The sequence below is a fragment of the Adiantum capillus-veneris genome, chromosome 2, assembly GCF_014529385.1.
Source record: "Adiantum capillus-veneris isolate H3 chromosome 2, ASM1452938v2, whole genome shotgun sequence".
NCBI classification, from domain to species: Eukaryota; Viridiplantae; Streptophyta; class Polypodiopsida; order Polypodiales; family Pteridaceae; genus Adiantum; species Adiantum capillus-veneris.
The window spans coordinates 174,414,155-174,486,243 of record NC_140932.1 but is presented as its reverse complement, the minus strand read 5'-3'; the positions used below and the strand labels follow the sequence as shown (position 1 = coordinate 174,486,243).

Sequence of the window (72,089 nt, the reverse complement as noted above, 5' to 3'; positions counted from 1 at the left end):
TCTCTAGTTTTATGAGTTTTGTTTTTTTAAATCTCTTTCCCTCCCTCCTCTATCTCTTTGTTTTTTCTTATTTTATTTTTAAAAAAAATCTTATTCTTTCTCCCTTTTTTATTTTAAAAAGTTTATGCCAAATATAGGTCTACCTTTTGTTGCTTTTTGCTTTTTGGTCTCTCTTTTTTGGTAAAATCTCTATCGCATCTAATCTATGGGGTGTTATGAGTGAGGGTCTTTCAATGTACTCGCTTCCATTTTATCATTTTCCTTGGAGAGAGAGAGAGAGAGAGAGAGAGAGAGAGAGAGAGAGAGAGAGAGAGAGAGATGCCTTTATAAGAGAAGCGAGAAGAAGCTCAACGCCGATGTTTTGCCTTCTACTCTTGTGTGTGTGTGTGTGTGTGTGTGTGTGTGTGTGTGTGTGTGTGTGTGTGTGTGTGTGTGAGAGAGAGAGAGAGAGAGAGAGAGAGAGAGAGAGAGAGAGAGAGAGTTTCCCATAAGCCATCATTAACATGAGGTCTTGCCATGCAAGGGTTCTTGTTGTCATGCATGTAGGGCTTGCCACGCCAGCCACATAGGGGATCAACTATGGGAAACCTACCATGCCATGTAAGTGCAGGAGAGGGAGTTTTCTCAAAGGCCACATAAGTGTATAAGTTAGGGGTAGCCCCCCAATAATAATCCTTCTAAAGCCTAAGAGAAGAGGGGTGAAGGATGGAAACTATTGTGTTTCATAAGAATGGCTACCCAAGTGAGCAACATTCCTATCCAACTTGTGGGGAGAATAGTTGTGTAGATACAATAGGTAATGACACCTCTTTGTATCACATCCAAGTTGTTTCTTAAAAAGGAATTCTTGTTTAGTACATGATTTAAGAATAACTGGAAAGATTTTTTGAAACCAGTGAAGAAATTTTCTTACGGAAGAACGACACTTAAGATTCACATCCTAGAAATGGGCTAGATGGGAGAGTGTTGCAAGACCTATGGAGCAAGGTGGTCTTGGGATTCTTAACCCTAGCATCCATGTAGAGGCCCAATGTGCCAAGTTTGTGGTGGCACTCGCAAAAGTAAGACCAGTCGTGGGCTATTATGGCTAAGGCTATGATGAATAATTCCAAGTTGTGCTCACAAGGTGGTCAATGGAAAGGGCTCGAGGTGCACGATAAGCTACTTGCTCCTCGATGGGCCATTCTTAAACTTGGGGGGACGGTAGGTGTGCTTGCTCACAAGTGCAATAGGGAAAGTGAATCCTTGGAATGGGGAGAGATGTCAAGGTATTTTTACAACTCTATAACTCATTGGTCCCCTTGGCTCTCTAAGGTTGGAAGCAACCTTATGACCCCTTTTTGGAGGGAAGTAGAAAGAAATATCAATAACAAAGGCATCAAGCATATAGGCCAACTTTGGGATCACAATAGTAATGATTGGAAAGGAACGGACCGACTTGCCCTCCAATTTAACCTCGGAGAGACTGAAAGATTGTTGCTTAGTAGAGCCCTAGCATAGCTTAACTTAGGTGGTGTCTACCAAACTGTGAGTCAAAGTTTGAGTGGAAGGCATGGCAGTGGCCCAAGAACAGACACTTCCTTAAACCACAAACTAAGGAAGTGTACCTCTCCCTTATGTTTTTAAAGGACTGGTTCTCCCCGCTGAACAAGCAGTGGGATAAGCAGTGGCCGGAGTCAAGGTGGGAGACAGTAGTGTGGAACACTTGGCACCCAAAATGGCCCCATGGAATGAAGGTCTTCTTATGGAAGGTGTTATGGGGAGCCCTACCAACCGAGGTGAAGATATGCATGAGGGGGATTGGTCCGGATATATGCACGCAATGCAGAATAGCTTGTGAAGATCTCCCCCACATTTTTAAGGAATGCCCGACAATAAGTGGTCTTGCAGGAAAGATCTGCAAATGGGTCCAAAAAACCTGGAAAATAGGATTTTTCAAGAATGGTCTCTTTTTAGGGGGGAAGGTGTTTAAGAGCCATTCTTTGCTTGTCACAACTCAAATTGTGAGATTCTGCTACTTTAAACATGTGTGGAAGGCAAGGAACTATTGGTCTTTGAAAACACCATAAAAGCTGGTAAGTTCACGGAGATAATACAAGAAAGCAAGGGGTCTATCATCGCCATTGGGAAACACATGAAATCTGATGAGTGGAACATGACCCTGTGTGCCGTTATGATGGACCTAAAAGGGTATTGATGAGGACCCATCCACTATCATCGTGGTGGCTCCCCTGTCAGCGGATGTATCCTTGATTAGTGGCAGATGTCATGGCTTGTGACGAGCATGGCAGGAGTTTGTAATTCTATGATTTTGCTAATATAATCTACTCGCCATTGTGAGTTTTGCACCCAAAAAAAAAAAAGAATAACAATCTTGTGTCCAAAGGAGCTAGCTTAGTTGGTTAAGTACTCAAACTCTATGACCCAGGTCATGGGTTCGTGTGCAGCCATGTGACCTTGTGCGCTCATAAGGACGTTTGTATCACCTCGCACATGATATGTGCGATTTTCTATTGAAAAAAAGAATAAAATGTTATTTCTTCTTGGAAAGTATGCTATTGTGAAAAAAATGGTCAAAATTATTTTAATTTCTCTCTTTTGATCCATCTTGTTATGTAAGGTCACTTGCATCAAAAGCTCATATGATAAGTCAAGGGTATAGTATTTATTTTAATCAAAAACCATATAAGTATAAAAAGGGGGGTCATATTTACCTTACACAAGTCGTAGATAGGGGATTTTTCCAAAGTTTTTACAGCTTGCAAATGACATTCCCTTAGTGAATCCCTGGGGGCCGTCACATCCTGTAGACCTTGACGACCATTGTTGCAACAAACAAGAGATAGCCCTTCTATCTTGGTATTGATCTCCATGTTCCCGAGAGAGGGGTTATGGCAAGGGGATGAAAGTTGTAGATGCATCTTATTGAGGAGAGAGTGCAGCGACGTGAATATAGAGCAAAGAGTCAGCTTCAAGGTAGTGAGGCCAGCACCACATTCCCCAAGTCCAGACGGTCTGCAGATTGCTAGATCAAGCCAAAATTGTCCAAAAGTGGCCAAAATTGAAGATTTTTGTGTCACTAGACTGACCAAATCTCATCAATTAAGGTCCATCATAGGGGCCAAAGATTCCATAGAGGGAGCCCTAGTTGCAAGAGGCATCGGATCTTCAAATTTCACCAGATGGCACCTACTATGATCATTACCATCTAGGTCCAAATCAGTCAAAAGTGGTACCAATTGACTCCTAACAGTCCAAGGATCTCAAAATATACCTCTCATATTCAATTTGGATAGGTGAAAGCCCTTAAAACTGCTCAAAAACTGAAATTCCAGATCAAAATTGTGGCACCAAGGTGAGATAGAGGTCAGAAAGTGGTCATTTTAAGTGATACAAAGTGTCATCAGGAAGGCCTAGAGGTAAGGAACCTATAGTAAATGACTAAACATGAAACATGTAACAGTGGAAGCTACTATGGTTACTGCCACTCGAGACATTTTCATCTCCAGACCATACCAGTAGGATCCTCAAGCCCTATACTTGCCAAATCCACAAGCTGCAAGAAGTGTCAAAACTAAAAAAACATACTAGTGGCACCAACCACGATTGCTTCCATCTGTGTTTGACCAGGACCAGCTGGGTGCCATTTGATTCCCACTAGTATGAGGATATCAAATATACCTTCCTTGACTCATTTGGACCAATAAAATCCCCAATAGTCACCCAGATTTGAAGTCTAAAGCTAGAGTTTGATAATTGGGCCAAATAGACACCAAAAAGCATCCAAACACCGCATACAAAGTGCCAAAAGACTCCACAGAGGATACGCTATCAATTGGAAGTGTTAGATTTGAAAAAACTCTCAAGTGCTAGCGACCACAATTAGTGCCAGAGATCTCAATCGGTGCCAGTGATCGCAATCATTGCCAGTGATGCAATTGGTGCTAGCGACCGTAATTGGTGTCAGTGATCGCAATTCTCGCCAATGACAATGATTGTCGCCACTTGTCCAGACACTGACTATAGTAGTCCCAAGAATTAGAGCACCTTGAGGAGGTTCTTTTGACCCCTTACTCAAGAAAAACAAACACCATAATGAGGAATCCCAAACTCCAAGTAAACTTTTTCGATCAATGATAAAATCGAGCGAGTTAATGAGAGGCACTTTATCAAAACTCACATAGAAAATAGTTCTTGTAGGTCACTCATTTACGTAAGTCACTCATCTCTTTAATTGAGATACTAAATAAATTGGCCCTCAACCTCCTAAAGATGGCGGTTAAATTCAAGAATGGATATGCTAAGCAAGAGATAGGTGCTAACAAGTCTGACATTGACATTGGACTTACCACAGGACAAGCATCCTCCCAAGCAAAATAACCACAACTTAACAAACCAAGGCTTTGACCATAACAAATTACACATGCATAAACCAACACACCTATTTCCGCAAAGAGGGAGGAGCCCAAACACTCCATCACCGGCTGCCAAGGGGCCATCCACCAAAAAAAAACTCACTTGCAATCCGAGCATAGCCAAGTACCTGCATCCCCAATGGAGAACATGATGGAGCAATGAGCACAAGAAAGACTTGTCAATCCCAACATCTTCAAAACCACCACAGCATGCAACAGAACCTACCTCCATTTTCTCCTCTTGGTGAGGTGGGAAGGGAGGTCACCCCCAAAGACAAAAATAGAGCACCCCCACTCTAAAACCCTCTCAGACAAGGTGTCGGGAGCTGCTATGGCTACCACATTTGCTATCCTAGATTTTGGTGGGGGCGGATTTAAAAAAAAACACACATTCAAGCGATTTCAAAAGGAAAAAAGAATTCACTTTTTGCATTTAGTACAAACCCCTACTCACTTTGCATTCACTACAAGAAGAGAGATTATTTTTTCCCCCAAAATTCATAGGTGTGAGTGAATGTATTAATAGAGTCAAAATATTACATGACATGTCCAGCTCACAGACCGAGCCTGGGAAACCATAGATAAACCTACCAAACCGTAGCATTCGCAACCAGAAAGGGCAAGGGAGAACACAAAGGCTGGCACCCAATCATGAGATCCTTGAAGAAGACACCATTACATCGGCTAGACAAGGATCCACTCTCAAAACGACACCACAAGGGAACCATCCATACCCAAAAAGGAGGTTGAATTGGGAGCCACCCAACCGAGGAGAGAGTAGAGTCAAAGACGAGAAGACAACATGGGGATGCCACCAAATGGGAAGAGTTGCCACCTTTGGAACCACCTGTCCACCATGTTGAGAGCTACAAGACCAGTCGAAACACCACAAGAGTACACCAAAAAGGAGCCAAGAACTCCATGCCATGAGAACTCCAACCAGGTCCAAATCATCACCATAGCAACCCACAATAGTCGTGCGCCAAGCCACCACAACGTCGGAGCACATCACAACAAAAGAGCCCATCCCTCCCATGCAAGCATGCAGACCATCCTTCCATGAGACGACCGCAACACAACCGCCCAATGAGGAATCCCAATCTTTGAGCGAGTACTTCCGAGCAGACAAGAAACCAAGCAAGCACATACATTAAAAAAGATTAGATTCATGATGTCAATAGTTACTCTATATGGAATAATGTAGCAAAATAAATATGTTGCATCTCAAATAGTCTTAAACAAAAGAACCATACTCTTACTTTAATGCGTTCACACACACACACACACACACACACGCATGCACATACACACACTGATACATAGTCACAAACGCACATGCAAAATGTACTAGCAATGGGAGAATTTCCAAAAACCTCTTTTTATAATAACTCCAAAAACTAGTGCCTACATAGATAAACACTTTAGGACACCTCATAGCTCAACAATAGTTAGGACAAAATATCCTACGATGCAAAATTATTACAGCCCGCCAAGACACTTAACCACCCTCCACAAAAGGCCTAAAAGAGATCCACCTTTGTCAAGCCCGCTTGGTGCATGAACTCATGGGCTTGAGAGTCCAAACCTAGAATTTGGAAAAACACACGAGTGGGACTCCAACTATGTCCAATGGCAGTGTTGCATACATTAGCAAAAAGAGAAACTCCAAGATATATCCTACAATAATTAGTACATTCCTCCTTATTTAATTAATAGAACCTTTTTCTTTCACACTATCTAAGAATATTTGGCCCTCATGAAAAATGCTCCACCCAATGAGTTAGAAACTCTACCATAGCTAGGACTTTTCCTATCACAATCACTTGACATAGAACATGATAAATGCTCCACCCAACGAGTTAGAAACTCTACCATAGCTAGAAATTTTCCTATCACAGTCACTTGACATAGAACATGATAAATTATCAAAGTGTTTTAAATTTCTCCAATATTTAAATTAACATTTATCCAAATATAGGTTGTTGAGCATTTCATGTAGATACTAAATAGCATCCCATCATCCTATTTCCAAGAAATTATAAACAAATAGAGCCATAAAGATCTAGCATTGTTCTCCACATGGATAAATAGATGTATAAAAAAAGTGAATCATGTTTCTTTACCAAAAGATCTTAAGGAACCCAATAGCCTCTAACCTTACCAAAGGACCTACACATGACCCTTGAACACCACTAATAGCCCAAAATGGAACATTGTTTAAATAACAATTTCAAATCTACATCAACAATAGAATGTCAATAGTAAAGCATACATTACACTAGATGCTATAGTTCAGCCCATATGTTGTAGTATCCTTGACTATACCTTCACCATTTTCCTTGACTTTGTCTACACCCGCTCATTTCCACTTTTGTGCTAGTTACTTCAGTTGTATTTTTGTTGCCCTATGGTCACTTGTTGTCTATGTATCTCCCTTGCTCTAGCCTAGTAGAGGCTCTTCATGCAAGGGCTAACATGATGTCCATTGTCATTGTGGGGGCACTCCCTCCGTGCTTATGCTTGGATGACTTGGGAGCCACCTGTGGGCTACCTGACATCATGCACAACACAGTAATGCACCACGTGCCATTCTTGCTTCTTCATTTGCAACTAGGGACCAACAAAAAGAAGATTATTTGTACCTAGATAGTAATTAGTCCCAAAATCTGCAACTGTAACTTTTCACGCATTGTAAAAAAATAACTTTACGTCCATATAACTTGTAAGAAGGGAATAAAAAGTCTATGTAGAGTGAGGGATTTAATGAAGCAACATAAAAATTTATTGTAGCCAATATTTTCAAGTGAGAGAGTGTCAAGAAGCTATTGAAGCAAACCCAAATAATTTTGTGGTGTGTCTGTAACTATACATTCATGAACCTAGTCCAAATGACACATTTTCAAGAGCGATGTTGGGTGATGTGAGCTTCCTCCACTACTACTGGATGGGAGGATTGTGGAATATCCTCCTTTATACTTTGATCTTGAGCAGGTGCTTCACCATAGAGTGCTCCTATATTTAGGGAATAGTTACAATTAGGGAAACATGCTTGCATTCTCAATTGATGTTGCAATGACGCTACTTGTGATCCTAGTATATGGTCATGCTAGCCAAATCTATATTGATTGTGCATGTTCTTGTAACATGTCATATTTTCAAGAGAAGATGTGAGATTCATGGCTTGCATATAGTGAGATAAGTATGATCACATAAATATGCCGCTAGTGGAGGCGGTGGTAATGCAGCAACTTGTGCGTGCGGTCGCCGATGAAAAGTTTGGAGTTGAGGGAGGGCCCTGATAGAGCTAGGTTGGCAGTGAAGCTAAGGAGGAGCCATTCAATTGCTTTACTAGGCTTCTCAAAGCCAAGCCTAGCTATCTTGCAAATCATACAAGCGGATTGCAGTGCCAATAGATAGGCGTACACGTCAATAGAGTGGGCAGTGCAAAGTAAATGCTTTGTTCACCAGACATTATGAACTGGAAGGCCTCATAATTGCTTTCAGGACCAGCAGAGGTACCTCCAATCTTTGCGTATATATGGTGGCTACTACATTTGGATACTCAATTTTTGTGGCAAGGCAGTAATCAGCACCATGAGCAATTTCAATTAACAAGATGACTTATTGTACTGCTAGAATATAAAAGGAGAAAACCATGAACATTAATTGCTAAAAAATAAATGCAGCAGACTACATTACCAGAGAGGAGGAGAAGTATGGTCGGTCTCTCTCTCTCTCTCTCTCTCTCTCTCTCTCTCTCTCTCTCTCTCTCTCTCTCTCTCTCTCACACACACACACACACACACACATTACCTTGTCTTTCTGCTACAATATTAATGAGACGTTCCTCACTAAGCCTTAGCTTGAAAGTGTTGTGAGGCTCTGGAGATGCAGAACATGCAATATGATTCAATCAGACTCGCAATAGGGTTTGCAGTTAAGCAAATGTTATTTGTTTTGCACGAGCGTTGATGGTGTCTCACTCAAGCGCAGATGCCTGAATATTGAGCTTACGGAGGTGTGCAATGGTATGCCCATTGCCAATGCAAAGATATTTTCGTTTCTATTGCTCCATATATCTCCTATTGGTACTTGCGCTACAAATGCCCAAACGAGCGCATGGTGGCGTGAGCTCCTATATATCTAGTGCAAATGCCAAGACCAGTGCATGTCAGCGTGCACTCATATGCCCATTACCACTACAAAGCTATTTTCGTTTCTATTTATTGCCCTAATGGTACTTGATGTAGAATCCCGGGCGAGCAGATGGCGGCATGCGATGGTATGCCCATGGCCAATGCAAGTACCTTCCCCACTCACACTTCCCACCATCCTTCTCTGCTGCCACTTCTCGGCCCATCCCCTCCACACTGTTGTGGCCCTATCTGGACACCTCATTGCCCATCTCCCCCCTTCCCCCCGCGCATGACTATTTTTCCTTTTCTTACCCTCCACATCTCCTTGGAATAGTGGTAGCTTCCATCACAGATTGGGACGGAGATGACTATCAAAGGTGTGAATATGTTGCCTTTTCCCATTCCACAGATGCATCAAGAAACATTGGCATTGGAGTATGATTAGTGCCTAAAGATGAGATGGTGCGAGGGCAGCATTCAAAGTTTTGATTAGGTCATGTGCTAAGGTCGACGACGGCAAACGTACAACTGAATTAGGGGTACTTGTAGCGGTTCTAACAGCCTAAGCCTCCATTGCAATGAAGCCAGTCTCCTTTGTGAGTTGTAGCTCTCAGTGTGTGTAATCTTGATGTACAATCGACCTTACATCTAGCAAGAAAGTAAACTGAGAATCCTAGCTAATTGCCGGTGAGGCGGGTAGGACATTACATAGACCTGCATGTGTGTGTGTGTGTGTGTGTGTGTGTGTGTGTGTGTGTGAGAGAGAGAGAGAGAGAGAAGGAGGGGGCGGGGCGGGGCGGGGCGGGGCGGGTATTGCGTTACCATGGCAATGCTAGGCAAAACAATTTTTAAAAATAAGGGTGGACATATACCAAGCTCCCTTTTTGGGACGGACATGCATGCTTTATACATCAACATGCTAGATATTTAACACTTTGCTTGTCTTGCTAAATGCTCACAGTTAGAAACCACTAAAGAATCTTGACGAATTATTACTAGTTGTACATGCAAGCGTAGCCAGAGTACAACACTTGGTTTTTGGGAGATCACTCTGGGATAAATTACCTCTCTAAATAAGGTGTCTACATCTACTCCCTTAATGCACTGCACATAAGGCCCCTTCATCGGTGCAAGGGTCTATGGAGAAGTTCTATCTTGGTTATGTGCAATACACCACACTAGGGCTTTCCAAAAATATTTTTTCCAACGAAAGAAAATAAAGACAAACAATGGGCACAATAAAAAATTGGTCGAGTTTACCAATCAAATTTGAAGCATTTGCTGGTATTTATACTAATTTTTTTTAAAAATTACCGATTTTGTTCAAGACAAGCTTGGAATTTAGTCAAGATTTTGTAATTTTAGCCAAGTAAAGATATAGTAAACCACAATTTTTTGCAATGCAGTGGAAATTTGCGGCCCTCATCAAGTTCACAAGGTTGTCGATTGTTGCATATGGCAACAACACAATTTTAGCTCATTTGATGTGAAAAACAAAAAATTATTTTTTTTTCATTGTTAAAAAAGATTATTTAAAAAAAAAAAGAGTGTGTAGGCTAGGCCATTTTTATCATTCTAGTTGTCCTCCCACTCCACGCCTAAGAGGTGGAGCAAAAAGAGAAATAGTTCTCAAGTAGCAACTAGAAATAGAACCCGCACCCAACCATGATTCATGCATGCTACAAATCACTTGAGCATGTTAATCTTTTAAAAAGAAATGAAAACAAGGAGCTGTCTATGCCCCCCCCCCCCCACCCCCTTTCCTCTTTTTGGTCAGCATTGCTCTCTCAATCTATCCATTATTTTAGAGTTTCACACAACATTGCATTACCATAGTGTTACACATAAAATACACAACATAAAAGAGCCCAAGTCTTAACTGTAGATCACAAATGAGCCCAAGTTCCTAATTTTAATAACACAAACCTAGAGGCCTCAAATATGTTTACTTATCATACAGTGCCATACTTCATGACAAATATAGTGCCTACCTTATAAGTACTTGACATGTACAAAAGAAAGGGATCGCTAGTTATCTCTAATCCCATGCATTAGGAGAAAGTTGGACTTGCTTTTGGGCCCTTCAGTTCTAGAGAGAGAGTGGCGCTCGAGCAATGAGGAAGAGGCTAACGTTACGTTGAAAATCGACATTTTGGAGCCAAGCTCTTTTAGGAAAAAGAGAGAAAATATTATTTTTTTGCACAATTTCACGCTTTCAAGGCATAAGTGCCATAAGTCGTACTAACTCTGTACCGACGAATTTCAGAACTTTCATTGAAGACTCTATCTAGTATCTATGTTCCCGTCCAAATATGACTTTGAGTAGCTTTACTTCCCTCTCAAAACTTCTTCCCTTTTTCATATTTGCGCTAACCTTTCTGTGTATTCTAGTACACATCATGACTACTTCTCAAAGGCCTAGCACTACCGTTGACTCTGTTAGCATTTTTAACAGTTATACTACAGATATCAAGCATGGATATCATCTTGAATAACTATCGGAAGTTGGGTTCTACTGCAAACTAGGAGGAGGAAGAGGAGGCAACGCAATGATTTCGTGGAGGCTTTCAACGGACAAGTTAAAGAGTTTAAAGTGTGTGCACAAAGAAAGCGGGTGAAAGAGGTCCTCGTACAACATGCTTTCCAGCATGCAGACTTAAGGTTGCAAACATCTCCTCCAAGTTTTCCACGGCATCGACCCAACTGTAAGTTATTTTGAGCATCTTACTTAGTGCATGATTATATCCAAAGGCTAAGTGGTGGATATCATCTTTGGTATGTTTCAGATATTTATCCATCAAATAGGACAGATTGGCAACCAGTTGAGAGCATAGTTGGGATTTTTTATGCTTTCCATGCATTTATTGGTGAGCAAATGTACCGAGGAAGACAACACAAGGAACTCAAAGATAATGGAATATTCTTTTATGATATGTCATATTTGGAACCGAGAACTTCCATTGGTTGGGGTTGTGTAGCTTCTTTGTCACTTCCGTCCTTTGACAGCAAGGATTGGTCTTTGCCAGCTTCGCAAACTAGTGAAAGCTTTAGGAATAAGTTGTTTCAGGATATACAAAAGTCCCTCAAGTATTCAATTGCCACAAAAATAGTTTGGCTCTCACTATTTATGTCTCTTGAAGTGTTTGTAGATCTCTTCTTCAATGAGCAAATAAGAACTACCGCAACAATGTTCATTTGCAAGTCTGAGCGTTGCTTGGACTTTTTAGATGATAATTGGGATAGGAAACAATCACATGGCAAAATCTGTATTTTTCAAAAGAAGTCCATAATTTGCAAGTTCATTAAAAGCTCTCAAAATTTCATAGTGTCGTTTTACTATTTTAGATATCATCTTCTTAGTGGACAGCTTATTCCACTCGACCAAGATACAGAGTCTAGCCTCGAGAACAAACCTTTATCATGGAGCTCTACTTTTGAGACAACCTACTTACTATGATGGAGACAATTTCAAGCACAACTCTTGCACAGCTCAGGCTAGATCTTAAATGTGAAGAACTTCCACTTTTGACGGAATTGTATGCATTCAGTCTCAACAACAAAAAGGTGCAATTACTAAATGGATGAATTTTGATTGTCTTTAATACATTAAGACATAGAATCTAACTTTTTCTTCTTTTCAGATTCCAAGACGCAAGGAGAAAATAACATTGTGCAAGGAGTCACTCTCAAATACACTTCACTTAATTGCTTCCACCGGAAGCTAGGTCACATACCTTGTGCATGCAATGAGCTTTGATTCCATGCAAACCATGATGTACTCTTCAAAATGACTAATACAAAGATATTTTGTGCCATTCAAACAATGTTTAAAAAATGTACACTTTTCATTGTCTCAAAACTTTACAAATTGTGTTGTTTTTGTCAAGATGTATACAAGTTATTGCTCCCTTTCCCTGCTATTGGTCCCCTATCCTCTCCCTCTGTTTGTGCCACCAGTCCCCTGTCCTCTCCCCCCGATTGCTACCACTGGTCCCCTGTCCTCTCCCCCGGTTGCTGCCACTGGTCTCGTGCCCTCTCTCCCGGTTGCTGCCACCACTCCCCTGCCCTCTACTCCAGTTGCTGCTACTTTTGCCTCTGGGGACGCTGGTCTTGGGCATCCTTTCACATCGTTCAAAGTCATGGGCCTTCCATGGCTTCCCATGCATCTTGCACCTCTGAAGCTTCCCTTTGTTCTTGCTCTTGTCGTTGACGTGTAGCCCATTCCTCTACTTCTGTGGCGTCCACATAATATTGATTTATTGCTTCTTGCATATTTCGAACCTCTTCTTGAGTCTGATTGTAGCGCTGCATCATTTCGTTAACGCGAGCTTGTTCGAACTCCTCAGCTCTCACCCCTTCCTCTCTTGTACGTCTATTTACCGAGATTATAATATTCTGGATGGCCATTACAGAAAAATGTCACACATCGTTGGGGGTGTAGTTATATAATTGAAGTTCTTGTAGAAGCGTGATAATAGGAAAGTAAATAAAGATGTTGCTTCTTTTAATACAAACGTAACAACACAATTACTTACATTCGGTACATCCAAAATTTGACTAAAGAGCGACAAGGCATTCAAACAAGTTCGCCAACCATAGCTATAGTCATCAACCTACGTGGGCACGGTTATCCCTTCGTGCCGGATGGTATTCCCTAGATCATGTTCTAACAAAACATGCTCTACACAGCATACAAGTTTTTTCACGGCACTACATACGTAACCACTTGAGTCAGTAACACATTACAAAGAGACACTACTTTCAGATGTACACAGATGTGCCTTATGTTTTACACGACCATGAAACACCCTGCTTTGCCCGGAGTTTGCGCAGTAGACAATCTTATCTTCAATGTCAAATAACAACAGACTCTAATGATCACTACACCAAAACCATCAAAGATGAGGATAAAGATCCTAAATCCAACATGGTTTTTACAAGGCAAGAAGAAACTCATGATTGATTGTATGCAGTGACCAGAAAGCGCGCTATATCAAAATTGACTCTGCTAAACCAGCCCATCAGAGCCAAAAAGGAAACTCCACTGTTCTGTAGCATAGGTGATATCAGTGGATCTATTAAGTATATTTTGTTTTGAACCTTAGGGGGCAGAAGCGAGATAGCATGACTAACATGAATCAATGGTAGAGATTAGACTTAAGATATTTCAGCGGGCTGTCACTATCACAAACCCATGAGTCAATACCGAGTGACTGGGAGAGCTATCAAATCCCATAAGCCACTAACTCACTTGGTATTGACCCATGTTTTAGTGGTAGTGAGCCATCTAATGAACCAAGCGTTACTTATAAAGAAAAACTTGAGACGTAACACAGCAACGTTGACGACTGCCGCAAAGACATGGGTCAATACCGAGTGAGTGGTATCACTGTCCAATTCCATAAGCCACTGACTCGCTTGGTATTGACCCATGTCTTGGTAGTGAGTCATTTAATGAACCAACCGTGACTTATAAAGAGCTTGAGAAGTACCACAGAGCAATGTTGATGAACCCAAAGTTGTTGCGTTGGAGTTGGTGAAATTGCGCATGCACAGGAAGTCTAGTTGACCGAGGTTGAAAATGCAGGCCTCCTCTGACCTTCCAGGCAACAGTATCTGTGCATGCAAAGGTGCTGCGTTGATCAGAACTTGCAACTCCTCTTTGTTCTCTTTCTTGATTTTCTCTAAAATAATCAACTCATCTAATAAAGGCTCCTCATTCGATGGCCCTTGCACAAGGTCCTCCCTAACAGGCGCACAGAATCCTCCCTTACAAGCACAGGCTCCCTGCTCATGCCCCTCATTGTTATCCTCCCTTACTGGCTCTGGATCCTCCATGCCTTACCCATTTTGGGGTCTAGCTGGCTCCTCCATAACTGTTTCTGTTTCTTCCATGACTACCTCAGGGTCCACCCTTGCTTGCTCATGCCTCTCTGCGGCTGGCTCAGCCTGCCATCTGTGTCATTTCTCTCGACCCGTGATCATGTCCTTCTGCTGTTTAATTCAGCCCTAGAAGGCTCTGTCTGTCATGCACGAGGATGGAGAGGGGAGATGTTCAGAATATCCATTGTTCTCATATCCCGAAAGAGTGTCTAAATTCTGCGGCATGATAGTAATGTGGTGTGCATGGACAGTCAGTATATATCCATCACTGAAGAATTCAACGAGGTAGTCTTCTACAATTTCTTGCAAGCAGAGAAGTGCATTGTTGGCCCATCGCATGCCGACTCTCCATGCTTGCAAATCTCTTGCACTACTTGCTGGAAAGGAAGACGTGTAATAGCCGATTGTACGTGTCATTCGATCCTTCAGAGCTCTTGCAGTACACCTCTGTGCGCCTCATATTGGCGTCTTCTTGCTTGAGCATTCAAAGAGTCACCTGTTGCCCTTCTAGGCGTGGCCTTTGCACAAGGCATCTCTACAAATAGCATAACAGAAAACAACATGTCATTTGTCAGGACAAGGGACTTAAGATTTCAAAAAAGGTCAGTACCAAGCGAACAGGTGCATCGAACAAATTTTTCCTTCCCTTATTCACTTGGTAATGACCTCAGAAAAGTGTAATAGCAAACATCATTTATATTTTCTGAGGTCAGTACCAAGCAAACAAGTGCATCGAACAGATTTTGCCTTCCCTTATTCGCTTGGTATTGACCTCAGAAAAGTAATAGCAAACATCATTTATATTTTTTGAGTTCAGTACCAAGCGAACAAGTGCATCGAATAGAGTTTTCCTTCCCTTATTCGCTTGGTACTAACCTCAGAAAAGTGTAATAGCAAACATCATTTATATAATTTGAGGTCAGTACCAAGCAAACAGGTTCATCGAACAGAGTTTGCCTCCCCTTATTTGTTTGGTACTGACCTCAGAAAAGTGTAATAGCAAACATCATTTATATTTTCTGTGGTCAATACCAAGCGAACAGGTGCATCAAATAGAGTTTGCCTTCCCTTATTTGCTTGGTACTGACCTCAAAAAAGTGTAAGAGCAAACATCATTTATATTTTCTGAGGTCAGTACCAAGCGAATAGGTGCATCAAACAGAGTTTGCCTTCCCTTATTCGCTTGGTACTGACCTCAGAAAAGTGTAATAGCAAACATCATTTATATTTTTTGAGGTCAGTACCAAGCAAACAGGTGCATCCAACAGAGTTTGCCTTCCCTTATTCGCTTGGTACTGACCTCAGAAAAGTGTAATAGCAAACATCATTTATATTTTTTGAGGTCAGTACCGAGCGAACAGGTGCAACAAAGTACCAATCTGAAGTAGACGAACGAGAGCTCTAGTGAACTCAAGATGAATCCATGTTGACCTAGCTGTCATGTCGTGCCCTCCCATCACCTCCCCTAATCTAGGGGGGTGGTACCACTACTCCTCCCTCCCAAGTCTACGTCTCATGAAAACACATGGCGGTACTCCAACCCACCACCTCACAGACCACTCATCAACCAAAACCTAGGCCCTGCTTTTCAGGCATGTCCATCTAGTCTATTTCACTCGCAGCTTTTTCAGAACCTCCCTCAAGGTTTCGCAGAGCAACTACATGAAGCTTAGAAAAGTGGTGATGCCTTTCCAAGGGACACTCCCGTAGTGCCAACAGGACTGCATCCGGCGGGCCCTCCTCATGAGGTCCCCCCTTGGTCCTCCCCCGATGGTACCCTTAGCGTTCTCCACTGACACAGCCCGAGAGTGGATGCTGTCAACACAGGAGTCATTCCTCGAGGTAAGCCACTGGTAATTCTGCCCGCCTCAGGTGCAGAAGAGCAGTGGAAGATATCCCATACCTTTTCCTCAACTGCCAAACCAACACCCCCATCCTTTCCCCCTTAGTACCAACCCTTGGCCACCAATTAGGGTGGAAACAGCTACTTTTAGGGGACTCACCTGGCCTCCTCTCTAACTTTTGGAATAGGTTTAGGGTAGAATTCTTATGGATTATTTGGAAGCTCAAAAATTCTTTCCTTTTTGCTCCCAATTTTCAAGCTCCTAGTTTGAAGATCTCATTTGTTGGATGCTCTGTGCAGGATGCTAACCTCAAGTTGGAACAAATGAGGATCTACAGGCACAAAGTCTTAATCCTCAAAGACTCTCTCAATGCAAGAAGGACTGAAGACCTGCAAGGATTGCTCGACTAGAATGGCTCTCTAGATGTTATCTATAATTGGGTACAAGAGATGAAAAGATGAAGTGCTTGAGATATCCAGTAAATATGAGGAATCCCTGAACTTTGCCAACAAGCTTCAAGAAGAGATAGACTGGTTGTGAAGAAAAAGGATTAACTTCTAACTGTTTATTGCCAGTTGTATCCCCCGAAAATTAGTAGACCACTTTTTGTAAAGTCTGAAACTTGGCCTTTGGGCCTGCCCTAGTGTTTTCTTACTCTCTTCCCCCTCCATGGGTGTTAAGTTATAATTTTTCTTCTCCCTTATAAATTCAAAACACGTATTTGGTATATATAAAAAAACAGGTGCAACAAAAAGGGTTTACCTTCCCTTATTCGCTTAGTACTGACCTCAGAAAAGTGTAATAGGAAACATCATTTATATTTTCCGAGGTCAGTACCAAGCGAACAAGTGCATCGGACAAAGTTTGCCTTCCCTTATTCGCTTGGTAGTGACCTTAAAAAAGTGTAATAGCAAAGATCATTAATAAAGACGATGGTCAGTACCAAGCGAACAGGTGCAACAAATAGGGTTTACCTTCCCTTATTTGCTTGGTACTGACGACACAAAATACAAGTGCACAAAAGTGTAGTAGCATACCTCTTCATTGTGTGTAGAGTTCTGCGTCACTAAAGCACTGCAGAACAAGAGTCAAAGGAGGATGCGCAAAAAGGAGGAGCACTATAGAGTAAGAGGAGATGTGCAAAAAGGGTTGGGAGCACAAAAGAGATGGTTTTCTTACCGCGTAGCATCAACGGGGGTAGAGTTAAAATGATGGGCAGTAGAGGATGCAAAAAGAAAGAGCGCTCATATGGGCGAGGGTATAGTTAAAATGTTTAGCGGGGGTACTGCCTCTAAACTTAGGATGCTTACCTTGGTGGGGTGACAACTTCACTTATGCTCATGATTACACCTGACATTGTGGTTGGTAGATCGTACTGCATGGGAATCTGAGCCCATCTTTTTTGAGTGACCGTTTAGAGTCAGACGCTAATGGCCCTTGGAGTCGCCATCTCCATCTCCAAGTAGAACAAACAGATCGTCGTTGCCTTTGCCTTTTCTACGCTCTTCCCCTTGGCCACCTCTCATGATCCTGCGTTTAGAGTCAGACACCAATCACCCTTGCAGTCGCCATCTCCATCTCCAAGTAGAACAAATAGATCACCGTTGCCTTTGCCTTTTCTGTGCTTCCCCTTGGCCACCTCTCCTGATCCTGCGTTTAGAGTCAGACACTGATCACCCTTGCAGTCGCCATCTCCATCTCCAAGTAGAACAAACAGATCACCGTTGTTACCTTTGCCTTTTCTGCGCTCTTCCCCTTGGCCACCTCTTGTGATCCTGCGTTCGACCTCCACTGGTTTGAGTGCTTTGTTGCCGCGTCGCCATCTCCCTTGCCTTCGCCTTTTGTTCCTCTTCCTCTTGGCCACCTTCTGGTTCTTGCTCTCAATGACCTGCGAAATCACCATCCAACTCAAAGCCATTGGATATTGCAGAGACAGGTTCTTTCTCCCTCTCTCTCTCTCTCTCTCTCTCTCTCTCTCTCTCTCTCTCTCTCTCTCTCTCTCTCTCTCTCTCTCCCCTTCATGTGTGTTGTTAACTGTGTGCGCACCAAAGCCACTAGGTTACGGGGTTAGAGCACAATGGGAACAACACTCCAAGGGCCAAAGAGTGGTTGTTAGGGTAATATTAGAAGTCTTGCACCGCATGGTTGGAATAATTACTCCTTATGTGACCGTGCCTGAGTTGTCATTCAATGCTATGTTTGGGCATAGTGAGTGAGTAGGCCTATATATCTAGAATTACTGATAACATTAAATGCTCTGTTCTAATCCACCTGTTCCGAAAAGACGTGGGTACATTGGAAATTCAACTTGGGTTAGAACCAGGACCCTTCGGAGATTCTTGGGGCCCCTATTCGCCTGGTTCTGATTCAAAAGACGTCACCTATTATGACATTAGCGCACGGGATAGAACCAAGCGAATAGAGACCTTGAGGGATATTCGCTTGGTTATGACACCAAATACATACCAATTTTGAATAGTAGTTTTGGCATGCTTTTTCTTTTAGTCATGGGGATCATAGTCATGGAGACAGACGTTGTGGGTACAATGGAAATTCAACTTGGGTCAGAACCAAGCAAATAGGGCCCTTCAAAGATTCTTGGGGCCCCTATTCGCTTGGTTCTGACTCAAGTGACGTCATCATTTATGACATTAGGCACGAAACAGAACCAAGCGAATAGAGACCTTGAGGGATACTCGAGGCTCAATATTCGCTTGGTTATGACACCAAATACATACCAATTTTGAATAGTAGTTTTGGCTTGCTTTTTCTTTCAGTCATGGGGATCATAGTCCTGGAGACAGACGTTGTGGGTACAGTGGAAATTCAAGAACCAAGCAAATAGGGCCCTTCAAAGATTCTTAGGGCCCCTACTTGCCTTCTTCTAACTCATGTGACGTCACCTATTATGACATTAGCGCACGGGATAGAACCAAGCGAATAGATACCTTGAGGGATACTCGAGGCTCAATATTTGCTTGGTTATGACACCAAATACATACCAATTTTGAATAGTAATTTTGGCTTGCTTTTTCTTTCAGTCATGGGGATCGTAGTCCTGGAGACAGACGTTGTGGGTGAGGATACATGTGAAGAAAAACTATCCACGTTCTTATACAACACCCGTGCTCATCACCGTGCACTATAACTATCAGGAATGTTTAATGCAGAGGTTTCTATACAGAGGATTATAGATTGCTCATTTGAGTACCTACAAACCCATTTGCAATAGTATGAGGCATTCATTTGTGAGAATTCCATGACAATTGATGGCATGAGATATGTGCACCCAACTGACCTTGACCCTGACAAGAGTGCTTCAAGGAGACTAAATCGCAGTCTAGAAAAGTGTCCCTCCAATGCACGGTTTGTACAAGACAGGTGTATGAAGCACTTCAAAAAGTGTCACTTAGTGTAATTCTACCACAAGTTTGTCTTTTACTTATACTTGCATACGGATGGTGAGTCAGAGACTTCCGAATCAACAAATTTTGGTAGTTGTCCATTGGTGCCGGAGGAAGAGGTAGAGGATGCGGAGGTGCAGTTTGACCTAGAAAAAGATCGGGTAGACGTATTAAAGGAAACATTTGATGCGGGCTTAACTCTTGCTTCTCTTGCGGATGCAGCAATAGGGTGCAAGCAAGAAAGCCCAAATAAGGAAGTGACTTTGCCTCTGAAGTGCACTCCCAACTTTGCTATGGCGGGCGACACCCACTACGTTCTGTTCACAGATATCATGCATGAGCTGAATATACGAGAGGACTACTGCCTAGCTGCAATTGCAAATTTTTGTGAGGCAGACATGGGATTTGTGGATATGATGGAGTGGACCAACATCTTATTGCTGACACAGCTGTCCACGACTCACAGTTTACTTCAGGGTGGCAACTGATCAAAGATACATTCAATGAAGCGAAGTTCCGAGAGGCCAATTTTCCAACAGATGAGCAGTTTCAATCGACAACAAAACAACTCGGCTTGGAAAACATGGTGGCACCCAGAGCTCAGTAATGAATATTCAGTCTATTCACTTTGTGGGGAAGGTCGACGCTGGAAATGGACGAGAATCAGATGGTAATTTTAAAGGCATTCACATGGTATTGGAGATGGCCCAGTGATAAAATATCATGATCAATCTTTTTGTTGACAGGTGCTAGTGTATGACGATAGTTTCCTTAGAAGAGCGGGAGGGTCACGGCAAGGGCTTGTCACTGGAGTACAAGGCAAGGATGCGGCGTTGTCTCACTACATCGGGCTTTTCAACCACAAAAAGGTTTGTAGAAACAATTCAAGTACTTGGCAATTGTACTCATCTCACTTACGGCCCATGAATTTTTTACTATTTTTTTGTAGATCATAATATACCACAAGGAATACTCTGAGGGCAACACAAAGTTCCCACTGTTTGCAATGAAATTTATTACAAGATTGTGTGGTGGGCACCCCCTCCCACTAAACGTAGAAAGACTAATTCTGATTGAGAAACGGTTTGCTCTACGCGTCTTTGGCATTGGGTATGGGTGCTAAGTACTCAGAGCCCCCTATTTCATGTCCTACACAGCTCAGGCTCTGGTTGCAGGGGTTAAAGACCCGGAGATCTTAGATCCATACAACAAGCGACTGTTTTTTAGGGAAAGAAGACACATGATGCCCGTGGGGATCAACAGAGGAACGAGCTCGTCTACAGAGCTTGCACATCGAATAGGTACAAAGTGAGGAAGAAGGAGGTGCATCAAAGAGGATAAAAACGATGGGCTCAGGTTCATCTTCTCCCGCTCCTGACTCGTGACTATTGCCACCTCACATGGCGCTCCCCCGCATTTGAATTTCCCTAAGCCATCTGTTTCTTCTCTTTGTGGATGTGTTGTAAAGGCCATGTAATTCCTGAACTCTTAAGAAGCTCCTTCTGCCTTGCTCTATGAATTAGTCGTCTATAAGTCCATTTGTGTAACTCTAATAGGCTATTGGCCTTATCCTTTCCTCTCCCATGTCTAGTGTGCTTAAAATAACATGTTCTTGCCATGTAGTGGGTTTTTCCATGCCTTGTGTGGACCATATTGATAGTGAGCCGTATGTCTTGGCACAATATGGACCATGGTTGAACAGTATGTGCTGCATTGAAATAAAACAAAATGGTCATTACAGTACAATTTAAAATTTTGTTTTGTATACGTAGAATGCTAACCCACCATGTAATGTGTGATATGTTGCCCACCCCACCGTGTAAAGTAAGCCTTCTTCCAATCCAGCAAGGCTGCTTCAAATGATGTGAGCTTACTTTGATCCCAAGAATGCTACTCAACGTAGTGGAAAAATTTATCTAGTGATTTCCACACGCTCGCCTTGTGATTTTGGATTGCCCCACCACCAGCATTGTCTTTAACCACTTTATGTAGTTGTTTCCATTTGTTGAACAGGTTTCTCCTTTCTTCTCTATCTGAATCTTTGAGGCTAAACCCAAGAAACCTTCTGGCCTTCACGCCGCCTATTGATGCTTTCCTAGGTACCTTGTAATGACTTTGAGACATCTTAGGGTCCTCCTTGATTTTGACATTTCCTCCATGCAAACCAATGTCTGAGAGCACTCCCTCTAATGCTTTTATCACTCTTTTTGACTCACTCTCTGGCTTTAATGTCCATGCAAAACATATGTACAAATGAACCACCTTTTCATTTATTTGACAGAGTGCATGAAGTGTACAGACGTGAACTCTACTCAGAGGAATATTAAGCACTGGCCTAAAAGTTTTATCATGAAGATGTCTGTTGGGAGATCTATTCCATTGCACACTCTCAAGAGATTGTGCATCAACCATGCAATTTAAGCATGGATTTGCCACAGCTGCTTCGTGTGTTATGTTGTACATACACTTAAGAGTCTTTAAGTCACCTTCCATGTGCCATTCCACTGTATAGTCACCAAATCCTTCCACTGAAAGAACGACTCTGTTTCTTTGTTCAATGATGATAGAAGGAATTTGGGTTTGACTAAAAACCCAATCGAGGATTTCAAAATTTTCCTTATCAACTTGCAGTGAAAATGAAAACAAAAAATCAACAACCAAATAATCAATATTTTTGTTATTATAGAGTGAACGAAGTATACCTGAAATGATGTTGTTTTTGGATTGCACGTTGAAGTATCGTGGATCCTCTTTTGTTATTGATGGATCCAGAGCTCTGTTGATGAGGTTAATGGTGACTCTCTCCAGATTTTTGTTCTTCAGGATCTCGCAGTCGTCGAGCTTCAAAACAAACTTGAGAACCCCACCGCAATCCTCTCGATTGATGTCAAAGAAGTGAAGTGCAAACCTTTGCAACGCTTCAAGTTCAACGATGAGGTTGTTGTGCTCGTTAAACTGTACCTCTTTGCCGCCCTTGCCTAAGAATGTTGCTTCAATATGGAATGGTGACCCAATTTTCTCAAACACCTCATTGTTTACGTGCCGGCGAGCAGCCTTTACATGTGATGGCTTTGGAAGCAATGATCCTCTCTGTAGTTTATTTTGAGACTTTTTAGCTAATGCTTTGAAGAGTGCCATGTATCCCATCTGCAAGATGCCACTCTCATCAAAGTATTGCGTGCACTTCCATTGGTTCCAACTGATTCTCGTTCATGAAGGAGGTAAGGAGCCTTCCTTTCAACTTACGAAATTTTGTTTGAGTTATTATCTCTTGAACTACTTCTTTTGGAACTAGATGGCTGTAATGCACTCCAGCATTGAAGCCTGAACCGTTTGAGTTTGGATGCAGTAAAGACCTGCCAAAAAATCACCATGCGTTATGATCATATATATGAAAGTGTATCCATTTCTTAGTGAAGCACATTGAAGATACAAAAGTAGAAACAAACTTCGAGTTACATTATAGCTCGTATTTGTTTTTTCGGGCCAACACTACCAATCTTCATGTTCTCAATGTTACACAGATCTCGTTTTCTTTTCCGGCTACCAAGCACGGTGTCTTTCTCTTGCAAACATGTGATCTTCTTCTCAAGGCCTTGGATTGTCTCTTTGTTTGATGAAATCTTTTGAGAGCATGCTTCATTAAGTTTCTTCAGCTGCATGTTCTTCATCGTCAGGAAGTTTCTTTGCCTTTCCGCATTCAATCCTCTCATTTCCAAATGTTTCGTGTATCCCAATAGCCCATCCTTGCCATCGCCTGTGAAATGTAAGAGGTTAGTGATATTAGCAAAGGGAGGTGGCGCATTTGTCGTAGAATCCTTTGGATAAATAGACCCGTCGGTCCACAAATCCAAATGATGTTCCTTGTTTGTCCTTCTAAGTTCTTTCTCCCATTGAGATAAGAAAGAATCCCTCCTATGTTCTGCCAACGGTGCGTACTCTTGCAATACATCAACATGAAGTGACCCGTGTTCTTTATTTGGGTAAGTGTTAAAGATGAAGGGGCTGAGGATTGCAAGTTCAAATTGGTGTTTTCATCAAAAAAAGAAGCGTTTTCCATTCCTAGAGTTGTTTGAAAAAAAGACAGACACTCGAAACTCATGAAATATCTCAGGTTTTGGAAGGGAAGACCATATTCTCATGTTTAGAGTTGATAGAGTTTGTGTGGCTTATGTTTCTGAAGGGAAAGCTTGTAAGTTGGCATTTCAAATCATTAGTCATACGGTTAGTTGGATTCCTGACAAGAGAATGAAGGATAAGAATGATAAAGACGGCGGCTACCCCATATATCATTGGTGCACTTCTATGAGCTGATATGTGGGCCTTTCAAACATTGATTGATCCTTTTTTAGCAATTTTCCTTCTTGGTCTACATAGTGTGCATATGAATTATGTGTACCATACAATGCTATTATTCGCTTTAATGTATCCCTTAGACTCGTGAAAGATTGCACATTAGTGGCAGCGGATGAAGAATAATTTGCAAATTTAACGCTCTTTTCAACCTTCGGTGATATCTGGACGCTTTGACCAAATTCACGCAAGAATTTGTTGTTTGAAGAGTTAAGCTTTTCATGTACCTGTGCATCTTTATGCAAATTTTGACTTTGTAGTTCTTCTATTGGTGCTTCTAATGGTAATGCAGGAGCATCTAGTTGCATCAATAATGATGAGCTAGATGCACTTACATCGGGATTCGTATTTCTAATTTGCTCCATGCTTTGCTTTGTGGTTTTTGTGTCTCAATTGGCAGGATTTCTTGGACAATCCTTTCGGAAACATCCACCTTTTCTTTCGTAATGTGAGCAACACACCATTTTTGGTGGTATTTCAATTGGTTCATCCATTGTAAGCTCTTGTTGAGAAGTTTTTGCTTCTGTACTTTCCAAGTTGTTAGCTTCTTCTTTTACAACACTGAGCATCAAGTTGTAGACTGCTCCATCTTGACCTTTGTATCATCTTTGACTTGGTTCTCCAATTAGATTGGTTTCTATTGGTTGGTCTGTTAGATGTTCCATTTCTGGCTCTCGACTATAGATCCGACCATTGTAATCCATATACAACGATCCTGATTGCATAAGCACCAATTGTATGGTTTGCTGACTTGTGACTACGTTTGGATAACCGCTTGGATCAATTTTTTGCACATCTATCTACACCTCATCTTTAAGCTTACAATACCTGGTTCCACTAAATTTTGTGTGAACATCTGGGAGTTTTTTGGCTTTGGCTTCACTATGATCAGTAGGATCGTGGCTCCTATGCTACTTTTGTTGCTCATAAGATACCTATGGCCTTCTAAATCTGTATACAAAACCTTATCTCCATTGTAGCCATAGACCTGTAAAACTTGCTTTATTGCATTTATGTCTTTGCTACTGCCATTGACTAGCTCTAGTCTGCTTGAATTCTCGGCTCGACTCAAGTCCATGTTGTGTTGTTCTATAAAGCTATCCCCTCATAGATTCTTTTGTTGCATGGTAAAATTCCTCCTTCTCAGGTTGAAAAAATTGCTTGTGCCCAAGCAATTCTAGTAGTTGGATACTTCTAGACACACAAGAGTTTGGCAACTCTAGATCAAATGCATTAGAATTTGAAAAGATGAAAAAGTATGGCTCTAAATAGCTTGATCTACAATCACATGTACCCTTGGTGATAGCAAGCTATGTTTGGAGTATCAAAGATAACTGCTATCTTCAAAGCGCCAAAGATAAAATTTTACTATTTCAAAATATTTTTGCCCAAGGTAATTTTCCTAGGTTTTCACATGTAGTTTCAAGTCTCTCCAATAAGTTTCACAAAGTTTGAACTGTATGTGAGTGGTTTACCATCCCTTTTTGTCCCATCTTGAAGGTTTCCATCTGTTTTGGTGTTTCAAGTCTTTACACAGCTTCAAAGTTGTTCCAACTTGCTCAAGAGCTCTATAATATTCAATGGAAGCTATGTCAATGAAAATTTTGCCAAAATCACCTTCTTGGTAGAGAATTTATTTTATGTGCGCCTAAAATAAATTGTTCCAATTTTGAACTTTGACAACTTGAATATGGTTATTATGATGAGACAAAGCTAGCCCTGGTGTCAAAATCAAGAAACCACCTTTTTGGTAGAGACTTTATCTTATGTGCACCTAAGATAAATTATGAAAATATTGAACTTTAATGACTTGAATAGGGTTATTATGATAAGACAAAGCTAACCCTGGTTCAAAATTAAAAAATCACCTTTCTGGTAGAGAATTTATAGTTATGTGCGCTTAAGATAAATTCTTTAAATTTGGACTTTGACAGCTTGAATAGGGTTATTATGATAAGACAAAGCTAACCCTGGTTTCAAAATTAAAAAATCACATTTCTAGTAAAGAATTTATATTATGTGCGCTTAAGATAAATTCTTTAAATTTGGACTTTGACAACTTGAATAGGGTTATTATGATAAGACAAAGCTAACCCTGGTTTCAAAATCAAAATATTACCTTTCTGGTAGAGAATTTATATTATGTGCACCTAAGATAAATTCTTCAAAACTTGAACTTTGACCACTTGAATATGGTTCTTATGATACGATAAAGCTAACCTTGGTTTAAAAATAAAAAATCACCTTTCTGGTAGAGAATTTATCTTATGTGCACCTAAGATAAATTCTTGAAAATTTGAACTTTGACCACTTGAATAGCGTTGAGTTTCAATCCCAAAAAATTGTCAAATCTATCTTAAGCATGCCTAAGATATATTTGACAATTTTTTGGTTTTCTTCAATGCACCTTAGATCAGATGCAATCTTGATCCCTACTCCTACTGAACATGAAAAAAGAGTGCAAAAAGTGAAAATTTCAACTTTCAATCTCCAATCTCTACTTCCTACTTAGGTGATACCCTTATCGACCACTAGCAAGTCTCAAGGATCCTTCACCTAATTAGTACTACTAAACTAAAGCTCATGAGGTCCTTACCGAGTATCCCTACTCTCAAGCACCTCTCTACCATGATAAAGTCAAAAAATGTATTACTCTAGCCAAAACTAAAGGAAGTAATGGAAATTCAAGTAAATTCTTTGGGTTTTTCTCTAGTCAAGGTTGCCTCGTCCCCAACAACGGCGCCAAAATGTCCACTGGCTGTCAAGCCTCACCATATCGATGCTAGCAAAGCAAGAACCACAGACATAAAATGTCAATCCATAGGACGTAGATGATCGACTAGTGCATGGAGGCTACAAGAGATAGCTAATTCTTTGGGTTTTTCTCTAGTCAAGGTTGCCTCGTCCCCAACAACGGCGCCAAAATGTCCACTGGCTGTCAAGCCTCACCATATCGATGCTAGCAAAGCAAGAACCACAGACATAAAATGTCAATCCATAGGACGTAGATGATCGACTAGTGCATGGAGGCTACAAGAGATAGCTAATCTTTGAGAAAACCCAAGTCTGGTGTGCTCTCACCTAGATCAGTCTTAGGTGTGTGTTAGACACCAAAAGCCACTTTCCTTCTTTCCTTATTGCAAGATTGATCGGATGAATTTGTATAGCAATGGTACTTCGAATGCAAAAATAAATAAATGCCTAGTATGTGCAGAGTATCCTCAACATCCCTCTGTGCTCAAAAGTCATTTGTGACACTCTCACATAAACAGCATGTTTACCAAAGATTAATACGTTGATTTCATGTAGCTATAGTGCTCCAAATGAGACAAAACTTACTACCTAGAATGTGCAGAGTATCCTCAACACTCTCATGTGCTCAAATGTCATTTTTGACACTCGAACAAAATCGCGCATAAGATAAACAACCTATTTTAGGTCAGTGGATTGCAAAATCTGAAGTGCTCTATAGCTTCCTTAGGACGTGCTCTATCTATTCCTATGGTTGAAAACCAGTTTGGATACATGTATGCTGCGTAAGGAACAAAATTATCTTGTAAACGGACATGACTAAAACCACAACTTCATCGTGAGAAACTTACGTAGAAAGAGAGAGATTTCACCGACGAGCGCGTTGGTATGCTCGGATTTGCAATACAACACCATTGATGAATATTTTAGAAGTGTCTTTGTAATCAAAAAGAAATCTTGAGTGTATTTATGGAGTTATCACTATGTAACTCTTCTTCGAGTTTCGGGACACCTAATATCCTAAATAAAAAACAACATAAAGGCGGGACTAATTTTTCATTTTACTAGAATTGCACTCATTTTGAGTTAATACTATGTTGCCTTCAAATTCCTAAGGTTCACATAACAAATCTAGTACATTTCAAGCTTAGGTCAAATTATAAGTGTACAATTCCAATTTGGTGCCAACTTGATAGGTTTATATAGCATTCAAAATGCCAAATTGTGGTAGCCAGTGTTTTCATCTGTGTTGTTGTACTTTATATGTGTGTTGCAAATTGTTTTAGGGAGAGATGTTTTGATGCTTTTGAATCTTTCTATGCTTGAACATAAAAGTAAAGAATCATAATTGTAAAGTGGAAGCATGTATTAAGGTGATGATAGGTGTATGCATATGACAGGTCAGCAGAATGCAAAAAATGCACATTTTTGTACTTGATTTTATGTTCAAAAGAAAAAATTTGGGCCGATAAAAACCATAGGCTTTGGTTAAGAACTCATTGATGTTTCTGACAAAAATAGACTTGTTGTTTGGAGATTTTTGTACCTTGTGTAAAGTGGTGTTCACCTAGCAAATATGTTGTTTTTGGTCAAATTGAGCACTCCTTTGGCTTTGAGAGCTCCTCGTGACCATACAGTCAAGAGTTGTGAGTGTTTCTTATCTTCCCCACATAAAGTGTGATTCTAGATTTAAGCGAAAGTAAGGACTTTTACAAACACATACATATGATAAAAGTATTTGATTTTTTTCCAAAATCTTAAAAGGACACTTTTATGTCCAATTAGGTTACCAAACTAGTGTTAATATCTTAGTTGGGATTAGCAAAGTGATGGCATTTCAATGAATCTGAATTAGGAGAATTTATATCTTGGATATTGAAAAGCGGCTTCATTCAATCTAGTGGACTTTGCTTTAGCCAATGTGAATCTGATGGGCTTTTTATGCTCACGATTTATGTGCAACTTATATCTTGCTTTTATTGAGTATAAATGGGTTTTGAAAAAAATGCATTGTTGAAATTCTTGCAAAACACTTAAACTCTTCACACACTTACAGATACATGAATGATATCTTGATTATTGAGAATAGATCCTTTCAACATGATTTACCTTGCATTTACCTAGATATCTTGAAAATAGGACTTACTCATGTCCTTGAACCAGATTGGATTTTCAAGAGCTTGTGACCGCTATTCACTTCCTTATTTTTTTCATTACTTTACTTAGTTTTTTTTGGGGAAGTCAATCGCATGTTTATTTGAAAAAGAGATAAGTTGAACATTCTCCCTAGAGAATTAGTTTAAAAAAAGTAGCCAACATTGCTTTTTTTTCAAACTCACAATAGTGAGTGTGTATATATATTACGAAACCAAAAAAAAGTTACATTGAGAGCCATGCCCTTATCGAGCCATAGCATCCAACAAAGACACAAGGTTCAAATAGACTGTTACATTGACTCATAAAGCGGGCGGCCCTAAAATCATAGAACCCTATTATTCTAATTTTAGTTATTTCCACTTGCCGACCACCCAGGGATCACGATCCACTGAAATGGCGTAAGGATTGCAATCGATGTTGTGGCGCTATATCTTTGTGTGATTTCATAATAACTAATATCTAATTCTCCTAAATGATTTTCTCATGTTAAATAGATCATTTAATATGGGGAAGTACCAGGGGAGAAAAAGCTAGAATATTGGTAAGGCTAGCAGACTCGTTACAGTAGGGATCCAAAGGAGGGAAAATAGGGATCCAAAGAGGGACCATCTGCAAAAGAGCAATGTACATCAATGGTCTTCAAAGACCCTAAGGTTCAGCCCATTAAGACTTCCAAAAAGCTTAGGTTCCAGAATTCAAATGAAATGTTCAATGGTCAATCCTTAGGGAAATTGGATGCTTTGGGAAGACCACAAAGTCTTCCCACATCCCTAGATGGGAGGAGGCGAGCCCTAAAGGTAGGGGAGAAGAGAGAAGAGGTGAGAGAACACACACACACACACACACACACACACTCAAGGCTTCCCTTTACACAAAGGGCATATTAGACACATGTCATATTCCTACCCAATTGCCCCAATGACCATTCAAATCCTATTGGATGTCCATAGAGGTGGACCAATGAGAATTAGGCTATGGTAAATTTAGTCTAATTAATTTAAAAACACTTTATAAAAGAACCAATGAAAATTAAGTCTCCTAGAGGATTATTAGACAGACTGCCAAGGGGTCCAATGAGAATTAAGTAGCCCAATGGCTTGCTTAATTCCTATTAGCCACAAGGCAAAAAGGTCTAATGAGGATTTAAATGCAATATTTGAGTTACCTAAACTCTCACTAAAGGGGAAAGAGGGACACTTGTCACAAGGCTCTCCATTTGACCTCTAATATCCTATTGGCTAAGCTTGGCATGAGCCAATGAGGGGCCAGGGATAACAACACCTTTAGAATTACCTATGCTAGCTATGTAGGACTTCAGAGATCACTAAGTTGTGCTTTAGGGTGATATAATGCCAATTTCATGAAAATTGGCCAAAAACATCACACATTTTTAACTCGGGTTAGGTATTATTGGAATCAGTAGCCCAACAAAATTACATGTTTTTAAAAGGTCATAAGCTAGCTTTGTGGATATAGAAAACTTTAGAACATCCTTGGCATCTCAAGCAATAAATCTAGGAAATTGAGTTAAGAGGACACAAAAGTGTCCGATGACATAAAAGGGTCATGTTACCAATCTAGTGTTTATGAGTCCAAACTACCTAGTACGAGCAGTATTTCATAACCTTGGGTAATGTTTGCAGTGAAAAGATTACCTTTAAAAAATCAAGAGATTAAGAATTACCTCATTTTAGATTTTAACAATCAAAAAGGACATGGAGTCATTGTGCAAAATTTCCTATTTTCTTTTTTTTTTTTCGAATGAGTTCAAATTCTAAAAATATCATATTGAGACAGTTTTGTGGTATTTTTATGATAGTATATATACCATTAGAAGCATCAATTAATAAATCAATTAATTTTTTGAAAGAAAAATGACCACAAGAATAATCAAAAATTTCAAACAAAAGCTCAAAGATTTCCCATCATCAACAATATGCCATGACAAAAAATCTGAATGTGGTCAAATTTAGATAATCCTCGAGTAGAGCCATTCCTAAGTAGTCCTAAGTAGCTTGCAAGGGAAAAGAATAAGTAATAGCTCAAGATAAATTGTAGGTTGTAGTCTTATCATCACATTTTTCCACATACCAAAATCAAATGAAAAATGTTTGATCACTCATCATATATCAAGGTATTTACAATGATAGCATTTCAAATGTCAACAACATGCTAGGACCTAGTAAGGAGAGGGTGTGTTGGAATTAGGGTTGCAGAGAGAGACACACAGCTTGGAGAAGACGAAGGAAGCTCAAGGCACACAATAGAGAGTGTATTACTTAGTGTGCAATGGAAAGATAGATAGCCCTAGAGTGATGGGTGTATATACAATGCTCGAGGGAAAAAACCTCCTAAAGAAGGAAAAAATTCCCCGGCGGTCCTAGTGTGTTCACACACATCACTACCACATGTATATGGTAACAAATCCCCTCTTGAGTGATGCGGTGAATGAGAGCTGGCACATGAGTAAAGGGAAGTGCCATGCCCTGAGGACAGGATCAGTCCACAAAGGGGAGTAAGCCCAAAGCTTTGCGGAAAGCTTCAAGCTTCTCACGAGACAATGCCTTTGTGAAAAGATCTGCAAGGTTGTCCTGTGTTGGCACATAAGCCAAGTTGATCTCTCCTGTTGAGAGCCTCTCCCTGACATAGTGGTAAGGCACCTCAATGCTTTGTGCGAGCATGAAAAACTGGGTTCCTCGCAACTGCCAATGCGCTCTGACTGTCAATGTAGGTAGATAGTGTTGGCAGTGTCCTGTCCAACACCCAAATCAGCCATAAGGCGTCTGAGCCATATACACTCAACCGTAGCTGTGAAGACTGCCCTGTACTCAGCCTCACAACTCAAAGTGGCCACAATAGGTTGCTTCTTGCTCAACCATAATAACATGAATTGCCAAGCATGAAACAAAAACCACTTGTGGACACTCGCGTGTCAAAACAACCAGCCCAATCTGAGTCCGAAAAAGCATGTAAGTCTGGCGGCAATGATCCCCCCTTGGGATAAAACAATCCAAGATGTAAAGTGCCACTAAGGTAGCGGAAAATCCTCTTGACAGCCTGCCAATGCTTAGACCCTGGGCTATGCATAAATCTGTTGACCTGTGCAAACTGAATATCCGGCCTCGTGTTGCATACATAAATGAGGCAGCCAACAGCAGTTTGGTAAAGAGTGACATCAGCAAGATCGCCAGCATCATGTAGACGCAACTTCAAACCTTTTTCCATGGGAGTGGCAATAGGTTTGCAATCCTCAAGTCCAAACTTACATAGCAATGTCTCTATGTAACTTTTCTGACACAAGGCAATACCACCATCACACTGCTTAACTGTATACCCAAGTAATGATGCAACTGTCCCAAATCTTTCATCTTGAAAGTAGCATTCAAATCAGCCTTAAATTCAGAAATATGTCTCTCATTTGGTCCAGTGATTAGCAAATCATCGACATAAAGAACCACAATGAGAAGTACATCACCCTCACGCTTTACATACAATGTGCTTTCTGTTGGACTGTTCGAAAGCCTCGTTTAACCAAATGAGTGTCATCTTTCTCATACCAAGCACGAGGAGATTGCTTCAACCCATACAAAGCCTTCTTACAGCTGCACACTTTGTCCTCTTGTCCTTCTATGACAAAACCGTGAGGTTACGTTACATAAACTTCCTCAAATATGTCACCATTCTTTTTGCTGTGCATAACCCTTTGCAACAAGTCGAGCCTTATGGCGATCGATCTCACTATCCGGATTGCGTTTCAACTTGTAAACCCACTTCGTACCAATGGCCTTTTTGCCAGGAGGCAAATCACATAAAGTCCATGTGTCATTTTCTATAAGTGCATCATATTCTGATTGCATGGCAGCCATCCAATTTTCTGAATTCTGTGCTTCATCATGAGACAGAGGCTCCTTAACATCATGTAAGCTAGACACAGCCAAAGCATAACAATCTGATGCATAAGATGCATGGCGAGAGCCTGAACGAGTGCGACTAGACAAAGGTGCATCCGATTTACTGTCACGCAAAGTGTGCACCAGCCATTTTGGCATACCTCTAGCCTGCTCATTTTCAGCCCGTTCCTCATCAAGTACATCATGTACATCTGCATCAGTAATAGGCTGATCTAAAACATTTTCAGAAACCCCCATAGGTTGTACATTTGCCTCATTGGAACTTACGTTCGTATTTCCATCACTGAAAAGAGGCAACAAAGTGTCATAAATGTCCTGTGAGCTTACATTACTGTCTCTAGTACATGACAGCAAGGGCTGAACAGAATCTTCCACAAACACTACATCTCGTGAAACCAGAATACGTTTTGTTTTTGCGGATGATACAACCTGTAACCTTTGGTTTCAGCACTATAACCAACAAAAATACATTTGACACCCTTATCATCCAATTTTCTGCGTTGTACTTGTGGCACCAAAGCATATGCCAAACAGCCGAAAACACGCATATGCTCAATAGAAGGCTTTCTATCATGCCATGCTTCATATGGAGCAATAGACTGCAAAGCTTTCGTAGGACACCTGTTAAGTACATAAGTGGCACACATGATGGCCTCAAACCAAAAAGAATGCGGCAAAGCTTGACTTTTGACCATACATCGTGCCATTTCCATCAGTGACCTGTTTTTTCTCTCAGCAACACCATTTGCTGAGGTGTATAATGCACTGTACATTGGTGTTGATCCCACGACTAGCCAGAAATGCATTAAATTCATGAGACATATACTCCCCCCCTCGATCGGAACGGAGGGTGCCCATAGTACATTTCAAGACATTTTCAGCCATAGCCAGAAATTGTTTGAAGCACATAAAAACTTCGGACTTCGCTTTAAGCGGAAATACCCATGCATGCCTGGAGTAATCATCAACAAAAGTCGCGAAGTAAAGGTAATTGCCCAAGGACGGAGTTTGCATGGGCCCACAAACATCACTATGCACAAGCTACAACCTGCATGTGGCCCAAACTGAACCATCCTTTGGAAACTTAGAACGTTGCATCTTACCCAAAATACAGCCTTCACAAACATGTTTGACAGGTGCTTCAAGAGGCGGCAAAGAAGCAACCATATCAGATTTCTGCAAACGCAGCAAACTGGCAAAATTCAGATGACCAAAATGTGCATGCCAAAGTTTTGCATCTGAAATAGCCCTTGAATCTGCAACAGCATTTGCAAAATTTTGTCCACACTTGTCATACAAAGTGAGCTTATACAGCCCACGGCACAAAAGGCCATATGCAACAATTTCTCACCAAAACTGAGATCATGAACTGTACATCTGTCATCCACAAATTTGACTACAAGTCCAAGTCTAGCAAGTGCGGATACAGACAAGAGATTCTTCTTGATCCTAGGTACATAAAGTGCATCAACAAGTGTGAAGGAACTTCCATTAGCAGCAGTGAGCACAATCTTTCCAACTCCCTGAACTAGATAAGAGGCATTGTTGGCACAAGTGACAGAATTCCCATGAGGGACAGACTCGAGAGAGGTAAACAATTCACGACGTGAGGTAATGTACTTTGTAGCACCACTGTCAAAATACCACACATGTGAATCTGCAGCAACTGACAAGCATGCATCATGGACAACAGGATTGTAAGTGCACTCTGCGCTAAAAGCCCATTCTGCATCAACATCAGCATCACAGTCTCCTTTCACAGAAGACTCAACAATGGCTGCATTTGTAGTGGAACCAGGAAGCTGCATTTGTAAAGGTAATGATCACTTGATCAAGTCGTGTTGCAGTGGAACCACCCTCTTTCTTCTTAGCCTCTTTGGCCTTCAACTTAGGACACGACTTTATCAAGTGATCATTAGCTTTACAATAATGGCAACGCATCTTTTTTTTGCCCTTATCACCAGAATTGCCAGACGAAGTGCTACCAGCAGAATCATTAGGAACATAATTTTTGCCACTCGCAGCAGAACCATAAGAAGTGGTTGCATTACTGTTACCACCCTTTCTTTGAGAAGCAATAAAAGCTTGCTCGACTGCATGCTACCTAGTCCTGTTTTTCCTAGAAAGTGACTCTTGCAACAGCAATGTGCATAATGCATCAAACTTGACAACTTCAGGATTTCCTTGGGTCATCAGTCTCCAAGTACTAGCAAAAGTCTGGTAGGAATCTGGTAAGGCATCAAGAACAGTCTGCACAAGGGAACTGTCTGAAATGACTTCACCTGCTGCAGAAATAAGCTGCTCATTAATATCCTTGACACTAGCGAGGAAAGTGCCCATATCATCTTCCTCATGCATAACCTTCGACTCCAGCTCTTTACGCAGCAAAGCAATTTTAGCCTCATTGCGACTTGCATAAAGACCAGCCAAAATATCCCAAGCCTGTTTTGCAGATTTTGTTGAACGGATGTGAGGAACAATGGTGCGCTTCACAGACAACGCAATCAATGCATGAGCCTGCGCATCCTTTACATCCCAATGAGCTTGTTCTATCGTAGGCAAAACAACTCTAACATCAGCAATCCTTGCAGCAAGGCCTGCAACATCCTCAACATCGCCTACATTCTCAGAACCAGGACGTACATCAATGCCCTGCACAATGTTCCAGATGCCTTTTGACACAAGAACATGTTGCATCATATAAGCCCACATAGGGTAGTTGTCCCCATCCAACTTGTCCTTAGCAGCAAACATCTTGAACACATCTATGTTGTTGTTGTCAACCATGGTAAATGCTGCACCTGATGTGAAAACTGCCAAAAAATAGGAAAAACGGAGCGGGAACAACACGTGCTATATAACACAAACCGTAGAATACTATAAGGCACCTGTTATGCAGAAAATGGCACTGACAGATTTTTTGCACAAAATGACGAAATAGCCTGTGTAGTACTGCTTGTAGTGAAAACGGAGGTCGAAATGAGCCCAAATCAAAAATCTGAGCAAACGCTAGCCAAAGCTCACTGAAATTGGAGAAAGTGTGAAGGTGTGTACTAGAGCAGCTGGTGACTAAGCCCGGGAGGACGCAACCTGCTCTGATACCAATTGTTGGAATTACGCAACCTGCTCTGATACCAATTGTTGGAATTACACACAGCTTGGAGAAGACGAAGGAAGCTCAAGGCACACAATAGAGAGTGTATTACTTAGTGTGCAATGGAAAGATAGATAGACATAGAGTGATGGGCGTATATACAATGCTCGGGGGAAAAAACCTCCTAAAGAGGGAAAAAATGCCCCGGCGGTCCTAGTGTGTTCACACACATCACTACCACATGTATATGGTAACAGGGTGCATCGGCCTACTACCATCAACCTCTTTTTAAGAAATAGGGATGATATCCAGAGAACCAGGTCAAAACCAAAGGTTTCAGGGTCCGCATTCAAAAGATTTGTTTTAGCGCACATATGAGTCATTTTGACACCTATGAGTTGCTCTTTTACATTTTTTCATAGCCTAAACCCCAAGGGGAGGATTCATGACAATTGAATTTAGTCTATTGCCTCTTTTGTGATATGATTACCCATTACCTATTATGTGTATGAACCTCCTCGAGCTTAGAAGGCATGAGCACCATTTGAGTGCGTTATGGAAGCATGGAGAGTGTGAAGAAGAGGTGAACCGTATGTCTATACCTATAAAATAAACCTTTGTCAGCTCGTTTTCAACCACTTCATAGAATGCATAATTAAGAGTTCCATTAGAGTGAATCTAGCATGTCTAGATTGTGTCTCTTTTTTTTATTATGCACACATAGACACCATGCATGCTACACTCACTAATCCAACATAACCCTAAAATTAGTCACATGTAAATGTATTAATATAAGAAGACTTGTGAAGCTTAGAAGACCAAATTTTTGTCACAAAGAAGTGAGCTAATTGTAACTATCATGGCTTGTTCATTTTGATGAAAAAGAGGCTTTTTCTTTGGGATTATTGGGATTGACTTTGAAGGGTTGTTTATCTTACATGAGATTTAATGATTGTTGCAAATGAGAGCAGCAATATATTCACAATGACCACGAAGATTTTCAAGGATGTGAAGTGTTGAATCTGGATGAAGCAAATCAATGGGGTTTGGGAAGAGTTTCATTTGTGGATACGATGGAGGAATTGGATGCAATTGTTCAATTCAATGCTCAAGCTAAAGTTGACTTTTTGAAGGTATATTTGGGAGACATGAATTTATTATGGAGTTCAAAGAAGAATTGGATACAAAAAAGGTGCAGTTTGACACAAAGTACGAAGCGCTAGCAAAGAAGGCCAAACATGTAGCTATAACTTTGCCAAAACAAAGTGATACAATTATGGAGAAGGCTTCTTAACAACCTAGTTTCACGGATCCAAGTAACATTGGAGATAAGTTTAACAAAGAAACAATACAGGAATTGAAGATTGGTGATGAAAACTCCTTGAACCAAGAAAAGATGAAGTGCTTTCAAGAATTGTTGAGACGGGGGAAAGCTTTTTCTTTCTAGCCAAGTGAAATTGGTTGTGTTGATCCTAGTTTTGTAGCTCCAATATGGTTACCTCATTTTGTCCACATTGAAAAAACAATGGTATCAAATGTTGTGGAAGAAGAAAATTTGTTTGGAGGGAAGAATATACAAAGGCTATAAGGTATAAGTGCATTTGAGAAACAGCTGAGTTGTTGATATTGCCACCAAAGGTAGCTTCTAGAGATGGCCATACCTCTTTAGATGTATTGGTTAAGTCAAGATGAAGAAGAAAATTATTGGGACCATATATTATCTTTTAGATTGTGCAAACATGTTTTGATTCTTTCTAAAATGTCACCTTCCATACTCCGTCCTTCATCATAGACAATCCCATATTAGTTCGGACATGTTTTCATTTTTCTAAGATGACACCTTCCATATTCCTTCCTTTATCATGAATGGTTGCATATCTGTTTCCATGGACAAAAACTGCTTCTGAAAAACTTTTCAATTGTGGTGTCATACTAAGGCTTGCTTCACATAAGGCTTGCAAACCAACAAGAAAGTGTCATGTGGACGAGAGTCCCACATCGTGGAAGAGAAAATGGGAATTTGTTTTGACACCACCCCCCCCCCCCCCCCCTTCGGAAGTTCTTTCTTCCATCCTCCACCTTGGCAAAAAGTGCCATGTTGGCACCAATCACATTAATCCAAACCTCCCACCTCTTTGTCCACACTTGCCTCCTCTTTTTTTCGCCGCCTCCCGGGGTTCACATAAGACGGTGGAAGAAATTTTCTTCCGCCATCAATGTGAGACGGTGGAAAAGAACGTTTTGGAGCTTTTCCACACAGAAGAGCTAATAAAGTGTCATGTTTTTTGCCGGTCTGGTGTGAACCCAACATAAGATGACACCTTCCATACTCCATCCTTCCTTTATCATTAACGGTTGCATGGTTGTTTTCCATAGAGGAAAACTGTTACCCAAAGAAAAAATTGATTATGGTGCCACACTTGAGACTCCAACGGTAGCCATGATTGACTTCTTGAGGATAAAGCTATTGATTAGCTTTGTGAATACCCTCTGAACTAGTGTTAGAAAAGGTGAGAACATGCTTGTTTGAGATTTAGATAAAGCATGAAGAAAGCATTTTAAGCCTCTGCAAAAATGATATTAATGTCTGCAATGAGAATGGTGATGAGGGACTATGAGAATTGAGGTGGTGACCAAGCATGGTTTATGATAACGTTGGCCGAGAGGCCGATTAGGAGGCACCAGTTGGCACCTGATGTGATCAGAAATGAGATGAAATGGTTTGTGCTTGACGGCTTGTGTGTAGCCAACAGAATGGACCACCAAAGAGCATTGCTTTGTGTGGTTGGAGCTGACCATCGATGATAGCTTGAGTGATGCCTTCATAAGTCTTAGTATTGACGCCTAGAGAGGGCCAAAGTGTTAGGATGGTGCCACTAGCACCTTGTCATTACCAGCTACAAGCTTTGCGTGTAGAGAGGCATGGCCAAATTGTTTCTAGCAAGGAATTCGAAAAACTTTCCATCAATATACATAATAAGGCTATTACCTCAAAAAGAAAATATGAGGGTGGGACACCCAAGGAGGAAGTTCGCCATCCCTACTTAGGCGGAGTCGCATGCGTCCCTGTTCCCATGGATCTCCCATTTCCGGAAAGAGAATGTGGGGACAAATTCCCTCCTTCATGTTAGTTAGAGAATTCCTCTATAGCTTGTTCCCATGGATCTCCCATTTCCGAAAAGAGAATGTGGGAACAAATTCCCTCCTTGATGTTAGTTAGAGAATTCCTCTTTAGATGTAAACATTATTAGGCGAGCTAGCCATAGCCATACCAAGACGTCGTTCTAATAATGATTAAGAGACACTAACCTAAATGGACTGACTAACTCTACAAGAGGCTTAATAAATCAAGCATATAGCTAATTCATAACAAGGTAACATGTGCTCGTGCTGCTACCAAAAAAAGATAAGCGAGGATAAGTAGTCATTAGCTAAAGTATTAGTCACTAATGGTGCAAGAGTCCTAAAAGTTCTGATGCATAATTGTGATTTTAATGCAATAAATCAAAAAAATGATTTGCAATCAAGAATGACACTAGAATTAGCACTAATGACAAGTGATAATCTAAATAAGATCTCAAGATGCTCGCCATGCTTTGATACCATACTAGTAGAAGAGAGAGAAGATAATACACCAAGATAACAAGTGACATCAGAGGTGTGAGTCTACAAGTGGCATGCCTAGAAGTAGAGACCAAAGCTAACAGGTATCCCTAGCTGAGACTTTTCATTCTCTATATTATACCTGTAATGTAGCTCTTCTGAATCTTATGTTTCCATACATTTCAATTTGCCAGGTGTTAGCCAGTTACCCCAAAAAGGAAGGGTGCCTCGATTCAGTTTTGCACATTTCATTGTGCATAACTTTCAAAGCATTTTCTAGACATGTTATCAAGTCACATGCAAAAGGGAAAATTCAAACATAGGCAGAGTTCTCACAAAACAGTAGCAAGGTAATTCCCAATTAAACAAGGTGTTAAGTAGCTGATGGATTGCCTCTTCCCAAAGCACCCACAAAAGCTTGCCAAACCCAACCCTTATCCCCCACACCCCATGCTACCGAAAACCCAAAAACAAAAAAGCAAGGAAAAAGAACAGTGGGTTCACAAGTTGACATGATTCGCACAAAGCCAATGATCACTGACATACATAGCAGCTACAGAAACACTTCAGCCCATGAGCAGTATGGCTTTGTACTCATCTGACAAGGAAGATAGCCACAAAGTCATTTTTTATCTTACACGTTTTCAGACTATTTGCTAAAAGATAGTGAGAAAAAGACCAAAGTATTCCTGACAGATGTGAATGTCACTTAGCATTTAAAAAAACAGCAAGTGACATCATAATTACTTTTCTATGGAATTATTGGGACATAGGCAGCACTACAAGTTGTTTTTTAGGTCTTCAACTAAACTACACCTGATCTGTACAAGAAGCTGAATGACGCTTATGAATCATCAGAGAAATCCCCAACAACGCGGCCTGTTGAATGGAACATCTTCATCAGCTTGTGGCATATAAGCAGTTGACTGGACCTCCTGAGGTGATCTGTCTTCTCTATGCTCGTTTGGAATTATCATCACCCTCTCTGCATTCACGGCAAACCAGCTCGCAAACTTTGGAGATGCAGCTAGCTCTTGAATGGCCAATTTTGTATGCCGTTTTGTAACCTCAGTCCATTCGCTTTGGCTCATTCCATGCCTCGTAGGTGTCTTGTGGAAGGTTGAATAGTACTCCTGCTTTGAAACCTCTTCATCAAATCTCGGGACAGGGCTGCCTTGTAATTTTGCTGCAAACACAGGCACAAAAATTTGAGCTTGTTGACAGAGAGAAGGTAGCCAAACATACACACACTTGCAACCAAAAACAGCGCAAAACAGAATGCTAAGCAAGTAATAAAAGTAGAGTCTCGCTCAAGCATCCCTTAAACGATTTAGGCTCTACCAGAAAGAGAAACCCTTCAAAGACGATCATATTCCTGTTTCTCTGCCATAAATACAAACATAGCAAGCTTGCTATGCAGAACACATAAAAAATGGTCGATTGGGAAACATCACTTTAGTTCTCTTTATATTTTGATCAATTCGTGATGGTGGTAGGCATTACACAAATTGCTCACAACTCATTGCAACACTGTAAGAAAAGCATGTGGTTAGGCCACAACATATAATTTTGGCCAATCAAGAAAAGATTCCAGACTTGACCTGGAATAACACAAGCAAGTGATAAGTTGTCCTCATGAAAGGTAAACGTGAGTCCAGGCCATGTCCATTATCTTGACACATTCAAAAGTCTTATCATTTTCAAATGGTAAAATAAAGTGCTAAGAGAAGATTTCAAGTGGCAGAACAATCTTCTTGTAATTAAGGAAATCAAAGGAGATAAAATTCCTGGTTCTTTTTGTCCAAAATTTAGATGGCGGTAGTATATTCCTACTATCTCTATTTGTAAAGATTTTCTCTCTAGATCTAGGGTTATGGTAATGGACACATGCTCTCCATCCAAGTCTGTGATGATGCACTGATTGCTTTCATCAATGGTTCTATGGTAATCCAGTCCCCATGGTGTTTAGTTTGGAAGATCCAAATCACTTTCACGTTTCATGCATTGGAAAAAATGCCACATACGCAAAAGCATCCGATCCTCACAGTTCTGATTATGCTTATTTTGCTCATGTCCCACGCCCCAATGACAGTTCAGTACCAAACAAAATGCTTAAATATTTACAGCACAAGTAACTTTCTTCTGGTTCAAATATAACATTTCTGGATTTAACAAACTTCCTCGTCAATAATAAAGGGTGTGGTGCCCCCTGGGCTTTAAGAAAATAAGAACACTCCGCAAATTTGAAGGTAACTCGTCACCCCCAAAACAAACTTGTCGTTTTGTGAATGATCAACAAAACCCCAAAAGGATGCATCCACAGATAGTGTTGCTATCTAAACCTAAAAATTCAATGCAAATAAAAATGTCAGATCACAGTAAAAGTCCTCAGTAAGGCTACTTACTTGATGATAAAGGTGATGCCTGATATGGCGATGCCCTTTGAGATCTTAAAAATGCCATGTCGTCTTTTCGTAGAAACTCTGGTTTTGGAGACTGCTGAAGAGCAGCTCTGCTTCTTTTCCTTTGGAAGTTGTAGGAATTTCTAATGAAGACTCGCCTATGAACACAAAACAGACTTTTATAATCTGGACTTGGATTACTATTAGCCACCATTGTCATAAACAATCAACTTACTCTTGCAAGAAGGACAGTACAGACTCGCCAGTATCCAAAATATTCTGTAGTTGCAACTTGTTGACTATCCAACAAAGTAACAAACTTGCCAGCAGCGCCAAAAAAGCAAGTAGGGGGTCATGGGAGCTCTGTTTCGGTGAAAAAGCAAATCATGCATTTCAGAGCACAAAGCAGTGCAAACTATGCTAGACATGATAATACGCACCTGTAATATCATGACAGATCCGACAATGCGGATAGCCCACTTTACAAACTGAGCCGTTCCAGTATCAACAGTGCCATCTTCTGACAGTACCATCTTCCGCACTCCCCAATAGCCCAGCCATGCTCCCATAAGCGCTATGCCCAACACTATAAAAATAGCTACCTATCAAAAAACACAGTGTGAACAGACTAATCCCCTCTAAACACAAACAGAAGTTGATTCAAGAAACACATGACCAAATGATATTGCAAACAGAATCAAAATCCCTGCTGGTGTTACAGGCAGCAGAGCATTTATCTTGGCAAGAAAACACCCTACATGTTGTCTCTTCTACATACTAACGAATCTATGGCAGAGCTTTCTGGGATTTTATGGCTGCACAGAACTCATCAAAACAAGGGTCCTTGCAGTTTCATATTTAATGCTCAATGCCACAGGAAGAATACTCAGCCTTTGGTAGAGTGAGTGCTGTTTAACAATAATGATGTGTTCACAGCAGCACTGAAAGGGGGGGGGGGGGGGAGCTAAATTTGAAAAACAAAAGACTGGAATGCAAAAATAATACGGGATTGTACGCTTCACTGCTGATGCCAAGCTCTTTTGAAATGGAAGCAACCAGCCCACTGAAGTAATGTAAAATTACAGTTCCTAAACCCACCTGCAGGCACAGAAGAAGTGAGAACTGAACTTCTTTTGAGAACTTATCAAATACAGTAAAAGAAGATAGTCTATCTGACCACAGAACCATACAAGACGATGTAAAGAGAGCTCTTTCGCCCCGTAGGTAGCAGCTTCATACCCTGAGCAAAGGAGCAGATAGTGTTACAAGAGACAATTTTCCAAACATGCATGAATCTGCAGGTAACTTAAACTAAAAAAAGTTCTGACAAGCAATTAATTTTACCTGAAATAGAAGTATTATAATGATTAAAAACACTCCAAGCATCATTGCACTGCTATAGTAGAACGGCACCCAACTGCTCACAATGGGTGCGACAAGCAGGAGAATCGCCCCACATGCCAAGAATGCCAGCCTAAATGGCCAAAACTCTGCATGGAAGTTGCATATATGAGGTATACAGACATCAGCTCATATACTACAAATCTTCAGCAAAACAGACCTATCTACCTTCTTCCACTGATACCATTAAACGCATATCAGTAACGGCGTCGCGTATCCTTAAATCAAGATATTTTGTTTCAAAGGGAGACATCATTCCATTCCATGACCCCTTTTCAGGGGTCTTCCAGCTTTCCTTGGAGCACTGCCCCAATCCAAGAGAGTTGTTTCTGAGTATCAAAGCTGCGATTAACATAAAATCACCAAAAGCAGAAAACAGCTTCAATCAATGCTTAGTTCTTACCCATGAAAGCAAACGTCAACTTTTTGAGACCCGTACACAGAGTTTGGCCCCAGTAATTCAACCTTAACGCGCCAGGAATTTGCATACTTCTGTATGTTGTGAATTCTAGAAACACCCAGAATTTGTAGGCGAATGCATGTTATCAATTCTCCATGTTTTATTCCCGGTGATGTCTCAATGAATGAACCAGAGGAACGCCTCACAGTTACTGGCCTTCCAACAGTCACATCTGGGAAACATTACATTGAACAGGCATTTTAATTACAAAAAAATTAGAGAAAACATGCAAAATGTGGATGCATTCATGTCAATCTCTTGCATTCACAATGCTGCGACGCTGTTGAATTACTATGATGAAGAACATACACAACTCTCAAAAGATTTGTTCGTGTATGGATTCAAGGAAAATTTTTAAGAGCCACGACCCATCTTTTTTGGTTTATAGGTTCTTCAGGTGTAAAGAATTCATCTGGTCCAAGAGTTTAAATCCATCCACCTATGTGTAAGGGACATGTGTGCATGCCTTCAGATGTGCGCGTCATGCAGGTAGCCGGGGGCAGTAACCCTTGGCTGCAGGGCTGGCCACTCAAAATCTGTGGAACCCCCAACCCCCTCTTATCAGGGGGCACGTATTGAATTGCACCAAGAATAAACACAGAGGCGAGATCACTCAAAATCACAAAGATGCACAGGAGTACATGAAATGTTTAAATATGTCTGCAAAAGGCTTAGGAGACCAGATAATCACATCAGTGTCATATGATTCAAACTTCCAATACAAAAGGAGCTGCTATCATATCTCCCAAAGCCTTATCTCCTGAGTAACGGCCACTTTAAGTACCATCACAAACTCTCTCATGGCCCGTTACATCATGGCATCCATCTCCTCATCTATAAAGAACCTTGTAGAAGTTGCTCTATGCCTCTCGAAAATGGCTTGGATGCGATGATAGTAAATATATCATTTGCCCGGATCTGTGAGAGGGACAAGGGCAGGGAGATCTACTGATCTTTGTTGTTCTTTCTGAGAAAGTCCCATGACCTTAAAAGTGATATGTCATGGGGTTCTGCTCAGCAGTGTTCACAGAAAACCTGCAGAGAGTTATAATGCAACAGTCACAGATAACTTAAGTGGTATTGCACTCACCGTATGGACAAGCGTAGGGCAGAGAAGAGAGGTCCCAAGATTGCCGATGCACCAACCTATACGGACAAGTGACACGGCACAGTGTATGGACCTGATGCCCTGGCAGTCTGTACGCACTGCTGACATGGCAAATTTCCTTGCGCAAGCTTGTACTGGCATTTCTTTGCATGAATTACTGGCCAAAGTTTCTTTTTGGGAGAAAGTTTGTAATTAGCAGATACTTTTTGCTAGCTTGTTGGGCCACTGTGCCTATTAACTGAAGGCCAGGGTGCTAGTTGTCCTCAGATGGTGTCAATGGGCTTACAGAACGGTTGGAAACGTGATTGTTTGTAACAAACTTGGACACCCCAAGTCAAGATTCTACCGCGACACAACAGAGATTCACTTCAAAACAGTTCACAAAGATGACACAGCCCGGCGTAGTTCCATGCCCAGAGATACTGACCCCAAAGACTGGCGCCCCTTTCGGTATTTCTTTTTATATTAATCTGTGTTCAAAGTACAAGAGAGTCGGCGGGTGCTCACTCTCAGACTCTGCGTCCAGATGCTCTGAGAAGTGAGGCCCAACCAACTTATTTATTGGTACAAGGGATGCCCAAAAGCAGAGCCCCAAAATCATTAACTTAAAAGCTTCTCTCTCAAAAGCATTAAGCCCCAAAAGCTTTACTGCTAAAAATAATAATCCCCATAAAGCAACTGGCTCCAAAAACTGCCAATAAGCAGCCAGCACAGTTTACGAAAATCCGTACAATTCTGCCACGTCTGCAGCGTGATTTGCGGTGTTCGGCCTTTCAATATGAGGCATGGGGTTCACGTATGGCAGTTTGGGTGTGTCACAAGTTTGTGACATGGCAAGCAAACAGAGGGTTAGGGTTTTTAATAAACCTTACCCTAAACCTCCCCAACTTGAAGGTGTGGCTGAGGGGGCCTAAAATCCTAAAAATTAACAAAATCCGAATCCTATGCTAACGTGGCCAGCCGTATGGGTCCCCCACAATTTGCAGACTGCCGATGTGACACCTATAGGGGACAGCATCTGGCGCCTAGCTTTTGGGAGTAGAGCTTTTCAAACTAGCTTTTGGGGGCGTCTCTTTCTGGGTCCCTTGTAAAAGTTTATAAGCAGAGCAAAGTCCTCTCTTCTAGTAGATTAGCTTGGGAGCACCACCTTGTGAAGCATCAATAAGAAAGAAATACCAAAAGGGATGCCAATCTTTGGGGCATCTGAAAGCGGAACTTCGCAGCTTCCTCTCTCTCTCTCTCTCTCTCTCTCTCTCTCTCTCTCTCTCTCTCTCGCGCTGCCCCCCCCTTTTTTAATTTTTCAACCTACTAACTTAACTCTATCGTTTTAACTTTTCTCTATGGTGCTTCTTTTAACTCTATCGTGCTGCTTCTCTCTCTCTCTCTCTCTCTCTCTCTCTCTCTCTCTCTCTCTCTCTCTCTCTCTCTCTCTCTCGCATTTTTTCATTTTCCATTTTTTCATGGATCCTTACGAGTGGGGAAAACCTCCAGGATACATGATGAGCTAATGATGGAGAAGGTCCAGGTGATGCTCAAATCAGAGCTAAACTATATGAGGGATGACATCAGGAAGGAAATGCACGCGAACGCTGAGAGCTACAGGAACTCCATGTATGGAGACATGATGAGAGAACTAAGCAGAGAGATCCGGGGGATACAGAATGAGGAGATTCAGAACTTGAAAACGGAAATTTTGAAACCTAATCAAGGCCAAAGTAAATGTAACAGAATGCGTTACACAAAAGAAAATCGATGAGGCAGTAGCAGGTTTTGAAGCATGGAGAACAAATATGGAAAAGCAAATGGGGGAAAAAGATGCAATAACGAGGAGCTAAAAGGAGAACTTGCGGCTTGCAAATCTGTAACTAAGGAGAAGGGAGACGACCAACCTTCGGTGCTAAAGGAGCTCGAGGACATGAAGGATCAGATGAAAGCTCTACAGGAAGGAGATGAACAGAAATCGAAAACGGCATCTTCATGGGCGGAACGTCTTTGTAAGACACAAGAAAAGGTTGATGAAGCAGAGAAATGGATTGAAGATGCGAAGAAAGGGAAGGCCCAGATGCCCGATACCACACCTACCTCCACCATTATTAATATGACCATTGAGGAAGAGCAGAAAAGGAAGAATCGGGCTCTACATGTGCGGGTCACAGGAGTCCAAGACAAAGAGAATGTAGATGAAGAAGTGAAGGAACTGCTACAACGTATGGGCATCACAGAGCCCACTCACACAAGTGCATTGAGAGTGGGCAAGAAAGGAATCGATGTGAAGGGAAACGTAAAGGATAGGGCACTTATTCTCCGCTTCCCGAATATAGAAATAAGGAAAGAATTTCTAAAGAAGGAAAACCGGTATTTTCCTGGGAGATGACCTTACATTGGCACAAGTGGCACACATGCAAGAGTTGATGCCAGAGATCAGGGCAGCAAGAGAAAAGGGGAAAATCGCCTTTTATAGAGGAGGGAAAGTAGTGGTTTTGGAAAAGCGCTCAGCATGACGGTGCGAGACCTATGGGGCGACGCTCCGGATAGCGGCGTGGAATCGTAATGGATCATATAGGCTGTATGTAGGTGCCTTTGAAGACAGCTTTAGGGACAGAGACATAGTTTTCTACTCAGAGACACACCAGATACCGGGACAGCATATGCCACATGTGAAGGGTTATTTATGGGAAACAGCCGGTCGACCAGACAAAAGATCTCTACGGGGTAGCCGGGGTTCAGGAGGAGTAGCGGTCTTATTTAAAGAAGAGCTGAAACCACTACTACAGATCATCAGGAAAGATGAACAAGCAAGGTATATGTGGGTGAGAATGAGAGCCGAGACAGGTAGATTTCTATATATCGCTATATGCTACTTCCCTCCAAGTACATCAGTCTACTCCTCACCTAAAGGACAGTCCCCTTTCTCCATATTGAGTAATGACATATGGGAGTTTTCTAGAGATGGAGACATCGTTCTCTTAGGAGACTTTAATGCTAGAACGGCCAACTCTCAAGCAGTATTCTATGATACCTCTGAGGAAATGCTCAGAGAAGTGGATTTATCACAGAGGGGGCTTACTAGAAACTCACAAGATAAAGAACACACTGAATATGGTAGACATCTCATGGAGATGGCAACTACACATGGTTTGGCCATACTTAATGGTCTAGAGAATTTCCCTTTATCTGGGGGATTCACATGCTTCCCGCACAGGCATAGGGCCAGCACAGTGGATTATGTCATGACTTCACCAAGCTTTCTTTCTAGTATCGAGGACTTTACGGTGGGTGAAACCGGCCCATAGGGCGGTAGGCGTTGGCTTTCACCCGAAATTCTTTACTTTATACACACACACAGAGCACTTTGCAAAGGAGACCTGTAACGGGAGTTAACACTTAAACACACACACGGCTCGGAAGCTAGAATGCTCCGAGCAGACGCCGACAACCTGTAGGCCCCAAAATTGGCGCCCCTTTCGGTATTTCTTTATTCTTTAGGAGGGTAAATTACAAGGTAAGGTCCTGGGAATCCTTCACGTGTATCCACCTAGATACCATTTGATTTGGCCAAATTTCGGCAGCATAACAACCCCAAAACTTGCACGAAACCAATTCCCCTGCTGGAACTCGCTTGCACTGTCGTATACCCTCTGATTCCTGTCCAAAAACAGTAAATTCAGCACGCTGTATTTACTGGTTTTTGCCCTGTTTTCAGCCCCAAACAGTCCCCTAACTGACCTCTACCAATGGGGAACGATTCCCAAGGGTCTTGGCGTCCGTATGGCTGAAAAACAGTGAATTTACAACGCATACACAGCGCTGATTTTGCACCTGTACGGTGAGGTTATGACCCTCACCAGTGCCTGCTTTGGAGCAACAGTTAGCTACCCCTGTTCTTGCTCAAGGAGGCTCTTGCCTCAGCACAAAAGCATGAACCCACACAACTATACATCAGTCAAATGAGTAGCCCTCTTGTGGGGCATCACATAACTGCACGTAGGGGAGAGAGAGAGCACTGTGTAGTGTGCAGGGCATCACTCCTAGCACCACACTGTACATGAGAGGGAAAGGAAGCACTCCATAGCTCTTAACCTGTGACAGGTTGCAAATGAGGCCTCTCCCAGCTTAAAAATCAGCGCCCATTTTTCTGCAAGAGGAAAGTTCACGAAAAGGTGACACTTGGCGCATTTTCAAGCATTTTCCCATTTCGGGTTTGCCGCTTAAAAATATCATGACCGGTTGCCCAGTTGACTTCGCGGCAGAGTTATAAAATGTTCCCCTAGTCATACCGGAGGTAATGACGCGAACACATTTCACAGCCCAAAATAGCAGTTCCCTAAATTTTAGGAGATGCTTCCGTTGGGTTCCCACTGGTCTTCTGACCATCTATCCTCATTGGAGCCGCATCCAAAAGTGCAATGTGGCCCAACTGTCGGATACTTTTTGTTGGTAGTCCCACCTTGACTTTACGCCTTAATTGAGTTCACTTCCTAGTATCCACCAACTTGCTAAGTGCGACGGGGGGACCTATATGATCTTGCTCTGAGCCTAGACATCCTCTTACCATACAAATTCCAGTGCCGACCACTTCCCGTCTGCGGGTGAATCTACCGTTTACATTGGCCATACGACCGTTTGCTACTTCAAAAAGAGGGTCTCAAAACAAAAAGAGGGTCTCAAAACAAATAAAATAAACCCCATTGGAAAGAAACCAACAACCAAGGTTAGCAGTTGCCACATCTCTGTGACATGGTTAATAACTGCCACGTCCTCGTGACATACCCCCCTCTTGAAATCGCAAACGTCCTCGATTGCATACCATAAATACACGCCATTGATGATCTTGTGCTATTAACACTCTTTTATCATCGCATGTATCCGCAAGAAAGGTCGTAACATACATAGATACAAATGACTTAATGAGGCCTTCATACTTTTGCCATTTCCATCTATGGCACTGAACTCATATGTACATTTGATGTACTAGCTCTATCATTACCCCTCCTTTGCACACGTTGGGTTGGGGCATAAGTAGGATGTAACCCAAAGGCTTCAAAGTAGAGCTGCAATACATTTGGTGACTCTGACAGTTCATGCTCTTCCATCCACTTTGCATCCATAGGCGGATAGTTCTTGAACTTCACCAAATTACGTCTTGCAACCTGTCCTTTAACTTTTCTGTCCTTATGTGCCAAAACTTCCTCAGGTACCAGGATCTCATCAAGTTCCTCAACTTCTAGCTGATCCTCAACTGGCATATCTTCTGGCACATCACCCACGAAGAGTCTTAGAAGACTCACGTGAAACGCATTATGAATCTTCCACACATCAGGCAATTTCAGCCTGTAAGCCACATCGTTGATCTTGTCAAGCACTTGAAAAGGCCCATAGTAACGCATGCTGAGCTTAGGAAACAGCCGTTCCTTGCCCTTCATCTTCTTTAACCTTGCCTTTTCGAATCTTAGCAGAACCCAATCACCAGGTGATAACAACAATTCACGACGGTGACAATCAACAGCCTTTTTCTGCTTTGCCTGAGTCTTCTCCAAGGCAACTTTAATTTTCTTATACATCTCATCCATGTTCTCAACATATCGATCTGCCTCAAAGATCTTGTCCTTTGTATGCAAAATGGGAGGAACCTTTTTGCCGCCTTCAACAATCTCAAAAGGTGCTTTGCCAGTAGACGAATGCACCGTATTATTGTACGCATACTCAAGCATAGGCAAATACTGTTCCCACTTGCCCTTATTATCTGACACATAGCATTTCAGCAAATCTAAGACAGTAGAATTGGCCTCTTCTGACTGTCCATCAGTTTGTGGATGAAACGAAGACGAGAACTTGAGCGTAGTACCCATGTTCTCAAACAATCCTCTCCAGAACAAACTGATCATGCGAGGATCACGATCACTGATAATCGATTGTGGCATACCATGGTACTTAAACACATTGTACATGAACAAGCGTGCCATCTGATCAGATTTTATCTTCTTCCTGACAGGGATAAAATGGGCCTGCTTGCTGAACCTGCAGATAATGGTCCATATACCATCATTCCCTGTTGGCGTCCTTGGAAGATCAAAGATAAAGTCCATAGCAATGCTTTCCCATGGCTTATCCGGAATCGGCAGTGGTTGTAACAACCCTGGTGCCTTTTGCCTGTCAAACTTGACCTTTTGGCAAACTATGCATGCTCGCACAAAGGCATCCACATCTCTCCTCAAGGTAGGCCAATAGAAGAACGTCTCTACCACTGTAACTGTCGCATCAATGCCACGATGCCCTGCATACGGTGGGACATGACTCTCTTCCATGACCTTATGTCGCAGTGGCCTAGTGACACAAAGCCTGCCATGCATCATCATAAAACCATCTCGGAGGAGGTAGTGCTCGTGATGTTGCCTCTCTTGTAACTGTTCAAAGATCCTTGCAAAATCTTCATCAACAGTATACTGTTCCTTCATGTCATCTAACTCATGATGATAAGGAATTGACACAGCTGAAATTTGTGGCTTTCTTGATAACGCATCAGCCACAACATTCTTGTTGCCTTCTACATGCATAATCTAGAAGTGGAACATGGAAAGAATGTTTGCCCATCGCATATGCTTTTCGGATAACTTTGACTGTGTCAAGAAGTATCGCAAGGTCTGATGATCTGTTTGGACAACAAAATCAGCACCTAAGAGGTAGTGCTTCCAGCTAGAAAGCGCATGAATCACGGCCAAGAGCTCTTTCTCATAGACTTGCATAGTCCTCTCTGGCCCTTGCAAAATTCGGCTTTCATAGGCTACTACCCGTCCATCTTGCATTAGCACTGCTCCGATGCTACTGCCACACGCGTCACACTGGACCACAAATGACTTCCTGAGATCTGGCAAAACAATAACTGGATCTGAAGTCAACTTTTCCTTTAAGAGACTAAAAGCTGAAATCTCTTTTTGGGTCCATCTGAAAGTGACCTCTTTCTTTTGCAATGCGTGAAGAGGCGATGCTATCTCTGCAAAATTTCTGATAAACCTTCTATAGTAGGAACACAATCCCAAGAAGCTTCTGACATCGTGCACAGTCTTCAAGTCTGGCCATGTCTTGATAGCTTCGACCTTTGCGGGATCCATTCTAACACCATCCTTTGAGACTGTGTGGCCCAGAAAGTGGATCTCTTCAAGGAAGAATTCACTTTTCTTAGGATTGACAAGTAACCTGTGACTGCGCAGCTCTTCGAACACAATGGTCAAGTGACGCCTATGCTCCTCTGAAGTAAACCCAAGTGCCGGGTGCCTGTCCTTGCATTAACAATGTCGTCCACCATGTAAGCGCATTGTCCTTTAAGAAAGTGGCAGCTTTCCTGACCTTCGAGGCCTCTGTAAAATTCCCTCCCGCATAAGCTGTATCAAACTGCTGGAGGAAAGTGAGGGCCTTTGTCTTATCCTCGAAACCACTGAAGGTATTGAACTTTACTGCTGCACCACCTTCTTTGTAAGCTTTCGGCTTCTCTAGTGCCCCCAAGTTGTCATACGGAATGGTCTGCAACATGGGCACTGTACTAGGCATGATCGGCACGCCTTGGCCATTCACATTTTGCGTAAGAGGTGCGATATCTGGCTGCTGTCCAGAAAAACCAGCCATGCCAAAATGACCCTGTGGCACCCCAAACTGGCCCTGGTTGCCGTGGAAACCTTGCTGCATGCCGATAGTACCATACATGGGGTTTGGCATGATGCCTTGCATACCCCCGAACACTGTTCCTGGCATGTACGGCTGACTTCCAGACGCATAACCAGCCATACTTTGGAACACTCATCCACCCCCGAAATACCCAGGATGTACCGTGGGTGGTGGAAAAACTGAGTGCATAGCCTGGTATCCAGCTCCCTGCCCATTCAAGACAGCATGCTGGCTCTGAAAGGTGGCGGGCTGAACTGGCATAGCCTGTGGAATAGGCGTTCTAGCCACCTGTTCAAGCACGGGAGGAACCTGCTTTGGAGCCCCCGACTCCGCAACATGCGAGTGTTCCCTTTCCTCCTGCGCCTCATGAAGTACCTCGGCTTGAGCTTCAACAAGCTCCGTACGCGGCGTAGGTTGCCTATTTTGCTGTTGCACTGGTGGCGCTTGCAAGAATTCCATAAACCTCGGATTCTGCACCAGCTGCGAAAAGACATTCACCGCGGCAACTAACTGAGTCTTAAACACATCATCCTCAAGTTGCCCTGTCATAAAGCCCTGTACTACTGGAGGGATATTCACGTTGACAAGAGGTACAGACTGACATGGCCCTGAGCTCTCGCCAATCTCAAAAACCATAGGAATCTCCTGCCTGTCCTTTGGAGAGGAACCCTCTTCCATAATTCCCTTCCCCTTGTCGGCCATAGTGTAATCCCCGTGTTCTTGCACTGTGTGTCTTTACCCTGAACAATCCAGGCTCACTTTTTGAGGAAAAAGTGATTGATATCCCGGCAATGGAACCATGAAACCGGCCCGTAGGGCGGTAGGCGTTGGCTTTCACCCGAAATTCTTTACTTTATACACACACACAGAGCACTTTGCAAAGGAGACCTGTAACGGGAGTTAACACTTAAACACACACACGGCTCGGAAGCTAGAATGCTCCGAGCAGACGCCGACAACCTGTAGGCCCCAAAATTGGCGCCCCTTTCGGTATTTCTTTATTCTTTAGGAGGGTAAATTACAAGGTAAGGTCCTGGGAATCCTTCACGTGTATCCACCTAGATACCATTTGATTTGGCCAAATTTCGGCAGCATAACAACCCCAAAACTTGCACGAAACCAATTCCCCTGCTGGAACTCGCTTGCACTGTCGTATACCCTCTGATTCCTGTCCAAAAACAGTAAATTCAGCACGCTGTATTTACTGGTTTTTGCCCTGTTTTCAGCCCCAAACAGTCCCCTAACTGACCTCTACCGGTGGGGCACGATTCCCAATGGTCTTGGCATCCGTATGGCTGAAAAACAGTGAATTTACAACGCATACACAGCGCTGATTTTGCACCTGTTCGGTGAGGTTATGACCCTCACCAGTGCCTGCTTTGGAGCAGCAGTTAGCTACCCCTGTTCTTGCTCAAGGAGGCTCTTGCCTCAGCACAAAAGCATGAACCCACACAACTATACATCAGTCAAATGAGTAGCCCTCTTGTGGGGCATCACATAACTGCACGTAGGGGAGAGAGAGAGCATTGTGTAGTGTGCAGGGCATCACTCCTAGCACCACACTGTACATGAGAGGGAAAGGAAGCACTCCATAGCTCTTAACCTGTGACAGGTTGCAAATGAGGCCTCTCCCAGCTTAAAAATCAGCGCCCATTTTTCTGCAAGAGGAAAGTTCACGAAAATGTGACACTTGGCGCATTTTCAAGCATTTTCTCGTTTCGGGTTTGCCGCTTAAAAATATCATGACCGGTTGCCCAGTTGACTTCGCGGCAGAGTTATAAAATGTTCCCCTAGTCATACCGGAGGTAATGACGCGAACACATTTCACGGCCCAAAATAGCAGTTCCCTAAATTTTAGGAGATGCTTCCTTTGGGTTCCCACTGGTCTTCTGACCATCTATCCTCATTGGAGCCGCATCCAAAAGTGCAATGTGGCCCAACTGTCGGATACTTTTTGTTGGTAGTCCCACCTTGACTTTACGCCTTAATTGAGTTCACTTCCTAGTATCCACCAACTTGCTAAGTGCGACGGGGGGACCTATATGATCTTGCTCTGAGCCTAGACATCCTCTTACCATACGAATTCCAATGCCGACCACTTCCCGTCTGCGGATGAATCTACCGTTCACATTGGCCATACAATGTCCGACCGTTTGCTACTTCAAAAAGAGGGTCTCAAAACAAATAAAATAAACCCCATTGGAAAGAAACCAACAACCAAGGTTAGCAGTTGCCACATCTCTGTGACATGGTTAATAACTGCCACGTCCTCGTGACAGTGGGACCCAAACCAGTTGGAATTGCAGTGGATCATGCTCTCTTGACCTTATCAATCTCCTTGCAATACAATGCCTCTCAAGTACCAAGGAAGAAGACACACACAAGATATACTTTCACACCAGAGACTGATTCAGTCTATGTGGCAAAGATCTATAATAGGATGTGGGCAGCCGAGCCAGTATATACTGTAGAGGAGATTACTTCTCAATTAACAGAGATACTACATGGAGCAGCACAAGAGACATACCCACATACTCAACCTGATCCGAAGAGAGGATCTGGGAACATGCCCCAGAACAGTTGGTATGACGAGGAATGCAAAGAGACGAGAACCCAAATACAGAAAGAGCTTACACTTGGGATCATCACATATAAGCAGTCTCGGATTGCTCTTCGGCGTATAGTACGTCGCAAGAAAAGGGCATTTTTAGCCAAACTGGAGAAGGATTCATATCAGCTTTTCTCGAGTCAGGACTCACATGAGGCCTGGCGCTTATTTCACGAGCACTCACCGCCTCCGACGATTACTTCTCTTGAGATTTGGGGTCAATATGTAACATCATTATATATGGTATCTGGACAGCCTCCACTACTAGATCCACTAGAGCCATGCCCTGCTACTAGTACTTTCTTTACTACGGAAATGGTGGAAAAAGCCATTGATAAGATGAAGACAAGAAGAGCATATGATCATGAGGGTCTAGTAGCAGAACATTTAATTCATGCAAGGGATCTACTTTCAGAAGTCCTTGCTCGGGTCATGTGTGAAGGATTACCTGAATCTTGGAAATTATCTACTATCGTACCTATTTTCAAGTCAGGGGATCCTATGATACCCGGGAACTACCGTACCATTATGGTGGGCCACACATTGACCCGACTGTACGCATCCATTCTGGAACAAAAACTGAGTAGATGGGCAGAGAATGAGGGCATAAGGGCAACAGGACAAGCTGGATTCAGGAGGGGTTATTCCACTCTAGATCATATTCTTACGCTCAGAGCCATTATTGAGGAAGGAAGAGCAAGCGGGAGAAGGATGTATTGTTGCTTTGTGGATTTTCGGAAAGCTTTTGATACAATACCAAGGGCCAGATTGATGCGCAGGATGCAAGAGTTAGGGGTCCCCAAAGAGATTATCTGGGGGATCATGGCCTTCTATGGGTCAGTAACTGGTTATGTACGTACTCCAGAAGGGGATTCCGACATTGTTCATTCCACCGTTGGAGTAAAGCGAGGATGCCCATTGTCCCCTACTTTATTTGGTATGTATATAGATGAGGTATCAGATTACATTGATAGAGAGGGTGACAGAGGTGCTCAACTTGCAGGGTCATGGATCCCTTTGTTGTTGTATGCAGATGATATTGTATTGATAGCAGAATCACCAGATGGAATGCAGAGGCAGCTAGACGCATTACATAAATTCACGGAGGACAGCGGACTGTCTGTGAATTTGGGTAAAACCAAAGTTATGGTGTTTAACACCACACCGCAATGGGTTAGGAGATCAACACCTACATTTGCATATGGCCAGGATACAGTAGAGTACACAGATGCATACACATACCTTGGTGTGGTATTTGCAGGACCGAAGTTTACTCTTAAGAAAGCAGCAGAGGCCAGATTGTCTAGAGCCTCTGCGGCCTTGGGAGGGCTGGAGAGGATGTGTTCACAAGTGCAATTTCAGGAACCACGAACAAAACTTTGGCTCTTTGATACTGTGGTGGCTTCGGCTATGCTTTATGGGGTCCAGATTTGGGGACCATCTGTGGATCAGGATAATTGGAAGCCAATGGAGAGACCTTTGGTATCTATGATTTCTCGAATGATTAGAGCCAAGGCCTCCGTACCACAAGCGATTATCCGAGCGGAACTAGCTGCCCCTCCGATAGAAATTGAAGCTCTTACCAGATCAGTGTCCTTTATACATGGTTTGTGGGATACAAATAATTGCCGCTATACTAGATTGGCCCTCGAATCCTCTCGACAGTTAGCAATGAAAGGGGATACATCATGCTGGTATGCGCAACTGTCTTCGTGGTTTCAGAGACACGGGTTCAGTATGGAAAGATTACCCCCCTACCAATACTCTCTTGAGGCTCCATCACTGGCAATTACACGAACGGAGATTAATAAAATCATCCGTCAGGATCTTATACAGTTGGATACTAAGAGGACATGGGTAGACCCTACACAAGAATTGGGCACGAAGATGGCCGACTACAAAGAAAACTTCCTACAGCTATCTGAAGATGGATTTGTGACTCGCCCAAGCTACATGGATACCCACCTGTCTCATGGTTTGAGATGTGCTATTGGTCAGATTCGTACATCCTCACACCAGCTGGAAATTGAATTTGGCAGATTTAGGGGAATCCCACCTAAGAGCAGAATTTGCAAGTTATGCGGAATGGAGCCGGAGACAGAATTACACTACATATGCCATTGCACCGTATACTATGAGATACGTGGGCGTTTCCATTGCCTATTTAAAGAAGGCTTTGGACCTCTAGATAGAGTCATGCAATACCAAGATCAAAGATGCTTAGGCTTGTACCTACTGGAAATACATCGGCACAGGGATAATCTAATGAGAAGACAAAGAGCACTACAGCCTCAGAGGCAGATCACAGATTTCTTCGGATCGAGAGAAGCAGGAGGGGAAGGAGAAGCAAGAGACCAGCAGCCAACGCAAAGGAGTACCCACATCCATACCAAAGGCACCCTCATTGACAGGGCGATTGAGCTTAGGAAATCGAGACGACCACGACCGAGATGCAGAAGCACACTCCACCGGAGGAGGCTACAACGAAGGATTAGAAGCATTCTAGCCAGACACCCAGAATGCTCCTAAGCAGTTTATTTAATACTTTGTATTTAGTTTTCACATTTATTTTCACACTTTCACACTTTTCACACTTAGTACTTTAGTACTAAGGTACCCAGACTTTGTAACAGATTCACCACTTTTGTATCAGTTTGGTCTCATAGGTCATTCTGGCCTTTTTTGAAGACGTTAATATAACATTTCATTTCATTTCTCTCTCTCTCTCTCTCTCTCTCTCTCTCTCTCTCTCTCTCTCTCTCTCTCTCTCTCTCTCTCTCTCTCTCTCTGCCCCTCCCTTGCCATACCTCCTCGCGTTCCCCCACTCGCCCAGCTACCACTCCCGCTGCTAGTGTGGATGCAGACGTGCACTTAGTGGCTCTTTTTCGGATGGCGATCAAGCATGAGGAAGCTGAACGATAAAGCCGACCCCCTAGAGGATGCCATTCAAAAGTGCAAAGAGGAAATGACGGAGACCATTACCAAGATGAACCGCAATCTCTTGGGCACAATAAACATGCTTGAAGGACGCTTTGCTGATCCAAGAGAGCAAGATAAATACGCTGGAAGACTGAGTGACGACTCAAGATGAAGAGATTGCATCACTCAAGAAAGATCTTGGCACGATCAAGAAACACATTGGAAGAGGGCGAACTGCAACCCTCAGTAATCGAAGAAATCAACACGATCAAGGAGCAAGTACGGGCCATCAAAGAGGGAGAAGAGCAACACAAAGAAATGACGACTTCTTGGGTGGATGTTCTTACCAAAACTCAACAGAAGGCGGATGAAGCTGAGAAATGGATCAAGGTGGCCAAGAAAGGAAAAGGCAAGGAGATAACGCCCACGTCCACACCCACTATCATTAATCAGACACTAGAGGAGGAGCAAAGAAGACAGGTGCGCGCTTTACATGTGAGAATTTGCGGTCTTAAAGACAAAGGCAATGTGGACGAAGAGGTAAAAGAACTCATAGCCTTAATGGGGGTACCTGAGCCGACGCACACAAGAGCATGGAGAGTAGGCAACATAAAGAAAAACGGAAGCAATGGGGAAACCTCAAAAGAAAGAGCACTCATCCTCCGTTTTCCCTCCATGGAAGCGAAGAAGTCCTTCTTGAAGAAAAGACAAACTCTTAAAGAGACTGGCATCTTTCTCGGGGATGATCTCACCCTCTCGCGAATCGCTCATATGCAGGAAGTAATGCCGGAGATAAGAGCGGCAAGGGGAAAAGGCAAGATTGCCTTTTACCGAGATGGAAGAGTGGTAATACTAGAGCGACGCTCCACATGACGGTGCGAGACTTATGGGACCACACTCAAAGTGACTGCCTGGAACTGTAATGGATCTATGCGTCTTGATGTGGGTGCTTTTGAGGATAGCTTTATTGGAAGAGACATCATCTTTTACTCTGAGACACACCAGGCCCCTGGGCAATCCATGCCTCACATCAGTGGATACAAGTGGGAGACAGCTTACAGACAGGAGACACGCTTAGAGCACAAAGGACGGGGCTCGGGGGGAGTGGCAGTGTTATTTAGAGAGGATCTGCAGCCATTGATACATATAGCCCGCAGGGATGAGCAGGCTAGGTACATGTGGGTGAGATTGAAAGCAGAGACAGGCAGATATCTCTACCTTGCTATTTGCTACTTCCCCCCGAGTACATCAGTTTATGCATCACCCAGAGGACAGTCCCCAGAGCTAGATTGATGCGCAGATTACAGGAAATGGGAGTACCCACAGAGCTCATTTGGGGGATCATGGCATTGTACAGATCAGTAGTAGGGCATGTACGCACCCCTGAAGGACTTTCTACACCGGTTCACTCCACTATTGGGGTGAAGCAGGCTGCCCGCTCTCTCCTACTCTTTTCGGTATGTATGTGGATGAGGCTTCTGACTACATTGAGAGCGATGGTGATAGAGGTGCACAGTTGGCAGGGACATGGATTCCACTTTTGTTATATGCTGATGATATAGTGTTGATCTACAAATCTCCAGATGGAATGCAACGTCAATTGGATGCTTTGCATAGGTTTGCCCACGAAAGTGGTTTGTCTGTCAACCTTGGTAAAACCAAGGTTATGGTGTTTAATACCACCCCACAGTGGATCAAGAGGTCAGCACCTACATTCACATACGGCCAGGAGACTGTGGAGTACACAGATGCTCACACTTACCTTGGAGTGGTTTTTAGCGGACCTGCATTCTCACTCAGAAGAGCAGCAGAGACCAGACTGACTAGAGCCCACGCAGCATTCGGTAGATTAGAGAAGATGTGTTCGCAGGTTCAGTTTCAGGAGCCCCGGACAAAGCTCTGGCTCTTTGACACTTTGGTGGCTTCAGCATTGCTCTATGGAGCTGAGATATGGGGACCTTCATTGGATCACCACGGGAGGCCGGAGCGCACAGATGGATGGGGGAACATGGAGAAACCTCTCGTCTCTATGATCTCGCGGCTCATTAGAGCCAAGGCATCAGTACCACGGGCCATTATCCGAGCAGAGCTAGCGGCCCCCCCACTAGTGGTGGAGGCGCTCACCAGATCAGTCTCCTTCATAAACCGCACATGGGAACTTCCTAGAGACAAATATGCTCGCATAGCACTTGAGTCCTCTCGACAGTTAGCCATGCAAGGAGATACAACATGCTGGTATGGGGAGATGGCATCATGGTTTCAGGCGCATGGGTTCAGCATAGACAGTCTGCCACCATTCCAGTACTCATTGGATGCACCATCTCACTCTTACACAGTCAGAGATCACCAAGCTCATCCGCCAAGACCTGACCCAGCTAGACACCAGGAAGACATGGATACAGCCAACACAGGAATTGGGCACGGAGATGGCTTTCTACAGAGACCACCTTCTCCAACTTACGGAGGATGGTTTTGTGACGAGAACCAGATACATGGACACCCACTTGTCCCATGGGATACGATGTGCTATTGGCTAGTTACGCACATCTTCTCACCAGCTGCGGATTGAGACTCGGAGATACAGCGGAGTACCAGCAGAGGCCAGGACATGCCCCTTGTGTGACATGGAGCCTGAGACAGAGCTGCATTATACATGCCGTTGCCCCGTCCACTACGAGATACGAGGCCGCTTCCATTGCTTGTTTAGAGAGGATTTTGGACCACTCTCAAGAGTCATGGGATACGAGGATCAGAGATGCCTGGGGTTGTTCTTGCTCGAGCTACGCAGACACAGAGATAGCCTGATGAGTGGCAAGGCTAGCCAGTCTCAAAGACGGGTCACAGACTTCTTCAGAGCAGACATGGGACAACCGCAAGAGCCACTCCCACAGCAGAGCTCCCCCTCGTCTCACACCAGAGGCACACTGATCGACCGAGCGACTGAACTCGGGAAATCCAGGTGCCCACAACTGCGGAGGACCACACAGCATCAACGGAGGCTACGTCAGAAGATTCGGAGCACTCTGGCCAGGCATGCACGACGCCCGGTCAGACTACTAACCATGGAGGAGATTGATGAGATTCGCCAACGACCGATGCTAGATCTCCTGTGATTCAGCTATCCCAGCAAGCCGCCCATTTTTGCTTAGTTCACATCGACCAGTCTAGGATCCCATAGTATATATCTTTGTTTTGTACTGTTGTTATTTTGTTACTCTGACTTTGTATCAGATCCACCACCTTGTAACTTTCTGGTCTCAAAAGTCACTATGGCCTTTTGAAGACGTTAATATAACATTTCATTTCGTCTCTCTCTCTCTCTCTCTCTCTCTCTCTCTCTCTCTCTCTCTCTCTCTCTCTCTCTCTCTCTCTCTCTCTCTCTCTCTCTCTCTCTCTCTCTCTCTCTCTCTCTCTCTCTCTCTCTCTCTCTCTCTCTCTCTCTCTCTCTCTCTCTCTCTCTCTCTCTCTCTCTCTCTCTCTCTCTCTCTCTCTCTCTCTCTCTCTCTCTCTCTCTCTCTCTCTCTCTCTCTCTCTCTCTCTCTCTCTCTCTCTCTCTCTCTCTCTCTCTCTCTCTCTCTCTCTCTCTCTCTCTCTCTCTCTCTCTCTCTCTCTCTCTCTCTCTCTCTCTCTCTCTCTCTCTCTCTCTCTCTCTCTCTCTCTCTCTCTCTCTCTCTCTCTCTCTCTCTCTCTCTCTCACATTGCCTATCGAGCACTACAGGCATCACAGTCTATGGCACTGGCGGGAGATGCCTCTTCTTGGTATGCACAGACCAACGAGTGGTTCACTAGACATGGGCTTGATATAGATCGACTACCACCCCTCCAGTATGACATCCATGCACCTACTTATACTCTCACTCATCAGGAGAGGAATAGGATCATCGGGCAGGAGATTTCGCATATTTACATTGAGAGGACATGGATCAGCCCCAGGCAGCCACTACCGACGAAAATGCTCCACTACCATGAGCATTTTCTCCAGATATCAAATCAGGGCTTCATAGACACCCCTCAGTATATGCAGCAGTACATGCCACATCACCTACGGGTAGCCATCGGCGAGCTCCGAGTCTCATCACACCAACTTGAGATTGAGCGGGGTAGAGCCAGAGGCATACCACGAGAGAACCGGACTTGCCCAGTGTGTCAGACAAAGGTGGAGAAGGAGGAGCACTTCATGCTACGATGCCCAGCTTACTCAGAGCTTAGACAGAGATTTGGGATTGAGGGCACTCTCCAGACATGCATGAGGAGGAGAGACCAGACTCATGTGGGCCATTTCATCACAGGAGCACTCCACATACGTGAGGAGTCTACACGACCACGACCACATGACACTGGAGGTGTTCAGCAGACGATCACTCAGTTTTTCCAGAGAATGACTTCAGGGGATCCCACACCGCCGACGATGACTGGGCTGACACTCGAGCAGGCAGAGGCACAGCGAGCACGACGCCGACCCCGGGAGTCAGGATACCGACGGCCCCGTCTATACCAGCAGGATATACTGAGGATCCGTACACTTCATGAGCAGCAGCTGGAGAGGGCCCGCTCCACCACACATTGGAGCACCCACTTACATCGGGTTTTTCAGCCCCTCCCCCCCACGTACCACTTTTTATACCCATCACCCATTACACACTACTAGCCAGCTCTGATACGGGTATGCCCTCACTTTTACTTTCACTCAGCACGAGGTAGTCATTTTCTGCTGTGACAGAGCTACATCCACATCCATATATTCATATGGTGTGTATCTGCGGTGCCAGAGCCATATATACCCATACCACCACACTGCACATCCCGGTTCTAGATTAGCTTTCATTTCAGCATTTTATTTTCAGTATTTTCTTTTCCGGACTACCACTAGATGTACATTGATTTGTCTCATAGGCCGACTTCGGCCTTTAGAAGACGTAAATAAAGCTCTCTCTCTCTCTCTCTCTCTCTCTCTCTCTCTCTCTCTCTCTCTCTCTCTCTCTCTCTCTCTCTCTCTCTCTCTCTCTCTCTCTCTCTTGTCGGATAGATCTTTAAGGTCTCTTGGGATAGTTTCCTACGACGTTAAAACTCTCTTCTTCTCGTGTGTGTGTGTGTGTGTGTGTGTGTTAAGGGGGGGGGGGGGGGGGGGGGGGGGGGGGGGGGGGGGGGGGGGGGGGGGGGGGGGGGGGGGGGGGGGGGGGGGGGGTGCTAATAAAAAGAGGAAAATGGTATAACCTTTCTATCACCCAAGTGTGGTAGATTGGCTATGCCATTTCCCTCTTGAATAACAGGTCTTGAGTTCAACTCTCCTCGTTGGATAGATCTTTAAGGTCTCTTGGGATAGTTTCCTACGACGTTGAAACTCTCTTCTCATGTGTGTATGTGCGTGCGCGTGCGTTAATAAAAAGAGGAAAATAGTATAACCTTTCTATCACCCAAGTGTGGTAGATTGGTTATGACATTTCCACAGGGTTGCTCTCAGAGGTTCCACATTCGGAGGTTGCTGCTGTCCGTCATTGGATCTTAGTGATTGTGAATGTGTTGCCACTGTTTTCAGTCATGTCCGTCCATCTTCGGCTGCCACTTTTCACATGGTTCTCATCTTGGAGCGTTTTTGCAACATGTTCGGTGCTTTTCTGGCATTTTTTGAGCGGAGTTAGCTGCTTGTTTTTTCAGATTCAGATATGGTATTATTGCGTCCGGTGCGAGTTTTCGAGGATTTGGTACAAGTTTTACAAGTTTAGAGGGGACCGTAGTAAATTTCAGATTCGTACCAAGGTCATCAATCAAGCACGCCAAATTTTTCCTATTTTGTGAGGATCTTTATCACTCACGATGGACTTGGGCATCCCATGATGCTTGAAAATCTGAGCTAGAAAAATTCTTGCTGTATGGTTTACTTTCATCGTTTCTTGATTGGAATAAAATGAGCTTGCTTACTAAATGTGTCCACAATGGTGAGTCTGAGGGAAATCTATAATAAAACCGATGGCAATACTCTCCCAAGGATTATCAGGCACGGGTAAATGTTGGACTCTAGAGTAACCCACGTGTTTTGTACCGATCGTACTTGAGTTTTTGGCAAACTAAGCATTCCCTGACATGATGATCTATGTTTGCTTTCAGATTTGGCCAAAAGAAATATCGTTCCAATGCTAAGGTCGTAGGTAATATCCCCAAGTGACGCGCATAAGGCGAAGCATGTGCTTATCCACAATCTTCTTTCTAAATGGTGCTGCCTCACAAATTGCTTGGTGGTGGTGAAGTTAGAAGACGTGCGTATTTGGCCAATACCGCATCGTATCCCATGAGATAAGTGGGTGTCCATGTATCTAGGCCTCGTCACAAAACCATCCTCAATGAGCTGGAGAAGATGCTCTCTATAGAAAGCCATCTTCGTGTCCAATTCCTATGCCGGTTGTATCAGAGTCCTCCTGTATCAAGCTGAGTCAGGTCCTGACGGATGAGCCTGGTGATCTCGGAATGTGTAAGAGTCAAATAGGGTGCATCTGATGAGTATTGGAAAGGTGGCAATCTGTCCATGCCAACAGATATTCCTCCTCATCCAGCATGTTGTATCTCCCTCCATAGCTAACTGTCGAGAGGACTCAAGTGCTAGGCGCGTATATCTATCTCTGGCAAGGTCCCATAAGCGGTGTATAAAGGAGACTGATCTGGTAAATGCCTCAACCACTAGTGGGGGGGCAGCTAGCTCTGCTCGAATAATGTCATGTGGTACTGAAGCCTGGGCTCTAATAAGCCGCGAGATCATAGAGACCAGGGGCTTCTCCATGTCTCTCCATCCATCAGTGCGACCCGACCTCCCATGATGGTCCAAAGAGGGCTCCCACCATAGAGCAATGCAGAAGCCAGTAGGGTATCAAAAAGCTAGAGCTTCGTCCGAGGCTCCTGAAATTGAATCTGTGAACGCATCCTTTCCAATCCCCCCAATGTTGCATAGGCGTTGGTGAGTCTTGTCTCTGCTGCTCTCCTCAATGAAAGTGCTGGTCCACTAAAGACCACCCCAATGTAGGTGTAAGCATTGATATACTCCACTGTCTCATGGCCATATGTGAATGTGGGTGCTGCTCTCCTGATCCACTGTGGGGTGGTGTTAAACACCATAACCTTGATTTTACCAAGGTTGACAAACAAACCACTGTCGTGGGCAAACCTATGCAATGCGTCCAAGTGGCACTGCATCCCCTCTGGAGAGTCGGAGATCAACACAATATCATCAGCATATAACATTAGTGGAATCCATGTCCCTTCCAGCTATGCCCCTATATCACCATCTCTCAATATAGTCAGAAACCCCATAGTAGGAGACAGCGGGCAGCCCTACTTCACCTTGGTAGTGGAGTGAAACAATGTAGATAGCCCCTCTAGAGTGCATAGATGCCCCACTACTGACCTGTATAATGCCATGATTCCCCAAACCAGTTCTGTGGGTACTCCCGTCTCCTGTGGAGTGAACCAATGTAGATAGCCCCTCTAGAGTGCATAGATGCCCACTACTGACATGTATAATGCCACGATTCCCCAAACCAGTTCTGTGAGTACTCCCGTCTCCTGTAGTCTGCGCATCGATCTAGCTCTAAGCACCGGGGGAGAGAGAGAGAGAGAGAGAGAGAGAGAGAGAGAGAGGAGAAGAAGAAGAGACTTTTAACGTCGTAGGAAACTATCCCTTAAAGATCTTCCAACGAGGAGAGTTGAACTCAAGACCTGTTATACGGTGATCTCCTAGATCTGAAATTTACACGTAGAGAGAGATTCGCCTAGGGCAAGAGAGGGCACAGAAGGAGAGAGATTCTACAATAACACAAAGGAAGATAGAGAGGGATGGTCATTTGGCAAAAATGCTAGAGAGATGAAACACACTAGAGAGAGAAATGGCTGAAGAGAGAGAAACACTTAAACGCTGGCAAGCTCTAATGATCACTGAACTAATATGTGGATAAATTGTAAGGGGGTGGGGTCCTTATATAGGGACTCCCAAATTTTGCCCTACTCTCATCCCAACAAATAAATAACCAGGCAACTCTAAAATAGGGAAAAAACGTAAAAACAGGCCTGTATGTGGAATCCACTGATACTGGGTATTTGGAAAAATTACCCCCAACCTGGGGACACCAAGAGGCCAACTATATGACACTGCCAGCAGTTCAAGGTGGGCAAAACAATGGCGGGAATAGGCTGATAAAGAGCAAACTACCTCACAAAGGGCAGGCACAGCCACAAAACACACCTCACTTCCTATGATCAACCCCTAGGAGATATTGAGGCACTAGCAGCTCTTCCAAGACTGGCGGGAGAGGTGACAAACTCTAACAAGAGTGGCTAGCAACGAAAAGAGTAAGAACTCGAGGCTGAACAAATGTAGCACAGAGACGGACCGATGATGCATGGAAGAGATAATTGGGCTGGAAACAGCAAGCAGGCAAAGGGTTGGCAAAGTCCTAATGGGTGACAAAAAGTCTTAATGGGTGAGGATTGCCTAGAGGAGAAAGGTTGGGGCTTACTTTAAAAATGCAGGGGGCTAATGTGCAAAACGAATGCATTGACTAGTGGCAAGCAAAAAGAAGGAGAATCGTATCGTTATTCAAAACCAACTATGTCCACAAAATGTGAAACATAGCTGGCAGTACAGGAGACAGCCAAAAGCCGATACAAGCTGGCAAGAAGCCAATACAAACTGAGCAAATGTAATACAACAAAAAATAGTAGGTACAACTGGAATTAACAAGGCCAAAAGCCACACCATCCAAAGGGCTGAAAAGACCCTGCAAGAGGACGAACCTCCCCCAAAGAGAGTAAAAAGTGCCTTGGAAAACTAAAGCCCTGAGAACAAAAGAACGCCAGATAGCTTCTAAAAGATATCGGCACTCAACACCAACTAAACAAAGGCACCACTGGTTAAAATATGTGATTGTGCCCAGCACACACTAACTGGCTTATGTCGATTGGACCAATGGGTCGACACTCGGAGATCCACTCCAGGTTAAATCACTATCTTTAGTACTGAATTCCTTCCTACACACATCAAAACCAAACTGCCTCTTCTTCTTCTGCTTGAACTGAATGCAGGTCTGATCTTGACTCTATTTCAGAAACGATTAGATTATATGGTTTTCCTGATTGTAGCGGATTACTTCAAGAACCAGACAAACAGACTGGAACACCATACACAACTCGTTCTACTGCAAAGACTTGTAGCTGTCACATAAGCTCTGGCACAATCCTTCTTTAATTGTGTTGACACATGTATACGTGGGACCCACACATGGGGAACGTGCACAAACACAGACAAATCAATCGACAAACCACTGCTTGAAACTTCAAGAAACAAACAATCACAAAAAGACCTACCACCATGACAAATAGGCCCAGGTGCTGGGAAAGTCGAGATGGGCTGCACATGACCCGAGGAGGTATGAAAGAGGACCATTGCAAAGAAGACGAGGGGTGCCATGTGAGACGCGCTGTAGGAAGCCATAGCTTGCCAAGCTGCTGACAGTGCAGAGGTATTTCTCGATCATCCCGATTCCCGACTTAAAAGGCACACGTAAAACTCTAATTGCGCCATTTTTGGCCTATGCCTGTGAGGGCCATATCACGGACAAACATGGGCGGACATTGTGCCAACAACAAAAAGGACAGCGCATTGCTTTATGAATTGTGTTTGAAGACGGGCCAGAAGATGTGAGGAGAGTCTGAGATGTTACCCACGGGCCTTCCACTCTAGCTTTTAACTGTAGCTCAAAGCATGGGGAGAGGTTGCATGCAAGGCTTTCAACTTCAACTTGTCCTTGGTTAGAGTGTAAGAGAAAGAAGATTAAATTGTGGAGAACTTGTTGCATGCAAGCCCTTCCACATCACATGGTGCATATTTTGTTTTGAAGGAGAATCAAATCTTTTTTGGAGAGGTTGTTGCATGCTAGGGTTTTCTGTAAAACTCCATAGCATATGAGTTTATGTTATTTCCATTTGCTCTCCAAAAGACAAGTTGTGTCTCTTGTATGTCTCCTCATTTCTTGCATGACCTTTGAAGCACATACAATTGTAAAATCGTGTGCTTCTCGAAGCTCTCCCAAGATCTTGCCTATTCTAGATCTTCAAGGCAGATACTCTTTGTGAAAGACTTTGAGCATCTCATGAAAACACACAAAACAAGAAAGAGCTTTGCACTTCACATCACAAGATTTGTGATCAAGAACGAGCTTTGCACTTCACATCACAAGATTTGTGATCAAGAACAGTGGAACTCAAAATGTATAGTCATGTACATTCAATAGTGAAAATGCATGGCTTACAGGCACTTTAGTGGATACAAGAAAGGTTTGACTTTTCTTTTCTTCTTTCTTTTTTTAAAACCAAAAAACATTTTGAAAAAAGGCAATTGACATATTTTGTGCAGGTTTTGATTAGGGATTGTGGGTATCAAGTCAGATTTTGGAAAAATCAACCACCGGGTTGTGCCATGTGTAGAGGATTATATTGTAAGCCGTAGTAAACCTTAGGATAATTGGAGATGTGAGAAGGCATCCTGATATTCAGAAATTCATATAAGGAGTACTCCTCCTGAATCGTACGTAACTGATGTAACTGAATTCCTAAAACTGTAATACGAATATCGATTGCCACCATCTTTGTGTATTCTGAGTATTCTGTGGGTTCATGAGAGTGTTCTTACCATTCAAGCATAAGGGAGAAAGTGTATTGTTGTCTGTGTTGATTCAAAGAATCAGAATCCAGTATGATTGTATCTTCTGACACTTTGTTGGGTAGTTATCAAATTCCATGTGTATGTATCTAGTATTTGTGCCAAGATATAGTATGATGTTAATCTTGCTTCTTAGAAGTTGTCTTTAGGGCTCCCTTTAAATGGTTGAGGACATATAGATGTTTCATTTGGGTTATTGATTATCATTTTGGGAGTATCATTAATGATAATATTTGTCTAAATCATGTGCAACATCAATGTGTAAAATCAATTTAGAAACAAATAAACCTATTGGATTGTTATGTGCATTTTCTTGGAGACACTAACACAATAATTTAATGATACCAAAAAAAACATTATTGTTGCTTTTGTATGTATAAAAAAGGGCAAGTTGAAGCTTTGAGCCAAGAAAAGATGGACAAGTTCATCCTTAAAAACTACCAATATGAACCTTTGAGCCCATGAAGAACCACTTCAATCCCTCGGTCGAAAAAGTGGACCAAGTTGGCACCAAGGGAGGCTAATCCTACACTCTTTGCAAAGACCATAAGACCTCTATAAAAGGACACAAGAAGAACAAGAAGAAGAAGTCCCAAGTTTGGCTTAAGGGGCGGTTCTCAAGGTAAGACCAACTTTTGATCTATAAGTGATCCTTGAATATGAGGCTTGTATATATTGGCTAGACACGAGTTCCCTAACACCTTAATTAGTCTTTGGATGGCTAAACAATTTGTGTAAATCATGCAGCTAATCTTGTAGGTGCAAGTGCAATGTAGGGATGGGTGACCTCCCAACCTTGTTAGGAGGTTTGCTTCCCCCAGCTTGCATGTATGCCCATCATTCTAGGGCAAGCCTTATCTTTGTATTGGCACACTTTATAATATGACTTTCCTATCTTGTGTGCCCTTAAGCTTCTCTTTTACCTTATCTATATTTGCATGTATTTTTGCAATTATATTCCCAACGATTAGTGTCAAAGCAGGCTTCAACATAACCTTAGGGAATTATCTTTGACCTTGGAATCTTCAAATTTTTAATACGTGCTCATTTCAACCTCCATTTTTACTATTGGCAATACTATGCATAGATTTTTGTCTTTTTGTGCAAGTTTTGCGACATTGCGTTTTTATTTTTCACAACAACTATGCTTCTATAGGTAGCAGGCCTACCTCCACTTCAGCTACTACTACTTCAATAATAATAAACCTCAGAAGTCTAGTGATAAAGGCAAGAAGAAGTTGAATTTTCATTACTACAGGGAATATGATTAACTCATCAAGTAATGTTCCAAGCTTAAGAGAGGCTCGAAAGAAAGTGGAAAATGTAGCCCTTACAGATGCTTCTTCCAAAGCAGATTTAGCAAACATTGTACTAGATGCAGAATGGGATTTTAGTGCACACTTTTAATATGACCCAAGTGTCTATGTTGCATGTATTGTAGAATCTGTGGATCATGTGAGGTGGTTTGACAGTGATGCAACTAAGCACATTGAATCTCACTGTAATTTATTCACTTTTCTTGAGACTGCCCCTAATAGGAATATTGTCATGTGTGCCAACAATGTTGCTTGTCCAATTAAGCAAGCTGGGTGCATTGTACTTATTACTGTTATAGGTGGTAGCAGTTTCACACTTTTGGGTGCTTTGTAGTCAAGTTTATGGATGACATATGTGTAGTGCATGATCTAACTTTTCATGATACTATCATCACATTTAGCACGTTGCTTTGTGGACTGTATAAACTCATTGCTTACAAAAGATGTGTGGAACATTTGACATGTCTAGTTTTTTATTCAAAGTTTATTTTAAATGCAAAACTTTGGCATGCATGTTTTGTTCATCTGAATTTTGCAAGTTTGGTGCATTTGTAGACTTCTCATGGCCCATTCTTGAGGCACAATTGAAACATGTATGTAAAATTGTATGTTCGGCAAGAAGCAACATTTTAAGTTTCCATAGGATGGTTCTATGCGGGCTACTCTCAAAGACAGACATATTGTTGATTGTAAGGCTGAATTGAATACTTCTTTTTTAGATGTTAGATTCGGGCATACAATTTAATCAGGTTGGTGAAGGTATTGCTTTATGTCAAGCAAAGTAAACTAAGAAACTATTGCATAGATTCAACCGTAAAAATATGTAGTCCTATTGCTACTCCTATGAAGACAGGTTTGAAGCTTATTCTTCATGATGCTCAAGACTAATTTGTAGACTCTCTTTATCAACATGCTATTGGTTGTCTCATTTATATATGCATTACAAAGCCTAATGTTTGGTATGTAGTCTTGCAGATGAGTTTGTTATGTAGTCTTGCAGGTGAGCATATTCATGAATAGCCTAGATTCTATGCATTGGAAGGTAGATGTAGGTTGTAAGACTTCACTATACATGAGTGTGACCTCACAATCATCACATCACTCCTTAGGGGATCTTTTATCCTATTATGGTAGTGATTATGGCACCCTTTCCCTAGTTAGGAATTGTTTTTCTCTCTCCTTGTAATATTCCCACCACTCTAGGGCAAGCCTTGTCTTTGTATTAGCACACTCAGTAACACCTCTTCATGTGTTGTGTGCTCTTGAGCTTCTCCATCTTTGCATGCATTCTTGCAGCCATATTTCCAGCCATACCTAATGGCAGTAGTCACCAAGGATTACACTAATATCCACTCATCTAAATAATTGACATTATGGTACCAATATCATCTATTTCTAGATAAATAGCCCTTGCTAATGCCAATTAGACCTTCCTCAATGTAGGCATCTATGTAATAGCTTTTGTATCTACATTATTTCATGCCAGATAACATCATCGTGTGTCATAAAATTAAATACCTCTCTCTCTCTCTCTCTCTCTCTCTCTCTCTCTCTCTCTCTCTCTCTCTCTCTCTCTCTCTCTCTCTCTCTCTCATCGTGTGAAGTGCCAAGTAAAAGAGATCCATCTACTTCTCCAAGCTTGTTGAGAAGTTGAGAGCCTACACCAACTGCAACATTTAATGCACTAGTAACTTGTGTGTAGCGGAAATTGATAACATAGTGAGCATTTCATTAACAACAAGTTCCTAATGAGCATAGAGAGAGTACTTAATTTGAGAAAGAAACATAGCAATTTACACCTAGCTAATTTGGCATCAAGAATACTTGAAAAAAGAGAGAAATAGAACAATTGACAACAATTGAGGACCGGATTTACATGGAGCGTCCCCTCTCCATAAAGGCTTTGTATTATAGCTTCTCCCATCAAAGGACTTTTGTATAATACAGCTTTGTGTTCCTTGAC

At 42.6% G+C, this 72,089-nt stretch overlaps 2 protein-coding genes across 2 annotated transcripts; one reads left to right on the top strand and one right to left on the bottom strand.

Moving 5' to 3' along the window:
• Positions 1-40,162: 40,162 nt before the first annotated feature.
• On the bottom strand, positions 40,163-67,691 carry LOC147464093 (uncharacterized). Its single transcript, XM_086492790.1, has 10 exons — positions 67,457-67,691; positions 43,758-43,986; positions 43,523-43,683; positions 43,298-43,443; positions 43,131-43,193; positions 42,959-43,051; positions 42,394-42,555; positions 42,189-42,316; positions 41,957-42,111; positions 40,163-40,737 (listed from the first exon to the last, which is right to left on the bottom strand). Exons 1-10 carry the CDS (start codon positions 67,581-67,583, stop codon positions 40,406-40,408), a joined length of 1,596 nt encoding a protein of 531 aa, XP_086348916.1. The 5' UTR covers positions 67,584-67,691; the 3' UTR covers positions 40,163-40,405.
• LOC147464094 (uncharacterized) lies at positions 61,867-63,104 on the top strand. The gene has a single exon (XM_086530276.1). It carries the CDS (start codon positions 62,061-62,063, stop codon positions 62,754-62,756), a length of 696 nt encoding a protein of 231 aa, XP_086386402.1. The 5' UTR covers positions 61,867-62,060; the 3' UTR covers positions 62,757-63,104.
• Positions 67,692-72,089: the final 4,398 nt, after the last annotated feature.

What these genes read in the sequence shown, in the direction of transcription:
- LOC147464094 (XM_086530276.1), top strand. Translation starts at nt 62,061, where the DNA reads ATGCTCCACTACCATGAGCATTTTCTCCAGATATCAAATCAGGGCTTC.
- LOC147464093 (XM_086492790.1), bottom strand. Translation starts at nt 67,583, where the DNA reads ATGGCTTCCTACAGCGCGTCTCACATGGCACCCCTCGTCTTCTTTGCA. An exon ending in AATGGTATCAGTGGAAGAAG is followed by an intron (nt 43,444 to 43,522) that starts GTAGATAGGTCT and finishes ACTTCCATGCAG; the next exon opens with AGTTTTGGCCATTTAGGCTG. An exon ending in GATCTGTCATGATATTACAG is followed by an intron (nt 42,317 to 42,393) that starts GTGCGTATTATC and finishes TCACCGAAACAG; the next exon opens with AGCTCCCATGACCCCCTACT.